The sequence below is a fragment of the Malus sylvestris genome, chromosome 15, assembly GCF_916048215.2.
Source record: "Malus sylvestris chromosome 15, drMalSylv7.2, whole genome shotgun sequence".
Lineage (NCBI taxonomy): Eukaryota > Viridiplantae > Streptophyta > Magnoliopsida > Rosales > Rosaceae > Malus > Malus sylvestris.
The window spans coordinates 40,853,893-40,925,325 of record NC_062274.1 but is presented as its reverse complement, the minus strand read 5'-3'; the positions used below and the strand labels follow the sequence as shown (position 1 = coordinate 40,925,325).

Here is a 71,433-nt window from a genome sequence, read left to right as displayed (position 1 = left end):
TCCATTAGACTGCCTACGTACCCTGGAGCGGGATAAAGCGTTTCGTTGTTCACAATTTATATTCAACCCAATTCACAAAGTAATCAATTAATCCAAAATACTCCACATTCGTGTTAATAATCGAAACACGTCTATTAGATACCAAAAACATAATTGGAATAACAAAATTCACATAAAAACACAATGTCGACTCCCTGGCCGTGCGCCGACGCACGCGCCATCGTGGGTGGCAGTCGGCCACCCTGATTCGCTGGAAAATTTCACTATTTTAAAAACTTCTCAAATTTTACAAAAATGTAGAGCAAGTCATGGGGAACAACTTTTATACATGGGCTGAAGTCCAATTAGGCCAGGAAAAACCCCAATTTCACTCAAACCTACCGAAACCCTAGAATTTAGGTGGCCTCAATCTATCACCTCCGGTGCTCCGCCACCCCCAAAGTTGTTTGGGCTTTGTTCCAGACCTCAAGAGGAGTCTAGTGGTGGTGGTAATTGGAGGAAAACGCTTCATAATTTGAGGAATCTTCACACGAACCTGTTGCACCCACCGACGATTCTTCACCATTTCAAGTCTAAATTTTACCAATTTTAGGGTGGAATGAGTTGAGGGAAGGTGGTGGAGTGATTTCCAAGTGGTGGCTTGGCTTAAATAGCCAGAATTTGACCAGAAATGCCATCGGAATCCATCGGGTATTCACCCATCCGCGGGTCCGATCACAAGGAATCGGGAAGGGATCCATGATCCGTTGTTGCTTTCCCTCTCTCCCGTTCCCTCTTTCCTTCTTTTCTGATTGGGCCTTCCCTTTCTCTCCTCTCCCCATTAGCCGAGCCCCTCCTTCTTTTTCCTCCTGAAACTCCTCTTCCTCCCTTATTTTTATTCTTCCTTCTTTTTTTTTCTCCAACCACTCACGTGGCATCCTTTTACCAAAATAATGCTCCCACAAATCTGGAGCCTTCCAGATTCCTAGCAAAATAACTATTTTGCCCCTACCTTCATTCATTTATAACTCTTTCGTTATAACTCCGTTTTACAAACGGTTTGCGCCTACGCATCCGCTAGATCAAGCTCTATCCAAAGATACCAAAAATACGATAAAATATATGAGGATAAAAATACATCCTCGTATATTTATGTTTAGCCGCCTAGGAGCACTTTCGTCATTTCCACTTATCAATAGATTTTACAACGTAAATTATAATAATGTCCGGAAACAAAACTTTAAAATTTCCCAATTCTATTTCCATAACCATAAATCGATTTATTTTCAATTTTCACCACATATTCATAATTATGAATATCTAAATCGTATATTTAAATTTTTAGGATATTACATTCACCCCCTGTTAAAATAAATCTTGTCCCCGAGATTTCAACCATCGAGTTACGAAAATGAATTAGAACTATTCCCACGATTTCTTTAATGGTGAATAAAATCATAATCTCAGTCTACGATTTTATTCAGGCTGCAAAAATAGGCCACCAAGGAATAATAATCGTGATTCTCACCCACATTCCCAAATCCCTAGCCACATTCATTGGCAGAATAATTATAAAAAATTCTAGCCATACCCATTGGCAAAATAAAAATCCACATCAAGCCACATTCCTCATAGCCTAAAATAAATACTAGATTATCAAACCACATCTACCATTGGTTAGATAAATACTAACATAAAAATCACAATTATTGGTAAATAATTTACCATCATTGGCTATACGTTGCTGTTACCATGATTGTTCCTCAAAATTTCTAGCCACAATCACTGGCGATACCCAACATCATAAAATTTTTGCCATATTCATCATTAGCAAAATAAATATCACTTATTTCAGCCATAACCATCATCGGCCAAACAAATATCAGAAATGCAAGCCATATTCATCAGTGGCTAAATAAATATCACTCACTAGGTAATGGAAAGAAATTTAAAATCAAATTTGCAATACCGTTAACATTGAACGAAATCAAAATTCGTTCTATGATTTCATTCATTTCCTCAATTCACTAAATTGCCCATAGTAAATTTAAAAAAAAAACCTTATCTTCCTTTATTTTATTTTATTTTTTTCCAAATCTTTCTTTCAATTGTTTCTATTTTAAATTGCTTCAAAGTGCAGCCACAGATCGAATAAATGAGTGACTTGCACATCCAGAGTACTATTCACATTTCATCAACCAAAAGGAGAAAATTTATATAACACGACTCTAATGGTCAACAATATTAAACTTTACTAATCACGTAACCACGAGAATATGTGCTTGACATTAGTTTTGTTCTGAATATCAAATGCAACAATAACAACTCATGAGTATGGAAACTCAAAACAATCAAATTTTTAATTATAAACTTTCCCCATCGATTCGTTTCATCAATCACAAAAATTTCACATCTCACACAACTAGAAATTCGTTTTTATTAAACGAACTCAAATCTCTTTTCATAATTTTATTCATGTCCACCAAAAATAAAGGGAGGAATTTTCATGGTCTTTCAACCATTCCAATTATAATGGTCAACCATAACCACAGTTTATCATTTATTCCCATTTCATAAATCATCATGATTTTTATAAATACCAAAATGTCCAACCATAATTATCATTGGCCACAATATTTTAAAATTTCTAGCCATATTTATCATTGTCAATACAATGATTTCACCACCATTTGTTTTTCAATCAATGAGTAATAGTCTGGAAAAGATTGTAATATACTTGGCCGATACACATCACACCTTTTATCACTTCAATAATTCATTTTTTTTTTCACAGCCCACACATGGAGCTTTTCTCCCGAAAACATTGGGTCTTTGTGCCTACTCATCCATTCTTTCACATTTCACGGGTCATTCGCCCAATTCATAGTTCACATGGTCACTTTGCCCAAGTCACACATCCTCGGGCCTTTTTGCCCACATCCCACATCCTTAGGCCTTTTTTGCCCACATAACACATCCTCCCATTCCATGGGCTATCACACCCAAATCGACATCCACGGACCTTTTTCGCCCAATTTCAACATCCACGGCATTTTCTGCCCAATTCAACATCCATGGCATTTTCTGCCCAATTCAATATTTTTCACTGGCACATGTATAATACAAGTCTTCCATCTACTTGTCACAATTCCACTATCATCTTAACATTCAAATTTTTTCATAATACAAAAATAATATCAATCCAATTCACTTCACTTCATGATGATTCACAACATATATATGTATTCCACATAACTTTCTCATTACTCAAAGAACTTAGGAAATAATGCAATACCAATGCAAATCATAATTCCCATTAATGAGATTTTCATAATCACCATGGAAATTTCACCACAAACACAATGCAAATAATATATGTATCTCACACACACACACACACACACACACACACACACACACACACACATATATCACATGAATGCAACTTTATTCACAAAAATTGTGAAATCATGCAACCACAATGCATATCATAATTCACGCCAACAAGACTCGATAATGTTGCATATCATAGAGTATGATCATTTGCTCTAATACCATTTGTAGCACCCCGACCCCGAAATATTTATTTTCGGGGATTAAGTTTGTTGATAGGCCCAAATTTAAACTCTTGTTTATTTAGCTGCCAATATTCACGACTCTTTAATTAAGTTCCTTAATTCCACATGTTCTATAACCTTAATTCTCTTACCAAAACATAACAATTATATTTTCAATTTACTACCCTTTACTCCTCTTAGATCAATTTTCCAATCTAGCCTTAAATAATTGAGAATTACATTTTAGTTGAGAATTATTCTTAGCTTGGAAAATTGATCTAAGAGAAGCAAAGGGTAGTAAATTGAAAATATAATTGTTATGTTTTGGTAAGAGAATTAAGGTTATAGAATGTGTGGAATTAAGGAACTTAACTAAGGAGTCGTGAATATTGGCAACTAAATAAACAAGAGTTTAAATTGGGGCCTATCAACAAACTTAATCCCTGAAAATAAATATTTTGGGGCCGGGGTTTTACAAATTAATTCTTAGTCTAGTCTTGTATTTGTTCCATGTTAGGATTACGATTAATGAGACTAAAGGGACTTGCATTGTCATGCCCCAAAACTCGAGGTGTGAGATTAAGAAAATTAAATAGAACCAAGTGGTTGTATAAAAGTGTAAAACAATTATTAGCCAAAGATTATGTCAATGAAAAATTTAAACTCAACAAATATATTAAACCAAAACTACAAAGGTAACTTTAAGAAATAGATGTTAAGGACTTCTTGCTATAATACAAACTGCAGAAACGACCTGGACCATAAAATTCACCGAAAATAGCTCGTCAAACCAAAAAGTATGAAAATTTCCAAATCCAAAGTAGACATATCTAACTTGTGTGAAAATTTTATGAATTTTCAAGTTCGGGAAGCGTAGGAAAATTGAAATCTAAAACAGCCATGTTGCTGTTTTTTTTTTTTTTTTTTTTTTTGAAAAAGACAATTTCAGCAGCACCAAGTCACTTTGGAAATAAAGCTAATTATGTTCCAAAAGTTCAAAATTTGAAATTTGCAAAATGCAACCTAAGTAGTAGATATACACCCACAAATATAACCAATTTCATAATGGTTCTCCAAAGGTAACTCATTAAGCCTTACAGATTATCATGAGTTGTTCAAGGCTTCTTACAAGAAAAACATGTTCAAGTCATCTAATGAAAAATGTACATGAGCATAAATTATACAAGCCAAAAGACAAGTGATCATATATTACATGGTTTTCATATGGTTCTCCAAAGGTAACTCATTAAGCCTTACAGATTATCATGAGTTGTTCAAGGCTTCTTACAAGAAAAACATGTTCAAGTCATCTGATGAAAAATGTACATGAGCATAAATTATACAAGCCAAAAGACAAGTGATCATATATTACATGGTTTTCATTGCCCAGGTAAGTAGAGATACCAACCCATTGTGGCCTAGCTTACGTCTTCTTAATCTACATCATTTACAAACTAAGACTAGCTATACAAAATACTTTGGCAGCTTACCCAAAAGATACATATGTCTGGACTCATTTCTACTAGTCCACAATAAAGCTGCAACTCAAAACTCAGCTATTCAACCTTACACCACCTGAAAATACATTTTTAGAAAAACGGGTAAGCATAAAATGCCCAGTAAGGGTTTACCGGTAAGTCTGTAGTCATTTAAATTCTTGGTTCATGCCGAAATATGATAAAGAGTAATTCGATATCATTCACATCCATTACTGTGTAATCCAACAATGGAAATATTTTCTAGAAATGCTTGGAAATAAACATACTGTTGGAAAACCAAAGTTTCAGAGCACTAGTAGCTTTGATAACAACACGGTACACAATACACAGTTCAAAAGCATTTTCTTTTGTTATAAGAACAACGAAGCCATTATTGTTTAAATAAAATCAGCACAACTAATCACAAACATTTTCTTTTTATCCCAAACAAGTGACTAGCAGATTGGAAATAATCGTAATATACTTGGCCAATATACATATCACACATATTTATCACATGACAACTCATTCTCGCAGCCCACACATAGAGCTGTCCCTGAGGAATATTGGGTCATTGTACCCATAATCTAACAATTTCAGGGGTCATTGTGGTCATTCATACATTTCTCAACATTCTCAAATTCATCTCAACATGTTTCAAAATCTCATAATGAGTCAAATAAAAGGCATGCACGTCAAAAATGAAATCTTGAATAACCTTTGCAACTACTTTGAACACACCAAAGTTGTAGAAAGAAAATTAAAATCCAACCATAGAGAAACATTTTCTTCACTCCTTTCACGTAGTCAAAACGGAGAAACATTTGAAGTAAGGTTGAAATAGAGCGACAATGCCAGCAATCCTTTATCAAGTAAAAATGAAAAATCTAAATGTTTTTATGATTAAAACTCCCCTACCTCAACACAATTTGTTGATGCTAAACTCCCACGGTGTTCGTCAACTTATTATGTAGTCACCCTGTCATTCTCTTCCTTATCTGTAAGTAAGAAAAATCATCAAACACTGCTTGTACAAATACCAGACAAGTAGACCCTGAGTCAAAGTTAATTAGGGGCTTTAATCAAGCACTTGGTGCTCATCTTTAAAACTATAACATGAAATATGATACTTTCATTTTTCCTACTCCCACCCAATCTAATTCAAAGATTATCTAACCAAATAACAATTAGATTTCAAATGTAAGAAATAGATACCTCTAATGGAGACAAAGGAAGGAACCTCACTCGTTCTAATCTTCACAAGCAAAGGAAAAAAAAACTAAGTTCCTCTTCCTTAAATTTTTTTTTTTTTTTTTGGCAAATTAAGAGCTACAAGAGAGGAGCCTCTTTCATCTCCCTCAGCTAGAGAAGGGAATAGGATTCTCTCCTTTCCTCTTTCCATCCCCTTCCATCCCCTCCTTTCACATTCTCTTATTTTGTCTTTCTATTGCTATAAAAAATTAATATAAGATGCTGATGTGACTTAACAGTGACTGTCAAATAGGAGGGGAGGGAAGGGGAGGGAAAAAAGGGGAGAGAATCTTACTCCCTGGAGAAGAGAGCGGCAAGGAAATAGGGTTACTAGAACAACCCTTTCCCCTTTTTTCCTTATTTGTTAATGTAAACACCCACTTTTATATTTATTTATTTATTCTTTTCTTTTCTTTTCTAGCCAACGCTTGGTCTCAATAGTATATGATCTTTTAATGGGCCAAAGGCCAATTGATCCAAACCTCAAATAAGGCAAATTAATTTTGCTAACAATGGCCACAAGTAATCCACTCTTAATCACCACTTAAAATTTTGGGATATTACACGCATGGACAAACCCTTTCGCTAATAGGTCAGAGAGACTCCCCAAGAACCATGGGACTGCTAAGACTTCCCTCCCCTGTGTTTGCTCTTTGCTCTTCTACCTTCATTACTTATTAATAGTCCTCATCCAACGAAATGACACTACCAGACCACCATACTCTCTCCCTCTCTCCTCGTCCTGCCTGACTGGGACAGTGCATCTGTGGGTGAGCAAATCCAAATTGTCGTTCACCCAAAGCTCAACGTCAATGCCTACGCCAATCTGCGCATTCGTGCTCGACTATACCATCTGCAACTCCAACACCTGCTTACTCAACCATAGGCTATTACAGGAATAACATATGGTACACCTGTTACAATTTTTACTGCCCAATAACCAATTTAGTCCCAGGTAAGGAATAACTAGTTACACCAAAAGATACGGTCAATACACCCAAAACCACACCTTCTTCAACCGGTAAATCTTTCGTCTGGTTGGGGTTCATCGGCTTGTACCCATTTCCTGAATTTGAAAAGGAAGAGAAAAAGAAAAGTAATGAGTAGAAAGGAACGAAGAAGCTTTGACCTAAAAAACAGAAAGGAATGAGGAGCCTTTGGAAAGGATAAGAAAGAAAAGAAAGAGAAAAGAGAAGGGAAAAGAAAAAGGGTGGAAAGAATAAAAAATGACAAAAAAATATTAGTCTGTGACTTAGTCTGACACTGTATCAAACACTTCATTATTCTTATACTAGTTAGTCCATGCCAAGTCAATGTCAAGCCAATCTAGCTTAGTTCCTGAACTTAGTACAGTCTAAGATAGTATGGTAAAACAAATGTATCCTAGGGGTTTTTAGGTCCATATCTTACATTTTTAAGTCCATAACTTATCTAAAAGAAAGGTGGGCCTAGTTTTAAATCGAAATGACCTGACTTGAAACAGAAGTCCATCGTGGATCAAAAAAGGCAACAAAAGCCCACCTTTTTCTTTATTTATTTTTTGTCCAATCAGAAGCCCCCCCTTTTCTTAATTAAACATAACAGTTTATAATTGAACATGGGCTCTTTTTTATTAACACCTCACATCTTATGAATACACCCAATTTTTTTGAATTCTTGTTGAACTACCTTTTTTACCCTAATTTAAATTTGAAAAAGAAAAAAAAAAAAAAAAACCAGCACCCACAAATGCACCACGTATTCCCTTCGCAACAGCCAAACAGCATACACCACCAATCACGAATTCCATTGATCTCAATAATTCAATTCCTACAAAAAGATGGTCTTGATAACTTTATTCACCCAAACATATGCCGACCTTATATTACAGAAGCACTTTCCATATGTTTTCCTACCCATAGCCATCAATTAGACATCCTTGAGTATGACGTCTGAAATTGCAATTTCTACAAATTGCTAAATGTCTTGCAGAACAACAGGGAGGGAATGGGGATGAGAAGGTGAGGGAATTGAGTGCTTAGCATGGATCGATGAAGTGGCGGAGGGTGAGCGAGATGTCAGTTACGTGAAATATTATTGTTGTTTTGAACAGGTAGGGTGGCTTCAGTAGAAGTAGGGTTAAAATTGAAATTTAAAAGAACAATTTTAAGTGTGGGGTGTATTTATAAGATTGTGGAGTGCCAATAAAACAACCCTTGAACAAAAGCAAAAGTATATCAAGAAGTTAAAACAAAAGCCTAGTTGTCGCAATCCCAATTTCTTTTTTTCAACAATAACAGAGAACTTGACTCTCTTCTACACCGTTCTTTCTCTTTCTCCCCTATCTCTCTTCACTATCTTCTACATCATTGCCAAAAGCATCAGGGCCTCACAAATTGGCGCACCCAAAGGACAACAAAACACAGAGTCTTGCGACACAGAGGCGTCCAGTTGCCACCTAGCCTGCCCAAGAGGCCGTCTAGGTGCAATAGGAAATATAAATGTCCCTTTGCTTATAATTGTATCTACCCATTATTTGTGGCTTAATCTAAACAAAGTGTGGCTTAATCTAAACAAAGTGCGAAGAGATTGGTAATTTTCCTTTATTTTTTCTATAGACACTCCAAAATTTTATGAAACCACCTCACATCCAAAACATTTCTCCAAAATATCAGCTTTGTCTCTCATTCTTGTGAAGCCAATGCCCCCTCCCATCACACACATACAAAAAACAAAAGAACACCAAAATAGCTCAAATTCCACCACCACCCATCTTCATCATCGACATTGGCATGGATGATAACTCTCATTTTGCTGGTAACAACCCAACACCTCAACTCATCTACGATGTCACCTCGTCTGTAGCCTCTCCATCTCTCTCTAACACCACGAGTTGCCCAACTGCTTAACTCACCCAACCTATTTCCGAATTTCAATTTTCAAACTTCACTAGCCAAAACCTCTAAATACAGTTTGAAGAAGTATGGATTAGTGGTTGGAGATTGTATAGTTAGAGAGAAAGTTGGTGCCTAGGTGAGTTCTTGTCTCTTGGGTCTCTTGCTGCTGTTTGCTAGTGGATTTTTTTTTTTTTTTGTTCTTCCCAACTTAATTCAAATAGAACTACTACTATTCCTTAAAGTTGGTATTTTTTTCTTAAAATCTTTAATTAAAATTAGTATTTATTCTGACTTTGTTTTTTAATTAAATGAATGAATTGTAAGACTAAACTTATCAAAAACATAAATTAAGAGATTAAGCCCATGAACCACAATTTATACAAGTATTAAAATCACAATTCGATAAACACAATAACAAACTAACTCGTAGAAGCAGTAGAAAAAGAAGCCAAAGAAGATTTCTAAACAATGCGCCTTCTCCTCTCTTACAAAACCAAAAGTACTCAAACTAACAGTAGGTCTTAGTTCAATATTGAGCATATGTTTTGTGAGAGCAAGGGCCAATATTTATATTGAAACAATCATTGTGATTTCCCTATTAAAATCAGTGTAGGAAACAAACACACAATTCCAATCCAACTATAAGTGTTAAGTATCACGATTTAATTAAAGTTTCAATCCCAAACTGATTAGGACAACTTTAAACTCTACAACAAGACCTTTCCATACCAATTGAAAACACCATAGCCAGTTTCTAGCACTCACAATCATACTCATATTCTAACATTCTCCTACTTGAGAATGACATGTGCTTGAAACACAACTAATCAAATTATTACAAAAGTGATCACATAAGTTTTGTACAAAAAGTTCTTTATCACATACAATTTATCCATACATTTCAAAACATAGAACCAAAATTCTCCACTGCTACATAATGCAGTTCAAGATTACTGATGTCCAATCTATATATAACAATGTGAACTCATTTATAGAGCAAACCAAAATTATTCGCTCTCACTCATCTGGCCAAACTCAATAACAATAATGTTAAGCTTCAATTAACAACAAATTCTGCTAACTTCCGCACTACTCAAACACAATGAGTAATAAAGTAATAATTCAACCAATTGCTTAATCACACCACAATTTGATTTATAAGCATCAAAATGAACTACAACTTCACAAGAGACATGAACCAACTAGCAAAACAAAACTATAATTGTTTGCATGCCAAACTCAGTATTAACAAATAATACTTAGTTCCAATCATCTCATTACTCTAACATAATGAATAACATTATCATCATCAAATTACTTAAACAAAAATATTCAAAAAAATCCAGAAGCAACACCATGAATAATTATATTACGATTCCACAAACTGCCTTATCAAATCAGTAACAATTTTAAAGCATCGTAAGAAATTTAATTTAAAACTAATAGTTGTCCTAAATACCCTTAGACTTATGCTCACATTCGAACATATGATTGTCCCACTTGGGCATAAGGTGAAGGTATTACACAATTAATAAAGAAATCAGAGATATGAACCAATTAGTTCCGATTTCTCACTTGGAAATGCAAAATCTCAGTTTAATCAATAGGCTTAAACCCTTATGCATCAATTTACATACCAAAAGACAATCTCATTCCTCTGGGAAAACTTATCTCACATAAACCGAAAATTACCAGTTTCTACTATGATCAAAAACAGAAAAACAAACACAATATTTTTGCATTCAATTTGATCCTAACTGGTTCATTATCCATCAAACAAAATCAACCAAATTTTGATAATATCTGGATATATATCACAACAATGTCTTGATTAGAAAGAGATAATCAAAACCACTATTCTTCTGCATAACTCAAAATTCATCTTCCTCCCTGTTTTTTGTTTCAACCAAAACATCGCAGCAGAAGCATGCATCATAATTGGAATCCCAAATACACAAAAGAGGATCAAAAACACGAATCTAAAGAAAAATGTTGACCTAAATGGAATTTAAATTCATTAAAAGTCAAATGGTCATATTCGTGCAGAACAATATTATAAAAAAAATTGACCAAAGTCATAAAGACTCAATCCATGTGCCAAATTCTTGGAACTCAATAATTTTTATAAACAATTAATGCAAAAGTACCCTTTCGCCACACACATACAAATTTCATTCATATAGTTTGAATTAAATACAAAATATTCAAACTAAAATGAGTTTTACATACTTATACAATAAGTATTGGGTGGCAATATATCGCATTCATGTGCACATACAAGGCCCTTTCATATACAAGCATTGGCATTGTATTAAGCCATATGAAAAGACTAGGCTTTTTTTTTCTTTGCATATTCAGTTAGAATGAAATTGACCATCTTTAATTCAAATTTGTCTAGAAAATAAAGCAACCTACATAAGTATTTAGCCAATCGTATAGGACCAAGTCAAATATAAGGTGCATCACCCACCCTACTTTGGAACCAATACAAGCACATACGCAAGGTTTTTTATTATTTCAATTAGCATGAGGACCTTTTCTTAATAATATGCATGTGTGGCATAACCTAATATAGATATTCTCATCACACTTTCAATAATGCATATTGATTAAATTAACAACTTACAGAGAAGTTTTGCACTCATGCACCAACACACAACAAAATGCATTCATATATATATGTGTGTGTGTGTTTGTGTGTGTGTGTGTGTGTGTGTGTGTGTGTGTTGTGTGTGTATATATATGTATGTGTGTATATATATGTATGTGTATATATATATGTATGTATTTGTATATATATATATACATATGGATGTATATATGTATGTGTGTATATATATATGTATGTATATATATATATATATGTATGTATTTGTATATATATATATATATATACACACACATATGGATGTATGTATGTATGTATATATATATATATGTATGTATATGTACACATGAATTTAAATAATCAAGTATAAACAAAATAGCAAAAAAACCCTAATTCATCATGCTCTTACTCATCACACTATCATACATATAACACAACAATTAATCATGCATGAAATAGTGAACCGTGTTATTCGAATGCATCACCGAAGCCATATTCGTTGACCCAACCCAGAATCCTCGACCCCAAATCATTAATGCAGATCGCCATCGTCACCATTGTCATAGACTAATGGAATTAGATTTTTCTATAAGTCATCAACTCGTATCCCATCAAAAAAAAAAAAAAACTGATTATGAACATTAGTATCTCTTAGAATATGTTATGTGGAGCAAAAAATAATCAAGAAAATTATGAAGGTGACACGTGGACTTTAGGGTAAGAAGAATACAATTACCATTGAGACACACCGAGATTCCCACGCGCATACAACGGACGATAACGTCTCAATCAAGGAAGAGTCAAAGGTGATCAAAATGGTATTTATTTAGAACTCTCTCATCACTCCTTATCAATGTTGGAAATGTGCCGTAAAAACCAATCTTATGATGGTACTTTACGGACATTTCACATGTTAAACTAATTTGGTTTAACATATATATAAGGGGCAAAGATTATTGTTTAAAGTCGTCTCACATAAATGCTATATGCTTAAACAATAAGTCCAAGGAATATGTAATTGGGAGAATGTGATCTAAAGAAGTTAGATTCATGAGAACATTCTCTTTCATATACATATCCTAAACGTTCCTGATTATAGGATTGCCAATTGAGCATTGACAATCCGTTAAGATCAGTATGTGTTATGTCTTTTCTTACTGAAAGTGACTGGTTTCGAGTAATTGGTGTGACTGACACCAACACAAGCATGTTGGTGCTCAATAGAGAATGAGTCCACTAAACACGATCAACGAGAAGTTCTCATACTCATGTCACATGAGAACTCATGGTTAGGATAATGCAAAGTAGTCTTTTGACCTGAGACATCATACTTGTCTTGTGGCTAGGTCCTTGATCTTTGACTATATCAAAGGCACTCCGTCAAAGGGTGTCCACGGCATAGTTGGGGTTAAGCCATTTAGCCATGAAGACAAGTGAATGCACAACAATGAGTCTCTAACCTTTAAACCGTTTGAAGGAGAATACTCTATGATATGATTAAGAATCTCTGGCCAGAGTATGAATGAGATTTAGGAAGTCGTTCCAAATCACATTCAAGGTAATCATATAAGTAAATGAATCACATTGGATAGTAGACATAAATAAACTATCAAACCAAATAATGTGGCCAAGAGTATTGTATTAGAGAAAGACCATATTGCATTGTAATCCTAAACTGAATAGGTTATCCACCTCTTATGATTAGCTTAGGTAGCCATGATATGCTGCTAGGTGTCACTCATGGTTTGTGGAAGCCATAAAGTTGTATAATCACTAAAGAGAGAATTGAAAGTATGTTTCAATTCACAATTGATTTGAAGAGTTCTAATCACCCACTGCCTCGCTAAAAGGAACCTAATGGATCGTACATCGAGTAAGGTAGAGATTGAAGAAACAACGAAGATGAGTAAGGATAATTAAATGGTTTAATTATTTATGGCTAGAATTAATTAATATGTTAATTGATTAAACGAATATGTTTGTTATAGACCTCGGGTTAGTTTTGGGCCGCAAGGCCCAATGGGATTTGAATGTCAAGCCCATTAACTCAAGTTGTATGACAACTTGAAAACACAAAGGGCTTGAAAGCCTAATGAACCCTTAAGGCCAGCCACATTTGAGGATGAAGGGTTTTGGTTCTTTTATCACTTAATTGAAGGGACTATATAAAGAACTTTATAACATTTCATCCTTAGGGTTTCGTTTGGAGAAAAAAAATGAGAACACAAAGCTCTCTTTTCTCTCTAATGAAGGCCAGCTACCCTAGAAGAGCTTAGCTAGCAATCTTCCTTCCTCTAGATCACTCATCTCTTCCTCAATGCTCTCTTTGGTGTGGAGACTTAGAGGTTCCCTATTTTGCGAACTTAGATAATCCATTCCTTCATCCATCCAAGAAGTCATGGAGCCAAGAAGCGAAGTTCCTCCATCCACATCCATGGAGCCAAGGAGCAAGGAGACTAAGAAAAGAAGGCCCTTACATGGGTGAATATCCTTTGCTAAGCAAAGAGGTGCTTCAAAGGTATAAAACTTTCTTAACTCTTTTTTTTAAGATTTGAGTTGAGTCTTGGTTCACCACACTTACCAGGCCTTGAATTTCATGGGTAAAGTTTTATTTTTGAGTGCATACAAGCATGATTCCACCTTTTAATTGTTAATAGCATGCATAGATGTTGCTCAAATGAACTAGTTTTCACAAATATTTCCTTCAATCAAATCCTCACTCAAAAGGTAACTCCCAATTTTCCTATTCAATTTGGAATTAATTGCCAAGTTAATTTGTAAGATATTATTTCACATAATATCTTGCAATTACACTCACAATTTGACCATATGTGGCTAACCCCTATTCTCCAAATAGGGCCGGTCAGTCCCCTATAAATAGCCATGTTTTCTCACTAAAATGCTAAGCCATTCTCTCCTAAAAAAATCATATACACTTTCTCTCTCAAATTCTAACTTTGGCATCGAAGATTCTTCAACCAAAGCCCCCCCCCCAATTCATCGTGGGTATGTGAGGCTTTTGGCCTTAATCGTAGGTGTTATTATTTTGCAGGTGCATTTTCATCAAAGGAGAAGACGGTGGAAATTTGCATCCATAAATTGGTGTTTTCATTGAGAGTTTGATTTACACGCTCGAAGAAGACTCTCGCATTCAAAGTTTCTCATTTCTTGTTAGTTCATAAATTTTTCATACGTTCTTATTTCTAGAATGTTTTGATTCTTTGAATAGACATAGGAGAAAAAATACAATGGCAAGAAATTTGGAAACCACAACGAACGAAACTTCCTACATTCAAAGATTCGGACTAAATGATGGAGATTGCGATGTAGCCCTACCACGACGATCCATAAGGCTCAACGCAGCAGCAAGAAAGCAACTTTGCCACCACAGAGCACCACCACCATGGCAGCCACGAGGACCATCATGGCAGTGGGGAGTGGGCCAGCTTTATGGTAGCAAACCATGGCCTTATGCCCTGCCACTACAGCAGCCCAAACCCAGGACCAAGCCCAGGCCCAAGCGCTAGCAGTAGCTATGCAAGTAGCCCAGGAGGTAGCCCAATCTGTAGCCCACGCCGCAGGGTAGCCAAGCTAAGCCCAACGCGAGTAGGCCCAAACTGCTACCCAAGTAGCGCATCCCATCCCAAATTGGCTCCGCTGTAACACGATATTGTCCACTTTGGGCCACAACCACGCCCTCACGGTTTTGTTTTTGGGAACTCACACGAGAACTTCCTAATGGGTCACACATCCTAGGATTGCTCTCGCCCAAACTCGCTTAACTTCGAAGTTTCGATGGAATCCAAAGCTAGTGAGTCCCCAAAAAGCGTTGTGCTAAAGAAGATGGGCATGTACATATAAGGCACATCACCCCTTCTCCATTGGTCGATGTGGGATGTTACACAACACATACCTAAGACGTATTGCAAGCCCAAGTTGCACCAACCATCCCTTCGACCCAGATCCAACGCACTCTTAACGGCGCACCGCCCCTACGTGGCACAGCCAACTTCCGCGACCCAACCTGATTTCGTGGCCCACTTGGCAATCTCGACCTATCCAAGACTAGTTCAATCGTCGTACCTTCAAATTTTTGGACTGACAATTGAACTGGGGCATTTTCACCCTGAGTTCCTACAGATTTGACTTATCTTTGCTCAAATTTTGCACTCGAAGTCCACTACACTTCTACCACCTATGGAGAAACCTACCATCCAAACCCTTCCATCTCGCATGGTGAACAACACTTGTCCCGACAAGTCATAGAGTTGGCAATCACCCTCGCGTAGTAGACGACCTTGGTGAATCAGCTTTTACAATGTACCGAGATGCAACGTACCCCAAACGAAGTGTCCCGAAGCAAGACAAGGGTAGACGACGAACCTCTCAAGTAAAGTATTGGCAAACATCCTCTCAACCAGCCATGATACGAGCGTTCTGGTAGTTTACGTTATCACCTAGGTCTTCAGGATAGTGTATAATATCGTCTTAATGCGCGAATAAGCGTGCACTCCCGATCAAGCCCACGGACGAGCATACGTTCACGGTTGAGGCCACACTCCGATTATCAACATGGACAACCTTCCAGGCAAAGTGTTCATTCACAACTAGGCTCGCAATGAGCATTCTCCACCTCACATCAGAGTAGGTAGTACGACGAACGGAGAGAAGCAGTCCCTCAGTTAGACTTAAGTTCAACCGGCAGCCTATGAGTAGCTCACTCGCTTGCCAGAAACGTGCCACATGCATCGCAACCGTGGCATTAATGAGTCAAGCATAAGGAAGAGCAACCTAGAACAACAGGTCACGACCGGGGGTAGCCGAAAGTTCCACTGCCCCAACAGAGGCAAATTCAAGAGGAAGTTGAGAGGCTTCTGACTGAACAATTGCGCAATTTCCAGTGCAATGAGGCTATTGACGATGTGCTTCAACGAGACATGACCAACATAAGTAGGTCACCATTCACAAATGAGATCGAGCTGATAGATCCACCTCGCGGGTTCACTATGCCTCACTTTACTCCGTACAAGGGAAACGAAGATCCAGATCAACATCTCAAACAGTACCGCAGTACCATGATCCTCTACAGGAACAACGACGCACTTATGTGCAAAATTTTTGCCACAACTCTACAAGGCGAGGCGCAAGACTGGTTTCACACCCTACTGCCGCAGTCAATTCGGAGTTTCAACGAACTTTCTTTAGTTTTCACTAAGGAGTATTCATCTAACCGCTCAATCAAAAGGACATCCGACCATCTCTTCAGCATTGTAAAAGACCCTTGGGAGACAATTCGCAACTATGTCAAGAGGTTCAAAGCGGAGAAGGCCAAGATTGTTGGCTGCAACAAAGACATAGCAACGGCAACATTCAAAAATGGGCTTTTGAGGGGGAACAAATATCCTCTAGCTTTCTCTCTTCCTTGTAGGGATAAATAATTGCCTTCCGAAGTTGATTTAATTCCCTACTTAAGGTAGGCTTAAATAGGCTTTGGAGGCGATTTATTTCCTTTTCCTAGAAGAATCTAATTCCAAGTCTAAGTGGGAATCTGCATCAAAGTTTGAGATCTCTACACCTGCTGCCATTTCCTGTGAGCAGCCCAGCAAGTGTGGGGGTATTTATGGAGCAAAAAATAATCAAGAAAATTATGAAGGTGACACGTGGACTTTAGGGTGAGAAGGACAAAATTACCCTCAAGGCACACCGAGATTCCCATGCGCATACAACAGACAATAACAGCTCAATCAAGGAAGAGTCAAAGGTGATCAAAATGGTATTTATTCAAAACTTTCTCATCACTCCTCATCAAATCCTCACTCAAAGGGTAACTCCCAATTTTTCTATTCAATTTGGAATTAATTGCCAAGTTAATTGTAAGATATTATTTCACATAATATCTTGCAATTACACTCACAATTTGACCATATGTGGTCGGCCCTTATTCTCCAAATAGGGCCGGTCACTCCCCTATAAATAGCCATATTTTCTCACTAAAATGCTAAGCCATTCTCTCCCCAAAAATTCCTAAACACTTTCTCTCTCAAATTCTAACTTTGGCATCGGAGATTCTGCAACCACCCCCCCCCCAAAAAAAAAATCATCGTGGGCGCGTGAGGCTTTTGACCTTAATCTTAGATGTTATTATTTTGCAGCTACATTTTCGTCAAAGGAGAAGATGGCGGAAATTTGCATCCACATGTTAGACAACATATTAATGTCTTCAAACCAAAAAAATCTCAAAACCAATATTTCATAATTACAAATACACAAATTGCATACAAGATAAACCTTATAAAAATTACAACTAATAGTTTCTTGCCTCAAAAATTGATTGCGTCGCATGCATTAATGCTTCATTAGTCTAATATCAAACCATTAATTTAATAACAACAACAAATAAAAAGGTTAATTATTAGGCTAACCAATAGATGCATCAAGACACAAAACCATGGCCTCCAATATCGACATATGCAATTCAATATATATTGACATATGTACAACAACAATTCTAGCTCAAAATAAATTTTACAAGTGCAAACTTCAACAACCCCTTGATCTTTTGCAGAAAGATGGTTTAGATAAAACATGATTTTCCCCCTTTTCAAAATTGCAATGGTCAAATAATTTTGAAAACAACACTACCTAATCTTTTACATAAAGATGTCCTCTCTATTATTTCTTTAAAACCTTAAAAATTTCTTTTACAAACCATAGTCAATTCCCACTAAACCATCATGTCGATTACTACATCAATTTTATACTTTCATTTTGAATTCAACTCTAAAACCACATGTAAGACTATTATCAAAAACACAAGTTAAGAGATTAAGTCAATGAACCACAATTTATACAAGTATTAAAATCACAATTCGATAAACACAATAACAAACTAACTCGTAGAAGCAGTAGAAGAAGCCAAAGTAGACTTCTAAACAATGCACATTCTCCTCTCTTGCAAAACCAAAAGTACTCAAACTAATAGTATGTTTTAATTCAATATTGAGCGTATGTTTTGTGAGAGCAGAGACCAGTATTTATATTGAAACAATCATTGTGATTTCCTTATGAAAATCAGCGTAGGAAACAAACACACAATTCCAATCCAACTATGAGTACTAAGTATCACGATTTAATTCAAGTTTCAACCTATACTGATTAGCACAACTTTAAACTCTACAATTCAAGACCTTTCCATACCAATTGAAACACTGTAACCGGTTTCTAGCACTCACAATCATACTCATATTCTAACATGGATTAGTAAGCTACCTGACGGCGTTCTAATTAGCATTCTTTCCTTGTTGAGTATTAGGGAAGCAACAAGAAGTAAGAACTTGTAATATCCTCTCTAAAAGAGGTGGATCAATTTGTACAACTGCAAACATTTTACGTGTCTCAAATTCGATGGTGTAGATGTCTCTAAATCCTAAACACCAATTAAACTAATCTTTGGACACCCAAAATAATAATAATAATAATAATAATAACTATTACAACAATTTTTACACTCTTTAAGTGAATTATTCAGTATTTTAAGTAGCAAAATTATCATAAAATCTCAAAAGTGTCTTGACTTGTCCTAAAATTATTGAAATGCCGATTCATGTGAGTGGCACTTCAATTAACTAAATGAATGAAAATGTGACGTGTCCTTGAATTGAATCATTTTTAAAACAACTAGGACTAAAATTGAGAAAATTGAAACCACGAAAAGTGAAATTTAGCTTTTATCTCTACATATAAAGGGAGCTTCATAAATTAATGAAACATTCAAAATACCATAAATTGTCTTTCAATAAATTTAAAAATTACATTAAACTAAAAAAAGTTTAATTCAACACATTTTAAATTTTTAATGAATTTTAAAATGTAAAAGCTTCAGAAAAAATAACAAACACACCCCTGCTTCAGAAAAAGTAACAAACACACCCCCCCCCCAACATTAGTGGATGGTTTATGATTAACTTTCATTTTTTTAAATAATTATTTGATGCAAAAATATATAAATAAAAAAAATTAATTTCCGAAATCTGTTTTTTTCTTTTCAAATCATAAAAAACTGATTTTTTAATAGAATCTGTAAGAAAAAACACCTAAAATAATTTTTTTTTTGGTGAACAACACCCAAGAATTTTCATAGTGCAGCTATTGCATTAAATAGAAAGAAAAGAAAATGTAAAAGATACCTATTTTTTTTTTGTAGTTTGCACATTTTATTCAATTATAGCGTGCCTAAATCATTTTTTTCCGGAAAAAAAAATCATTTCTCAAAAATAAAATTCCCCAGAAGCCTTGTCCACTATTGGATCATGAAATCAGCTGAGAAGAAGATGTCGAAGTCAAGGGCGCGGCTTCATGCTAGAAAGATTCCTTCACTATGCCTATGGCCCACCGACCAATACAAAGGCAATAAAGAAGAGCTTTGAAAATCCAAGAGGGGACAAGAAAATTAGGACCCATCATCTCTACAACATAAGAATTTTGAAACCAAAAACAAAAAACAAACTGTTAATTGCCATTCAAAAATAATTTCGAAAAAAAATAAAATAAAATTGTCAAATAATAGAATTATTAAACTAAACTAATCTTAGCTATGGCCTATAGGTGAGGAATTCAAATTTTGAGCTGAACATGAAACACATTACTCTAACTAATTCATCTAAACTAATCATCACGTAGTAAATTAGTAGTTAGGAACGAATTTCAAACTCATATTTCACATGACACGTTTTTTGTTCGATTCCTTTTATTAGTAAATCGTACGACGATGATAAAAAAAAACTAAAATACCTCTGTGAATCTTCCTGATTCTTGAAATGGTGGACTGCTGAGGCGAATCCACTTGGTCCTCATTTTTAGCTAAACCGATCATGAAGAAAATAAAAACTTGCTGGTAAGCAAACAATCAATCGCCATTATGAGCGGGAATAAGGGACAGCTCGATTTCAAAGTCCAACCATAAATAATAAATAAATGTTGAACAAAATTACCCTTTCAAAATTTGAATAGAAAGAAAGAAAAAAGTGGAATTTTGAGGTTTCTGTTTCTGCAGCTCAATCACTATCTTCTCTCTCGATCTTCTCGGAGCTTGATATCCACAAAGAAGCACATGCTCTTCACTTGTTTAATATATAATTCTGAGAGTACCAAAAATGGTAAAAGTAGAAAACAAGAAATAGAAACCCAACCCATCCCACATTATCTCTGCTGCTTCTGCTTTCGGTTGTCATCTGACATTCTGCAGAGATTTTTGCAGGCTTTTTTGTTTATTTATTACTGTTCATGATTGTTATTGCTGGCCTGTAAAATCTTCAGTTTGAAGTTTGAATCTTTACATTTACTTGTTACCACGGGCTGGCTGGCTGGCTTCCATCTAACTGTTGAGCTTGTTGTGTTCTCCAGTCAAGGTAATTTAATCTGGGTCTTACTGCTTTTATTCTTTCTAAGTTGAATTTTAGTACTTCAAAATTTTTGATAATTTTTTAAATTTGAGTTTCTGGGTTGCTCTTAAATTGGAGCTTTTGTGTTGGATATTTTGGTTTTTTTTCCCCTTTGTTTGCTGATGCAAGCACTGTTCCATTCATGCAATTTTGGCTTCTGAAACTGGGTATTCTGCAAAATTTCATCAATTTATCAATTGGGTTGTTCTTCTTTTGTGATTTCGAGAATTGGGTTGTTCTTGTTTTGTGATTTCAGGAATTGGGTCTTTAGTGATTGCACATTGTCATGGTTTTATCACTATTTCAGAAGCAATTGATTGAGTTGGATGTGATGCTGCTGGAGCTGCAAATCGTTGAGTCTTCAGAGCGAGCGAGTCTGCAGATCCATTTTGTTTTGATTCTTATATAGTGTGATAATATTTTGGGTTAGATGTTTTTTGGAGTGGATTTGAAGCAAAGGTGAGAGAATGCGATAAGCGAAGTCTTTCTTTTTTAGCTTAAATGCTTTAGATTTGGTGGAAAGAATATTGCTTCCTGAATTTGAAGGGCTTTGTTGTATTAGTTGGAGTTATAGTTGTGCGGCAACAATCTCTGAAGGATTTCATTGTTGGCTAACTATTTAAGGCTTTCATCTTCTGTTTCGTGCAACTTTGAAGAGGATTCGAGGTGGGTTTCTGATGACTTTCTGTAAAATTGTAATTCCGTGTTGTAGCTGAACACATTGTGATGTGCTAGTTGGGGAGTTGGAGAATCGAACCGCAGATGGAGCGCAAGTGGTTGTGGAAGAAGAAGTCTTCTGAGAAGAGCTCTGGAGAAACTGACAGTTCAGGTTCAGTATCTTCACACTCCGAGAGGTACTCCGATGAACAGGTAGGTAGCTGAACCCTGAGTCACACAAAATTTGAGTTCAATTTTAATTCTGGAAAGCTTGCATACATTTGCTCTCAGGGAATTTAACTCAGTAATTAACCTAAATTGTCCTCAATTTTACATAAACTGCTTGCCTCCCTGTCCACTTTATTTGGATTCTTTTCTTTCTGGTAAATTTTCCTTACGTGCATGTGTTCATGAAATTTTTGAAATTATTTTGCTATTCCCAAAGATGTAGCCATTAAGGCACCCATATTCCACATAAAGCCTCGCTTTCCTTCAAAAGTTGAAGGTTGCATTTACAGTGGAAGTTTTCTGTCCATTTCTTTGTTATATGGATTGACTCAATGATGTGAGGAGAGAAATAATGTCGTGTAACTACCGTTTCTCATCCCCATGCTGATTGCTTTCCCTTCCTACAGCTTTTTTTCTCGTTTTTGAAACATATTTCCAGAACATAGTAATATGCACCTATGCTAATCAATTGCCTTCCATGACCGTGTGTTGTAAACAAATATAAGATAGATTTGGCTATTCTGATTTGAAATTTGCGTCTCGTATTCTTTGTAGCCCTGCAGGAGTAGATGTCTGCCTGTGTAACCAAACAATTAGGTTGCATTCCCTGTTTGAGATACCCTTATATATCTAGCTAGTTGGTCTCATAGAAAGGCTTATGACCTATATGCTTCCTCCCTCCTGCTTTTTTGTCGTCTTCCTTGCCTTGATATGGTATGGATGCCATGCCTTAGCTTAAGTGGCAGATACTTGACGCCAAATGAGTTTTATCACATGTGTAAAATTTTGTTACTCTTGAAATTCCCTTTGTTTTTTAACAACGGCATAGAAAGTGAAGTTTGGCTGAATAATGAACTGTGAAACCCAAACAGGCTGGGTTGAGTACACAGGGTGTGTGGTAGTTATCAAGTTTGCTAGAAAGTTATTGAAATTGTTATCTCGAGTACGGAATTAAAAAAACCGAACTTTTGGTCTGGTTGACTAGATTTGAGGCATCATATTGGAGAATAGAGAGTGTAGTTTATAATTTATGGGTCCTACTTTTGGATTTATTACCTAGACTGACCCCTCCTATGGTGGTTAAAAGCTGAATAATTCCTACCATTGGAGGACACCTTGCAGGCTCCAAAGGAAGATGAATCGTAGCTTTTAATGTGGCTGTGCGTGTATACAAACTAATAGCAGTGACTTTGATTTAACCAATTATAAGATTTTAAGTTTTCTTAGTGTTCTGTATTATTTTCTTTCCTGTTGTTAAGATAAACCTTTTGGTGCATTTACAAGGCTCCCAATTAGGTGAGTTTTGTTGTTCGTGCAATCCGAACTATGATTTTATGCATGTTTAACTATGGTTAAATATCTTATGGCGTCATTCTAACAGGAGGCACTAAAGGCATCTCCGAATCATGATGCTCAATCACCTGAAGTCACATCAAAAGCTGCATCCAGTGCTGACGATGTTAATGATAGTCTGAAGAGTCTAGCAGAGAGATTATCAGCTGCTCTTGTGAATGTTAGTGCCAAAGAAGACTTGGTGAAGCAGCATGCCAAAGTTGCTGAAGAAGCTGTTGCAGGTAATAGTCATATAACATATTAGTACTGCTAATTTCTTTTTTACTTTTTTACACGGATAGTTTTATCTATTTAATGATTAGGATGAGATTTAAAGATTTCCGAAATTCCTACCGACAATGGATTTGTACTAATATTCTTTACAAATTAAATAGAACATGTGAAATGGAGAAGTCTATAGGATAAGTTTAGCCAAATCTCAACCATGATCTATATTTTTTATTTTCTAAATGATTTTATAAAATTGTCATCTTTTTCTATCTTAAACCATTCTTGTGTTTCATGTCATTATAGGCTGGGAAAAGGCTGAAAATGAGGCCGCTGTTTTTAAGTCAGAACTTGAAGCTACAATTCAGCAAAACTCGGCTCTGGAAGATCGGGTAAGCCATCTTGATGGGGCCCTCAAGGAATGCGTTCGACAGCTTAGACAAGCCAGAGAGGAGCAGGAACAAACCGTACAGGAAGCTGTGCTGAAGAAAACCTGTGACTGGGAGTCCACCAAATTGAAGCTTGAAAGTCAGATTGTTGAGCTCCAGAGAAATGCAGAAGCGAATAGATCTGAAGCTTCTGCTTTTGTCGATCCTCGTCTTTCTCATAGGTTGCAATCTTTAAAAAAAGAAAACTCGGCCCTGAAGCATCAGCTACTGTCTCAAGCAGAGGAGTTGGAAATCATGACGATTGAGAGGGACTTGAGTGCTCAAGCAGCTGAAACAGCCAGTAAGCAACATTTAGAGAGTATAAAGAAGGTTGCAAAGCTTGAAGCTGAGTGCCGGAGGCTAAAAGCTTTGGGTAGCAAAACACCTGTTGTCAATGATCACAAGTCCAGTGCTGCTTCTTCAATTTATGTGGAGTCTTGCATGGATAGTCAATCGGACAGTGGAGAGCGGCTAAACATGATGGAGATAGATTCTCAAAAAATGAATGGCTCTGAGGCAAACAAGCGTGACCTGACTTTCTCTGACTCTTGGGCTTCGGCTCTGGTTGCTGAGCTTGATCAACTCAATAACGAAAAGGCTGTAAACAGAAATTTGCCTGCTCCTTCCATTGATATTGATCTCATGGACGATTTTCTTGAGATGGAACGACTTGCTTCGTTGCCACAGACTGAGAATGGAACTAGTTGTCTGGAATCAGAAGCCATAGTTAATCAAACCAATAATGAAGAACGTGCCTTGAGAGCTGAACTTGAAGCCATGAGCCATCGGACAGCCAAACTTGAGGACAAGTTAGAAAAGTTGCAAGTAGAGAAAGAAAGGTTAGAGGTAGAGAATGCTGAACTTGAAGCTATGAGTCATCGGGCAGCCGAATTAGAGGACATGTTAGAAAGGATGGAAGTCGAGAGAGAAAATTTGGTTGTAGAGAAAGCTGAACTAAAAATTGCTTTATCCAAAAGTCAAGAATGTTATGTGGCAGCAGAATTTCAGCTTAAAGAAGCAGAAATGAAGTTAGAGGAGTTACAAAAGGAGCTAAGTATTGCAAAAGAATCAAGGCAGAGTATTGAGTCTCAGCTCGTTAGCATGGAAGCAGAGGCGAGGACCATGTCTGCTAAGGTTGATTCTTTGGAAGCAGAGGTTCAAAGGGAGAGGGCTTTGTCTGCAGAAATTGCGGTCAAATGTCAAGATTTAGAGGAGGAGCTATCAAGAAAAAAAGAAGTCAAGTTTCAAAAAACTGCTTGCTCGAATGGTGAATTGAAGAGAAAGCAGGTTGGTGATCAAGTACTTAAATTATCTACATAAGATGCCAAGTTATTCATTATTCAAACCATTTATCAAGTAAAAGCTAGTTAATATGCCGTCCTAAAATTTAATGTTATGGCGACTTGTTTACCAGGAAGACCTAGCTGTAGCAGCCGGAAAGCTTGCCGATTGCCAGAAGACAATAGCGTCTCTTGGAAATCAACTCAAATCTCTAGCGACGCTAGAAGATTTTCTGATAGACGCCGGAAGCCTCCCAGGGTTCACTGCTGTTGCGCCGCAGGTTCCTAAAGCTGATGAAATTTGGAAGTTGCATTCCAATGTAACAGATTCACCTAAAAGAGATTCTGTGTCAAAACCAGCCGATGAGAGTTCTGGTCCATCAGTAAACAGGAGTAGAAATGAGGACAACTCCCCACCATCTTCATCTTCGTCAACCTCATCCACTGTGTTGTCCACTCATGTCAGCTCTGAAAAGAACCGAAATGGGTTCGCAAAGTTCTTCTCCCGAACCAAGGGTGGGATACGACTAGAAATTTAGGCGAGATTAATTCTTCAGTAGAGAACGAGAAACGTCATTGGTTTCCGGGGTTTGTATTACAAGGAACTTAGTGATTCATTTGATTGATCAAACTCTAAATCTCCTTGGAGTTTAAAATTTAAATGCTTTTTCTTCTTGTTTGTGTAATTTGGAATTTTATGGTTTTTCTATCCTTTTTTGGGCATATTAAGTTGTGAGATTATGCGAAAAGAAATGAATTAATTCTGGACACCCGAGTCGTTGCTGTCGATGACGAAAAGTTGAAGATTACCACAGCTACTTTGCTCAACACAGCTCTTAACACAGCTAGACAATGAAAAGTCCTACAGGGGTGGTAGTAAACAAGAGTAAAAGGAAAGAAATTTTACCCCAAAAAAAAATTGTAAAAAAATTGTGAAAAAATAAAAAGTTAATGGGGCGAGAGAGGCTCGAACTCTCGACCTCAGGATCACTCAGAAGCTATGAGACCTACGCGCTAGCCAACTGCGCCACCGCCCCTGTTGAACACTTGTCGATATATAACAAAAATATATGCTAAATTATTTTTAAATTATTTATTCATCTTAATGGCACGTAGCATGATCAACAATTGTCGATTGAACTACACAGAAGCAGATCCTCTCCGGATCTAGACGTCCGCAGCCCCACAATCAAATAATCCTGGCTTAAGTTTGATCTTACAGTAACAAACCATTGTAGGTTTAAAAAAAATTTCAATAAATTATCTGGTTTTGGTCGTATGATTAAATTTAAAAAAACATAATTATTTGGACATTAGGCTCTGGATGTCTAGATCCGGTGAGGATCTGCTTCCGAACTACACTGCTAGCATGGTTAGTCTCTAAAATGTTATTAGAGACTGTTTAATCGACAAATGAATGATTAGTCTCTAAAATGTTATTATTTTATTATTCTGGTTTATAGGCATATTATACCTGATGTTCTTATTCATCAAAAAGGGTTCTATGGTGTAGTGGTTAGCACTCTGGACTTTGAATCCAGCGACCTGGGTTCGACTCCCGGTAGGACCTCTTTTTTATTTGTTACTGAATTCTTTTTTTTTTTTGTCATTTTTTTTCATCTAAGAACAACCAAATAAACTATAATTTGAAAAATAAAATAAAATTAAATGGAACAATTCTTTTCTTTTCATTTTTTCATCTAAGAACAACCAAATAAACTAAATAATTTGAAAGAGAAATACTAGAGAGACTAAATTTGCATACTAATGATGTGTCATCAATAGGAATGAACACATTTATCAACGCTTAAGTAATAAACCAATCACCAACTTCCATATCATTTAGTTTTCAAAATTTAATCTCCCTTGCATTTTGAATTTGAAATTTTTTTTTAAAATTTCCACGGAAACAAACCATACTTTTCATATGCTCACATAATTTACATTGTTAATTTCTCAAAGAACAACTCATTTCTATCAACGACGACGATTTCATGTGCAAAATCAATTAAATAAAACAACAGAAACCAAAATTACTTGCAACTCTTTATCTTTTTGGCCTTGTCATTCATGATGAGCATTAGCATGCTGAGGATTCCTCTCTCTCTTGAAAGCATGGAAGAGATCAATGCCAAGAGAAGCATTCAGAAAGTTCATTCCGAACATTCCAAACAGCGCAAGTGGCAGCTCTATACCCTTTCCGAATTTGGGAGCATCGCAGAAGAGCTTGGCTGTGATGAGAATGTGAGGTGCCGTCCTTGCTAGAGTGAAGGTGACCCAATTAAGAACCCACTCAACTTTTACAATTTTGCTTGTAGCGTCACGAATGCCTGCCATCCGCCGCACTTTCCTCACATGCAGAAAGATAGAGTGCAGCTGTCGAAAGAAATATAAATATCAGAATCAGTTTCATGTAGGTTTCACTTTATGAGTCTAAATCCCTATAAGATTTCAGATTCTTAACGTTGACATCTTCTACTGCTATGCAATATGTTTATGAAATGATCACAGCGATGCGAGGCTTAGTAATAATGGACTTTATGTTTAACAACAGGGTTTGAAAGCTTGGGTGAAAATCTGTAGAATCTCTACTGCACCCATGGGTTCAAGTCGTCGTGTCTGGGTCCAACTGGCTCACAGTTCAACCGACCAGTTTACACTAAAGGATGAATTTTCTTTACACTTGAGAAATATTATCTGAAGAAGCCAAGGAAAGCCTTAGGAAAAGAAAGCTTTGAAGAAGATAGTTCAACATACCTCACAAATGAGAGTGAGAATAAGGTAATTGATGGTGACATTCCGATACAAAGCAAGAGTAAAACAAATTAGGAGAACCAGATGATGCATCAAGATGGAAGGGATCCAACCGCTATATAACCCATACTGCAGCATATCCCACTGATCATATGCAAAGTAACCGCATGAGAAGCACAAAGCCGGGTATGCCCATGGCCAAGTACGTCCAACCAACTCCGCATGCTCAAACATTCCAACCGAGCCATTTTCTAACCACCGATTAACCAAAATGAATACCACTGCAAAAACAGACAAATTTAACTTAACATCAAATATAACAGGATTGAAGAAAGATCCGCTCAAGCTAGTTACAGAAAGAAGTTAAAAAACGGGTTCGTTGGAAATGTTTTGTATTTGGACATGTGCAAAGAAGGCCTACTGACGCTCCGATTAGAAGATGCGACTATGGGACAGAGGTTCAGGGCCGAAGGGGTAGAGGAAGACCTAGGAAAACTTTGGAAGAGACTCTAAGAAAAGACTTAGAGTACTTGGATCTAACGAAGGACATGACACAGGATCGAGCACAATGGCGTTCTAAGATTCATATAACCGATCCCACTCAGTGACTTGGATTTTCCAAGTCTCCAACCAAGAAGTTTTCCTCACTCGGGAAATTAAGGGAACACTACCCCAACCTACATGCTCCACTCAGAAAGCTTCAACATACAAGCTTCAACAAAAGAAAATTCAAAGAACTTAGCGAAGAAGGCTTTGGTGTATTTAACACAATACGTTGAAATGAAGGAAAGCTTATTTATTGATATCCCCGATAAGCTACAAATATGTACATATACATGAGTCAAAATAAACACATAAGAGGGAACCTTCACAAAGGTTGCTTAGGAGAAGTCTCAGCAGTCGGTAGAGCCCCAGAAAGAGAAGGCACCGGAGGGGGATCATTTGGAGCCTCAGTACTGGACAGAACCCTAGAAGGAGGAGGCATCAGAGGTTGATCATTTGGAGCTTCATTACGCGGTACAGCCCCAGAAGACGAAGACAATAAATGCCTTTGGAACAAACCCACAAATCTCTGATGATCAAGTAAAACCTGACCATCAGTTTCCTTCATCTGGTCAAGCTTCCTCTTCATGTTTGTAGCATAGTCATGTGCGAGCCGGTGCAACTGTTTATTCTCATGCTTGAGCCCTCTAATCTCCTGTTTGAGACTCATCACTTCAGCCGCCAATGATTCAACTTGGCGGGTTCGAGCAAATAGGCGTTGGGCCATATTAGACACAGAACCTGCACACTGAACACTGAGAGCCAGCGAATCCTTAACAGCTAACTCATCAGACCGTTTGGAAAGTAGTCTGTTATCTTTGGGAGTGAGAAGGTTCCTGGCCACCACCGCAGCGGTCATATCATTCTTCATCACGGAATCCCCAACGGTAAGAGGACCAGTTGGGGAGACGAAGGATGGGCGCCATATGTTGTCTGGAGAAGGCGGGGCTGCCTCTTCAACAAGGTTCAAGTCAAAACGACGGTCGGAGGGGCCAGACATTTTCAAAGGTGTTGAAGAGAGAAGAGGTCGGACAAATCAAGATCTTAGAAGTGCAAGAATGAAGCTTCTACTGGTGGAGATTCAAGTGTGCTTTGGAACTTAATGCCAGCCTCTATAAAAATCTGCACTCGACGGAGCTTCAGAAATCAAAGAGGCGCCTGCTCAGAAATCGAAGAGGCGTTTGCTTTCTCAAAAGTTGGGCTGCTTAGAGATCACGAGGGTTGATCTCAGAAATCGAAGAGCCGTTTGCTTTCTCAAAAGTTGGGCTGCTCAAAGACCACGAAGACCGATCTCAGAAATCGAAGAGGCGCTCGCTTTCTCAAAAGCTGGGCTCCCTAGAGACCACGAGGGCCGATCTCAGAAATCGAAGAGGCACCTACTTTTCCAGCCTTGTCAGCACCTGTCACACGCACACTCAGCTTTGCGGAAATTATGGGCATTCTGTCAAAGACTTCTGGGGAAGTAGAAAACACATGAATCTTACTGTTCAATCACCCACTTCCCACACGCAACAATAGCTCATGGGTACCACAGATAACTTTGCCAAAGTTCTCTGCCAAAGTTGAGCACGTGAAGCTTGCAGCTCCCACTACATCGCTCTGACCAAGAAGGGTAAAAGAATAGCAAAGAAACAGCACTAACAAAGTTTAGACCCATAAATTTTGAAGGTCTAGCTACCATATTATTACCCACAAGGGTAAAGGAACAGTACCACTGCTGGATAATTGGAAAGTCCATGTATGTCAACCTCTGTGCTTCGTGGCAAGGTAGACTAGCAAACATGCCCAACCTTTACTCACATTCGAGAAAACACTCCCAATAAGATTGCTTGCTCCAAAATCGAAGAGGCACCGTCCTTCGAATCTAAAGAGCCAGACTCCCAACATGACTACTTTCTTAAAAATCGAAGAGAGGGTAAAGGAACAGTACCATTGCTGGATAATTGGAAAGTCCCTGTGTGTCAACCTCTGTGCTTCGTGGCAAGGTAGACTAGCAAACATGCCCAACCTTTACTCACATTCGAGAAAACACTCCCAACAAGATTGCTTGCTCCAAAATCGAAGAGGCACCGCCCTCCGAATCTCGAGAGCCACTCTCCCAACATGATTACTTTCTCAAAAATCGAAGAGACACTGCTCCCCGAATCTCGAGAGCCAGACCCCCAGCATGATTGCTTTCTCAAAAATCGGTGAGGCACCGTTCTCCGAATCAATCGAAGAGGCGCTCGCTTTCTCAAAAGCTGGGCTGCTCAGAGACCACGAGGGCCGATCTCAGAAATCGAAGAGGCACCTACTTTTCTAGCCTTGTCAGCACCTGTCACACGCACACTCAGCTTTGCAGAAATTATGGGCATTCTGTCGAAGACTTCTGGTGAAGTAGAAAGCACATGAATCTTACTGTTCAATCACCCACTTCCCACACGCAACAATAACTCATGGGTACCACAGATCACTTTGCCAAAGTTCTCTGCTAAAGTTGAGCACGTGAAGCTTGCACCTCCCACTACATCGCTCTGACCAAGAAAGGTAAAAGAATAGCAAAGCAACAGCACTAACAAAGTTTAGACACATAAATTTTGAAGGTCTAGCTACCATATTATTACCCACAAGGGTAAAGGAACAGTACCACTGCTGGATAATTGGAAAGTCCCTGTGTGTCAACCTCTGTGCTTCGTGGCAAGGTAGACTAGCAAACATGCCCAACCTTTACTCACATTCGAGAAAACAGTCTCAACAAGATTGCTTGCTCCAAAATCGAAGAGGCACCTTCCTCCGAATCTCGAGAGCCAGACTCCCAACATGACTACTTTCTCAAAATCGAAGAGAGGGTAAAGGAACAGTACCATTGCTGGATAATTGGAAAGTCCCTGTGTGTCAACCTTTGTGCTTCGTGGCAAGGTAGACTAGCAAACATGTCCAACCTTTACTCACATTCGAGACAACACTCCCAACAAGATTGCTTGCTCCAAAATCGAAGAGGCACCGCCTTCCGATTCTCGAGAGCCAGACTCCCAACATGATTACTTCCTCAAAAATCTAAGAGACACTGCTATCCGAATCTCGAGAGTCAGACCCCCAGCATGATTGCTTTCTCAAAAATCGAAGAGGCATCGTTCTCCGAATCTCGAGAGCCAGATACCACAGACCACTTTTTCAAAGTGCTCTGACAGAGTTAAAACATGTGAAACTGGCAGCTCCCACTACCGTGCTATGACCAAGCAGGGTAAAGGAATAGCATTACTACTTGTTGTTAGGGAGACTCCTATATATGTCGACCTCCATCCCCAACGGACAGGCAGACCTGCAAAAATGCTCAACCCTTCATCATATCTGAGAGGGCACTCCCAACAAAGCCTTTCGAAATATTCAGCTTTCTTTCCCCCCGATAATACCTCTGCAAACAAGCTATACTAGAGCAAGAATATCTCATATCATCAGGGTTAAAAGCAAGAGTATCCCATATCATGCTTTTTCCCTGTTTTTTCTTTTGGCCTTGTTTTTACCTGCAAGACAAGGAGAAAGAGAGCAATCAGTCAGCACTTGGAATCAAGCTTCCAGCCAGGAACTGACTGCCTGGAACCCCTTACCTGATTACTTACCTGGCATTGCTCTCGAGTACTCATCTTCATCATCTTATGTTTCCAGGGAAGATTCCGCATCTGCTTGAGGAACAAATAGGGCAAGTGCGAAGGATACAAGGAAGCATGTGGAGACAAGCGTAACAGCACACGTGCCGATACATCCATTACTCTGTCAAAAGCAAAAGTATCCCATATCAGCAGGGTGGAACGTACTCTAGATTTGATGGACTTGTTTTGACCCTCAAATTCTTCAGTCGTCCTTATACTCTGGAGGAAACCAGAAAACCCTCCAGCTCAGTTCAAGAATAAGCCTGTGGAAAGTTACTTCTTCAAAAGCAAAAGTATCTCATATCATCTCTTCTCATTTTTCTTCTCTTTATCCTTCATGCTGCTGCAAGATGGGGAGAAGGTGAACAATCAGTCGGAGCTCTGATTGCTTACCTTGTCTGTCACCTCTTTCAGCAGACCCCCTAGCTCGGCGACTTGGGGGACTCCTACTACATGGTTTGTATCGCGCTTGACCAAGCCTGAAACTACAAGTAAGCTTCAAGTGAAATTGATACATTACCTTGTGCATCTCCATCAGTTAAAGATACCACCCCTGGATGGAGGAAGAGTACTTCCAGAGAAGATGTCACATCTACCTATGAGACAGATAAGGCAAGTCAAGACGACACCACACTCCGATACTTAGAAGTTTCGTGATTACGAGATCATTCTCCCACAATATTTCCTAATGTCATTTGTACTAAATCATTCACTCGTACTCACTAAAGGAGAGCTTGAACCTATGTACTTGTGTAAACCCTTCACAATTAATGAGAACTCTTCTATTCCGTGGACGTAGCCAATCTGGGTGAACCATGTACATCTTGTGTTTGCTTTCCTATCTCTATCCATTTATATACTTATCCACACTAATGACCGGAGCAATCTAGCGAAGATCACAAAAAGCGACCGTTTTCGTTACCTAGGATCTATCTTGCAAGAGAACGGAGAATTAGATGGAGATCTCAACCATAGAATACGAGCTGGATGTAAAGAGTGCATCCGGCGTGTTGTGTGACCGTCGTAGGCCACTGAAGCTCAAGGGAAAATTTTATAGGACGGCAATAAGGCCAGCGATGTTGTATGGCAGAGAATGTTGGGTGGTGAAGCATCAACACGTACACAAAATGGGTGTAGCGGAGATGAGGATGCTTCGTGGGATGTGTGGGCACACGAGAAAGGATAAGATTGGGAATGAGGATATCCGAGGTAAAGTAGGAGTAGCCGAAATTGTAGGAAAGATGAGAGAAAATCGGCTCTGGTGATTTGAACATGTGCAAAGAAGGCCGACTGACGCTCCGGTTCGAAGATGTGACTACGGGACAGAGGTTCAGGGCCGAAGGGGTAGAGGAAGACCTAGGAAAACTTTGGAAGAGACTCTAAGAAAAGACTTAGAGTACTTGGATCTAACGGAGGGCATGACACAAAACCGAGCGCAATGGCGTTCTAGGATTCATATAGCCGACCCCACTTAGTGGGAAAAGGCTTTGTTGTTGTTGTTGTTGTTATGAATGTCGAAGGCTAAGTACCTTGATTTCGGAACTTGAACTCAGACGTTTTTCAAATTAGCTATTGCAAGTTCTGATCTATATCCTATATGCAGGCACCTGCTTCGTCCATTGCCCAAAAAGCTATAACATCGCAGTTAAGAATCCATAATATACAATTCTACTTTGACAAGTATTACCCTTTTATGCATAACATTTCGTGCTCAGGAGAAGAACTTCTCTACACTCGGGAATGTCACCATGGCGTTCGGGGCAATGATACAATGCCATCGGTCCGAGGGACCAGGACGCCATAGTGGCATCTCGGGGTTGTAGCAAAGTCTCTCTGTGCTCAGAGACCCCCAACATATCCAATCTAATCAAAGAAACAATGGCTTCCAAACCAGCCTCAATCATAAGATAAGAGAAACCTAGGCACATAGAAAACCTTAAATCCGACATCCTAAACTAACCAATTCTCCTCCGTGGCTCTGCAAATAACTAAAAGATATCTTCATATCATCACTTTCCCACCTTCTACTAATTAACTGAGTTTTTAGCTAACAAAGTTCAGAATTCAAACGTTAATTTCGGTACAAAGATTCCATTACTTTGTCTAACCTATCACTTCCGCAGAGTGTTTCGGACAAAGAAGCTAACACAACCCAGAAAAAATTTCAAAAAGCGAAAGTTATAGAGAGTGAGAGAGAGACCTGAAGCGGAGGTTATGGAGGAGTGGAGGAGCGAAACGGAGGTGTTGACGAAGAGAGGGTCACGGGAGACGAAACTGCGGACAACCCAGTTGGCGAATTGGTAAAAGAAGCAGCCGGCAACAACGGCGAGCAGCTCCGAGCGCCGGTGGAAGAGTATTTCGAACAGTACGGAGACGAACCAGAGCACCAGAGTGGCCAGGAAGAAAGGCCCGGCCTTGTCCTCTTTCGGACATCTCGTTGTCCTGCTCATCATACTCTGTTTCTACTCTCTCTCTCTCTCTCTCTCTCTCTCTCTCTACAGTAAGTCCATGATAAAGGGGCAGAGGAGGAGATATTTTGGAGGGTTGTTCGTCGTAGTTAAAGGTAGTTGCTTGCTGCTCATGGCGGATTGCACTGGATTAATTTCGTCAATTGGGAGGCTTAGATTGTTGGTAGGACAACTTTAGTAATGTTTGACTGATTGTCTGTCTGATTGATTGGAGGTCGCTTCTTTTGCCCGCAATCTAATCTTGGGCAACGGGCTGCCACTGTCGGCTCAGATTTTTTTCAATGTTTTTCTGTTTTTTTATTAGTTTTAGGTGGCACGTATTGAACGTCCAAAGAAGTCAGATATGCAACACGAAGGCCCATAATCGTGAGTGATTTTTCAGTGTGATCGCACACAAGGTGATAAATCATGTGTTATTATATAAATAATAAGATATGTGTGTTAAAAAATTAATAATTTAAAAAATAAAATTTCCTATTATTTACATAAAAACACATGATGTATCACTCATATTCCCGTCATAATTAAAAATTTCTCCATAATCGTTTACTTTCCAACTCGTTTCAGCGATTGAGATTTAATTAATTGAATGAGAACCCTCTCCAAATCTTATTTGTGACAATTGTATGGACAGACAAATTTATATGGTGATATTGGAAGAGATAGAGGGTTTGAGTTAAGTAATATGGTGTCTACTAAGATTAGAGTTGAGTATTTTATTTATTTGAGTTGAACTTGTCATTTGTGAGTGGAAATTTGCATCACTAAACATGCGTATAAGACTAAATTGAGCTAAAAATTTTAAAAACATCAATTTCTTATCTTGTGACAATTCTAAAACTCAACAAATCAAACTCACATTATTTTTACTTTTTGACGATACACATTCAACTATAGTTGCTCGGTTTGCTCTTTCTTGTCCAACCATTTGTCATGATGTTTAAAACTTAATATTGGAGCTTCTTTGTTTCTTAATCATCATTTAAGTGATGTCTGTAGAATATCAATCACTATGACGATCATCATATATATGTGTCAAACTAATGAATGCTCCATCATAAGAATGGAATTGTTATGATAGTTGTCAATTTGTTGTAAACACATATTTGATTGAATTTCTACATGAACAATCTTTAATTGATAACTTAAGATGAATCCGAATTTTAAAAGTCATATCGTTAAAGTATGTTATTCGCACATGAGCAAAACTAAAGTACACCCATAAAGTAACGTGGATGCAAGTTTGTCATTCATTTTGGGGTAATGCTAGGAAAATTAAATTTGTAGATAAAATTTGTAAACAAAATAATGTGTCACCAATAGAAATAAGCATGTTTATCAATGCTTAAATAATAATCCAATCATAAGCTTCCATATCATTTAGTTTACAAAATTTTGTCTACAAATTTAGTCTCATTAGCATTACCCTTCATTTTGAGTTGCCTTCTTTCTCTATCTCATTCTCCTCTCTTCACCTCTTCCTCTAGTCTTGCTGTCCGCCTCTTCTTCTCTTCCACTCTTCCTATCTTCTCTCTTCTCCAAACCAAACAAAACCAATTGGACTGAGCCGAAACCAAACCAAATCCAAATCCAAAGACTTTCTAGAAGTAATTCCTAAAAGAAGCGCATATCTACAAACTATTTTTCTACCAAATTTTCTCATTAGAGCTTTTAATTATCTAAAAGTACTGCCAAATGAGCTGTAACACTTTTATCATCCTCATCACGAGACATAACAATGATTAAACCCATTTCATCGAGCAAATGCCCGGCCCATAGTTGAGGTTGAGTCGGCCCGGGCGCAAAGCTGAGCCTAACCCATTAAGTATGTCAAAGCATATTTTCATCTACTCAACAATGAGATGCTATACACTAAGCAATCAATCACAATTAACAACCATCAACATCTTTGATCACAAATAATCACCCTTTGCCAATCAATTTATCATAAATTAATTGGATCAACGGACAACATTACAAAATGTCCCACGTACAAGAAATAGAGGCTCAGCACCCACCCATTCCAAAACCCAACGCTCAAAGTGTCAGACAAAAAACACTTAACGGGGAAGATAGAAGATAGATCAAGATATCTTGGTCATCCGAGCTGGCACTATTTGAGGGCCCCATTTCAGTGGTAGAGCTAGTATTTTAGCTTAGAAGAAATCCAAAAGCATCAATCTAAAAGCTTTTTTGATATTACAAAAATTACTCTGCTGTGTTGAGCAACCATCACCGTCGTTTGAGTTTGGTATGGTCTTGTCATCATCATTCTCTTTGTTAAACTTAAATCCCAAGCCTCTTTGACTTTCTTCTTCTCCCCTTCCACTGATCCTCAAATCAGAGTCCTCAAGCAACGGATTGCTTCAACTCTACAGAAGTTACCAACCTCAAATCAAACTTTATGAACAATGTCGATTGAAGTCTTGAGCTTATCAAAAAAAAAATATTGAAAATCATAAGTATAACGCTAAACTTTTATACGTAAAGTAAATGTTAAAATAACCTTGAAAACTATCTTGATCTCTCCGTAGCTCCGCCCTTGCTCCCACTTTTGCCAGATACTCCTACACAAGCAAAGAGCGTGTGGAACTAGAGCTTGCCACGTGGGAGACAACTTTGTCCACGTGGCATATCCTGGGAGGACAACTGAGATCGCGGGCTAGAGCAGCCACTTATCAACAGAAATTTCCAACACTAAATTTAAGACACCAATATCTTACGTTTCTCTCTCTCTCTCTCTGTGTCTCTCTCTGAGCCATGAGTCTGTCAGCTTCAAACGCCATGACCATTGTAGCCACAGCGGCAGCTCTATCCTTGCCAATATCTTTTTGTAGACCGACCAAGCTTAGCACCAGGAAGGTACGGATTCATACTTATCAAATTTAAGAGACTTGTCGGTTGAAATGTGGATTAATGCATGCTAGGAGGCTTTGGGAAAGGGCTTTAATAATCAAAAGTGCTTATGATAATGTTTGGTAGGACACGTTCAAAGTGTTTATGTATTGTAAAAGTGACTTTTAGGGTTTTTTATTGGAAGTTTCGATCGTGCTTCAAATTCAAACCGTTTATGAAATCATTTTCAAACGAGCCCAGAATCTAGTATGTTTGATAACTACTGGGTAAAAAAGTTGACAACTTGGGATAGGTTTCACCTTTGATTTAAGTGGGCGCATGCTAAATTTGAAGGGAAACTTAGCTGGTTTGTTGATTAATTGAGATTATAGATTGAAACTAGTGCTTAGTCCCAAATTAAACAAGATTAAAGCGATGATTTTTAAGCTAGTGATAAGCGTAGTAAGTTAGTATATTGTGACTTAGGTTGGTGGGATTGTTGTATTTCAGGGTGTGAAAGGAGGATTTCGGGTGTTTGCTGTCTTCGGAGAGGAATCAGAGATAGAGAAGAAGAACGTTTGGAGCACACTCTTTGATGTGGAGGATCCGAGGTCGAAATTTTCACAATCTAAAGGCAAGTTCTTGGATGCAAATCAAGCATGGGAAGTTGCCCGGTATGATATACAGTACTGCGATTGGCGAGCTCGACAAGATGTGCTTGCAATCATGCTCCTCCATGAAAAGGTCAGAGTGCTAATATGAGTAACTTCTATCTAGATTCTGGACGATATATCAAGTTCTAATCTCAAAATCTTTAAAATTTCTACTGCTGCGCGTTGAGCATTGCCGTATAATTTAGTTGATAATTTTTTATCTTTTTAGTTTTTGAAATGTTCCGTTGGGATTCTTACACTCGGGTATGGCTGCTCAGGTTGTGGACGTTCTAAATCCTCTTGCCCGAGATTATAAGTCTATAGGTACCGTCAAGAAGGAGCTCGCGGAGTTGCAAGAAGAACTACGAGAGGCTCATAGACAGGTGCATAAATTTTTAACGCCTGACGATATAAAATCCTGTAACTTCCAAATAACTTGAATTACCCTTCCATTTATCCGCCTTACTGAAAATTGAGTAGCACTAACAAAGATCAATGAGTTCTAGACTATCCAGCTGATCAGATACTGTTGAAATTGAATTACAACAGGTTCATATATCGGAAGCAAGGGTTTCCACAGCGTTAGATAAATTGGCTTACATGGAAGAATTAGTGAATGATAAGCTGTTACAAGATAGAGCAACTACATCTTCCGAGGAAGCATCCCCTTCTCCCGGCGCTTCTACGCAATCTCTAGATTCTGTAAAACGGAAGCCGCCTCGAAAAAGCTTGAATGTTTCAGGTCCAGTTCAATCCTACCATCCCCGATTGAAGAATTTTTGGTACCCTGTTGCCTTCACCACTGACCTGAAAGATGATACCATGGTAGGCTAGTTCTTCGAATTTGTCATTCATTACTTGTGCATTAGCTACAATAGCAGTAACAACAACAAAAAACATAGTTATTTCAGTGGCATAGGTTTTCGTCTCTATATTATAGTTTGAACATTATGGAGATTGGATATTATCTATCGGATTACGCTTCTTCTGCGGAGTTAATCTTTTGAAGAACTTGTTCTTTAGTACTAGTTAGTTTCATTGTGGAACAAGAGTCTTATCGATTTTCCTTTTTCAGGTTCCACTTGATTGCTTTGAGGAACCGTGGGTTCTCTTTCGTGGAAAAGACGGGAAACCTGGATGTGTCCAAAATACCTGCGCACATAGAGCTTGCCCTCTTGACCTCGGTTCAGTAAATGAGGGCCGTATCACGTGTCCCTACCATGGTTAGTGACATCTTAAAAAGGCATTGCCTTTTGCACTATATCTAGGTCATACAACAATGGATAGTTTTATGATTATAGGATTCAACAGTTTGACAACATTCTGATGGATACATTTCAGGGTGGGAATACTCAACCGATGGAACATGTGAAAAAATGCCATCTACGCGATTACACAAAGTGAAGATTAAGTCATTGCCATGTTTCGAGAAAGATGGAATGTTGTGGATTTGGCCTGGTGATGATCCTCCGTCAGCCACTCTTCCTTCTTTACAACCTCCTGCAGGATTTCAAATCCACGCCGAGGTATGCTATAAACGGAATTCTGATCCTTTTAGCTCTTCTTAAAGAAGGTTAGAGATTATTTATCTATGTGGACGAGTGTTGTAACATTTTCTTACTGTTTTTGTGGCAGCTCGTCATAGAACTCCCAGTGGAACATGGGCTGCTTCTTGATAACCTTTTAGATCTCGCCCATGCTCCTTTCACTCACACATCAACCTTCGCCAAGGGATGGAGTGTTCCAAGGTTTGTTTCTCTTTTCCTTTATGTGGAATCCATCCATCAGTATGGAATTGCTTCTGTCGTAGCGCGTTGTTTCACAACAAATCAGTTTTATCAGAAGTTCAGAACTTAACTGTTGTGAATGATCTGAATCTTCAGCTTCGTGAAATTCTTGACGCCTACGTCTGGCCTCCAAGGATATTGGGACCCTTATCCTATAGATATGGAATTTCGACCACCTTGTATGGTTAACTCAACCATCGGGATATCAAAGCCGGGAAAACTAGAAGGGCAGAGTGCTAAACAGTGTTCCACACATCTTCATCAACTCCATGTATGCCTACCTTCTTCTAGAGGTAAAACAAGGTTGTTATACAGAATGTCACTAGATTTTGCGCCCGTTCTGAAGCATGTTCCCTTCATGAACTTTGTGTGGAGGCATTTTGCCGAACAGGTAAACAACTTTTTTTGTGACATACTTCACTTCTCACAGAACTATTTTCTCTCGCATTCCCGCTTACAAAATTTGTTGTGCTCCATCCACACAGGTTTTGAACGAGGATCTAAGGCTTGTCCTAGGCCAACAAGAGCGAATGAACAACGGGGCAAATGTCTGGAATTGGCCGGTGACCTACGACAAGCTAGGAGTGAGGTATAGGCAATGGAGAGACGCCTTGGAACGAGGAGATAAACAACTACCCTTCACCAAATCAACTTAAACCCGAATCCAAAACAAGAAATCCTTCTTTTGTAGATGAAAAACTCAGGAACCAACCTGCTTGCTTGGACGGTCTCCTCCTGCACAAACTTGCAAATAAAATGATCATTCAATAAGCCCTTGCAGTGTGGTATTCCTTGGCTTAGACAACCAAATCCAAGAGCGACGCGGCGGGAACTGTTTATTGGTCTGAGGCAAAGAAGAAAATAGTATCTAGAAACAGCCTTGTACAATTCAAGAGAAGAAACTGTGCACTACCTTTTTTTCCTTTCTTTTTTGTGTGCAGTGTTAATATCTTTTATTTTCTTCTCCTTACATGTCCTTGATTTTGTTTCCCACTCTTAGAATTTGGTGTTTTAGACCACCACCCAATTACATGTTGTTGTGTGCTGTACTTGTATGAAAAACATCACTCTCTTTAATGAAAGTCAATTACCCAATTCTTACAATATCGGGCTCTCATGTTTGACAGAAAAACTTAAAACAATGTATCCAGCCACATAAACGGCAGAAGTTCTTAAATACGCGTTTTCAAAATATTTTTTGTTATTTCTCAACAATTATAATGATAAAATTACCATTTAGTACTATGGTCTAATAATATTCATCTTCATTTGTAAGTGAGATATCTTATATTCGATTCTCTCCAAAGATGAATTTGAATCACACATTATTACTAATTCATTGTAAGGCTAAGTCCACCCTTCTCCTTAGTATAAATAAAAATAATATTGTTCAAAAAAAGAAAAACAATGATAAATTGGCTTCGAAACAAATATGCCAAAAAAGAACCAAACCCAATTTTTTGCAACATCAAATTACATTTTACTTCAAATTACAGAAATACCCGAGTACAGAGCACTCAAAAACCCTAAACCCCAAATTGCAATCCACCCCACAAAAATTGATTCCAATTTCTGCTTTTTCTGCTACATTTTCTTGGCAACCAAGCAACTTGATAAAATATAAAATTTGCATTGATTTCAATTTACAAAGATACAGTCTTCAGTGACCACATCAAAACCCTAAAACGCAAATTTCCGATTCATTTCACTGTGCAGCGCCACAGAAGGGGCAGAAGCTGAACTCGGGCTCCACAACCCGATCGCAAAATCGGCACCGCAGAGCCTCCGAGACCGCCGCAGAGTCCACGGTGGTCTTCGGAGGCGGGAGAGAGTAGGACTCAGGAAAGAAGAGGTTGCAATTGTTGCAGTGCATGACAGGCTCTTTCCCCGGCCAACGCCACACGGGGACGAAGAAGAGCTTCAGAACCTTCTCGTACTCCACCAGATCCGCCGGCGACCTGCACGCTATGCACCTGCCCGCGCCGGATTTCAGTACCTCCCGCACCTGCTGCTGGACTCCTCCGGCGAAGAAGAAGAACATTCTTCTCCAAAATTTCCCAAAATCTCTCTGAATTCGTTTTCTTTTTACGGTTTTGGAGTTTTTCGTTCGTGGATTTTATACTGGTCGGCGGCGGCTGGTAAGCTTTTCTGGAGGGTTCGTTGGAGTTCTGGAGGAATATTTTTAGGAGGGGCATCTGTTTTAAAAAATTACTTAGATTATCCTAATTTAATTATATGAACATTTTAATTTAAAAATATTTAGATTTTGATAATATTGAAATAAAAAAAGTCATTAAATCGACATCATGAAACTCGTGGAACAGTAAAAGAATATGAAACACATAAAAAAAATTTAATTACTTTCGCCGTTAAATTTAAATTTGGACCGTTAGATCTTTTTTTTAACTGTTGGATTTGATCATATTAGACCTTAGTCATTGAATTCAATTAATTTATTAATATAAAACTAAAAAAATATGCATATATGATGGGATAGCCCTACTAACATAAGGGAAATCTTGACCTAAATTTACCCTAGAAATGAATTTTGAATTAAAACTCATATTTGACCTAAAGATTGGAGCAAGTTGGGGCAAGTTTAGAACTTAAAATTTGAGTTTTACTTCAAATATTGGAGTAAGTCTTAGAGGAACATTCACTTGCTTGGTGCTTTTCCCTAAAAACTTGGATTTTTATTAAAATTTTTAGCATGCTTTTAATAAAAACACTTATGAGCTTGAGATAACAGTCTGTTAAAGTATTGAGTATTGTGTTATTCTTCTGTTAAAATATTGATTATTGTGTTATTCTTTTGGTAATGTCAGGAAGATTAAATTTTTAAGCTAAAATTTGTAAACTAAATGATGTGGTTATTCATGATTGAATTATTAATTAAGTGTCGATTAACATGCTTCTTTTCTGTTGATGACACATCATTTGGTTTACAAAATTAGTTTAAAATTTTGGTCTCTCTAACATTACTCTTCTTTTTTCTCTTTTTTTTTATTATTTATTTTTATTTTTTTTATTATCAAAGAGGTGAAACAAAAGGTGAAATTTTATTGACCAGACGCACCAAATCAATCCATTAGGAATGTAAATCAACAATATCAATCCACAAGTCATTCCATTAGGTTAATTTCAAGGATTATTCGTTAGGGTGTAGAACGAGGAGGGGCTTCATGGAAAGGAAATCGATGCGGCTAGTTTTCTTTTCCCATTCGCAAACAAGGATTGTCCTTCAAATAATTGGGGTTACACTGGGATTGGACTGAAGTTGTGGGAGGTTACTCGGAAAGTGGGAAATTCGTACTGGGTGGAAGAGATAAACACCACATTTCACGTCCCCTATTTTATTCTTTTCTGTTTTTAGCTTTCCAATAATTTGTTTTCTAATTTCCGTTTTTTTCATTTATTGTTGTGACAAAATTATCCTTGTGAATTTGTTTCTATTATTTTTGGTTCGGTGTAGATTTCTTTTTGTTTCAGGGGCTTTTATGTTTTTTTGTTTGTGAAGTCTATGACTTTAAAGTGGGGTTCTGACTTTCTAATAGGAAAGATATATGCGTTAACTCAGTACATGTAAACAAACAATTAAAATCGAGGATAATTGCATCAATTATACTCAGTATTTAGAGAACTTATTTTGTTAGAGAGTGTCAATCAAAATCTATAAAATGACCATCATCTTTGGGGAATTTGGAAAAATAACCAAATTTCGGATCCTAAATAGAATTCTAACCAACATTTTAAATTTTTAATAATTATAACCAAAAGTTAATATGAAAATACTAATACACCCTTAAAATAAAGTTTTCTAAAAAAAAAAAGAAACCAAAAAACAAAAGGTTCGGTTATCTTTTACTGCCATCTCTGTCTTTTCTATAGAATGGATGATAATCTAAAACCACAGAAACCCAACCCATCACATCCCAACCCAAGCACAGCCAGCCATGGCGTGTAGCACGATCCCTCTCTCTTCCTCTTTTATACCTTCACACACAACCTTCATTTAGTTCCGAACCCCCAAAAAATTTTCGACCTCCTCCATACGAAGACGACTCTTACTCTCAATCTCGGTCAACTTCCTCATCTGCCCTCCAATTTCTGATTTTCAACTACGATGATGTAATCCTTGAGTTTGAGCACTTGCACCTGCTGCCCTTCCTCAACATCTCAGTCCCTCAATTGGTACGTCCACTTCTAAGATCGGTTCTAGAACCAAATCGTTGGTGAAAAGCCCAAAATGTGATGGTCCCTATCTCTTTCTCTCATTTTCTCCAAAGGTTGAACTTTGGATTTTGTTTTCTTCTATGATTGAATTGGGGTTTTAGGCTGTCTAAGGAACTTCAAGGAGCACGGGTGGCTTTGAACTTATTCAATTCTACTTCGAATCTCCTTATCTTAATTGAATCTTGCTTTGTTTAATTTCCATGGATGACAATTTATTTTTTTGGGTTTTTTTTGAGAAAACTTTATTTGAAGGGTATATTAGTACTTTCATATCAATTTTTGGTTATAATTATCATAAATTTAAAAAGGTGGCTAGAATTCTATTTAGGGTCCAAAATTTGGTTAGTTTTTCAAATTTCCCATCCTCTTTTGGTATATAATATTTGTACTAATGGATTTAAGAAAACTTTAGTTGTCCAACAGCATCAAACACCCTTAAATAAGTCACTTAGAGAATCTCCAAAGGAGACGTCAACAATAATAAGTCAAGATCATATTTGATGGTTGATGTGGCAAATTGAATACAAGTGTTAAATCCTCTTCTTTTCTAATAAATGTGTCAAATATGTATTTAATTAGGCCCAAAGATATAATAATTATTATGTTGTATGCCTATTTAACTGAGTTATTATAAGGGAATAGAGAGGGAGAGGCCATCGGTAGTGAGAGAGAGAAAAGAAAGATTTAATTGTGAGGTGCGTATTGTATCACCCCATTGTGCATTTATTTATAGTAATAGGATAGGTTAAATCCTTACCCTTTTAGGATTACAACTCTTAATAGGATATTAACTACTAAAGGGTGTTGATGCACAAAATCAGCGAGGACTTTGGTACAACAGAAAGTGTCAGGTTTGTGACATTCGCTTGGTTGCTTCGATCACTAGTGAAGATAAGTACGTAAATGAATGAGGACAGGGAAGCAAACACAAGATGTACGTGGTTCACCCAGATCGGCTACGTCCACGGAGTAGAGGAGTTCTCATTAATTGTGAAGGGTTTACACAAATACATAGGTTCAAGCTCTCATTTTGTGAGTTCTAGTGAATAGTTTAGTACAAAATGACATTAGAGATTATTGTGGGAGAATGATCCCTATTTATAGAGGAGAGTTTCTAGTTTTGTTCTAACATTGACACGTGTCGTGTTGTGATTGGCTTCTGATGTTGACACGTGTCGAGCTGTGATTGGCTTCTGATGTCGACACGTGTCGCATTGTGATTGGCCTCCTGGTTGAATGGAAGCTCTTCTGGGTCCTTGACGGTATAACGTTGACCGGTGTTCAGTAGTTTCGGGATTGGTCAAGTATGGTACAAACAGTGCTCCCCTAAGTTCCCGAGTGAGGGAAGCTCCTCGGTTGGGGACTTGCAAGATCCCAGCCATTGAGTAATCACGAAACTTCTAAGTACTGAAGTGTGGTATCATTTTCACGTGCCTTATCTGTCTCATATGTAGATGTGGCATCTTCTCTGGAAGTACTTTTCCTCCATCCATGGGTGGTATCTTTAACCGATAAAGATGCACAAGGTAATGTATCAATTTCCCTTGAAGCTTACTTGTAGTTTCGGGCTTGGTCAAGTGCGATACAAACCCTATAGTAGGAGTCCCCCAAGTTGCCGAGCTAGGAGATCTGCCGAAAGAGGTGACATACAAGGTAAGCAGTCAAACTTCCAAGCAAGCAACCCAGGATCGGAGGTTCGACTTTGGCTTCCGGTTGATTGTTCTCCTTCTCTTGTCTCTCATTCAGCTGCCAGGATAAGGAGAAGCAAATGGAGAAGAGATGATATGAGATACTTTTGCTTTTGAAGAAGTAACTTTCCACAGGCTTATTCTTGAACTGTGCTGGAGGGTTTTCTGGTTCCCTTCAGAGTATAAGGCCGACTCAAGAATTTGAGGGTCAAAACAAGTCCATCAAATCTAGAGTACGTTCGACCTTGATGATATAGGATACTTTTGCTGTTGACGGAATAATGAATGTGGTATGGAAAGGTGTCGTGCTGTAGTGATGTGTTTCAGCTCACCGTTGAACCTTCTGCTTCAATCTTTTGCATGGCAGAAGTGGTGTGCAACCTTTGCATTTAAATGGTCATTCAGAACATTCCTTCATAGTGACTCATCCACGCTTGGCAGCTTCAGTGTAAAGAGCCAATATCTGATCAACTGTCATGAGGTATGTGCCGGTGGAATTCATGACCTTGACAGCAGTTGAGGATGAGTTCTCGAGAGCAATGCTAAGTAAGCAACCAGGCAAAGGTCTCAGGCAGTCAGTTCCAGATTGGAGGTTTGATTTCAAGTTCCGACTGACTACTCTCTTTCTCTTTGTCCTGCAGGTGTGGACAAGGACGAAGACAAGGACAGGGAGAAAGCATGATATGGGATACTCTTGCTTTCGACCCTGATGATATGAGATACTCTTGTTCTTGGTGTGGCTTATTTGCTGAGGTATTATCGGGGGGAAATAAAGCTGAGTATTTCGAGAGGTTATGTTGAGGGTGCATTCTCGAATGCGAGAAAGGGTTGAGCATTTTTGCAGGTTTGCCTGTCCGTTGAGGAGGGAGGTCGATGTATATAGGGATTTCCCAATAACAAGTAGTAATGCTATTCCTTTACCCTTCTTGGTCACAGCAATGTAGTGGGAGCTGCCAGCTTCACGTGTTTTAACTTTGTCAGAGCACTTTGAAAAAGTGGTATGTGGTATCTAGAAAGCTAATGTTGCGTGTGAAGATTACAGACAAGCTTTATCTAAGGAAATCTGGCTCTCGAAGTTCTGAGAGCTGTGCCTCTTCGGTTTTCAAACAAGCAATCCCGTCGGGGATCTGGCTCTCGAGATTCGAAAAGCGGTGCCGCTTCGGTTTTTGAGAAAGTAATTATGTTGGGAGTATTTTCTCGAATGTGAGTAAAGGTTGGACGTTCTTGCCAGCCTGTCTTGCCACAGAACACGGAGGTCGACACACATAGGGACTTTCCAGTTGTCAAGTAGTGGTGATGTTCCTTTACCCTTGTGGGTAATAGTAGGGTAGCTGGAACTTCGAAATTCTCGCGCCTAAACTTTGTCAGAGATCTTTGGCAAAGTTATATGTGGTACCCGAGGAGTTGATGGTGCGTGTGGAGAGTGGTGATTGAACAGCAAGATTCGCGTGCTTTCTACTTCACCAGAAATCTTCGACAGATTGCCCGTAATTTTCGCAAAGCTGAGTGTGCATGTGACAGGTGCTGACGAGGCTGAAAAACCAGGTGCTTCTTCGATTTCTGAGATCGGCCCTCGTGGTCTCTGAGTAGCCCAGCTTTTGAGAAAGGAAGCGCCTCTTTGATTTTTGAGATCGGCCCTCGTGGTCTCTAAGCAGCCCAGCTTTTGAGAAAGCAAACGCCTCTTCGATTTCTGAAGCTCCGTCGAGTGCAGATTTTTATAGAGGCTGACATTAAGTTCCACAGCACACTTGAATCTCCACCAGTAGAAGCTCCCTTCTTGCACTTCTAAGATCTTGATTTGTCTGACCTCTTCCCTCTTCAACACCTTTGAAAATGTCTGGCCCCTCCGACCGTCGTTTTGACTTGAACCTTGGAGAAGAGACAGCCACGCCTTCTCCAGACAACATATGGCGGCCATCCTTCATATCCCCTACTGGTCCTCTTACCGTTGGGGATTCTGTGATGAAGAATTATATGACCGCTGCGGTGGTGGCCAGGAACCTTCTCACTCCCAAAGATAACAGACTACTTTCCAAACGGTCTGATGAGTTGACTGTTAAGGATTCTCTGGCTCTTAGTGTTCAGTGTGCAGGTTCTGTGTCTAATATGGCCCAACGCCTATTTGCTAGAACCCGCCAAGTTGAATCATTGGCTGCTGAAGTGATGAGTCTCAAACAGGAGATTAGAGGGCTCAAGCATGAGAATAAACAGTTGCACCGGCTCGCACATGACTATGCTACAAACATGAAGAGGAAGCTTGACCAGATGAAGGAATCTGATGGTCAGGTTTTACTTGATCATCAGCGGTTTGTGGGTTTGTTCCAAAGGCATTTATTGCCTTCATCTTCTGGGGCTGTACCGCATAATGAAGCTCCAAATGATCAACCTCCAATGCCTCCTCCTTCTGGGGTTCTTTCCAGTACTGAGGCTCCGGATAACCACCCTCCGGTGCTTTCTCTTTCTGGGGCTCTACCGACTGCTGAGACTTCCCCTAAGCAACCTTTGTGAAGGCTCCCTCTTGTTTGTTTGTTTTGATTCATGTATATGTACATATTTGTAACTTATCGGGAATATCAATAAACAAGATTTGCTTCATTTCAACGTATTGTGTTAAATACACCAAGGCCTTCTTCACTAAGTTCTTTGAATTTTTTCTTTTGTTGAAGCTTGTATGTTGAAACTTTGTGAGTGAAGCATGTAGGTTGAGGTAGTGCTCCCTTAATTTCCCGAGTGAGGAAAACTTCTCGTTTGGAGACTTGAAAAATCCAAGTCACTAAGTGGTCGTGAGACTTCCGAGTATCAAGGTGCAGTAGCATATGGTAGGAGTCCCCCAAGTCTCTGGTCGAGGGAGTTGACGAATGAGGCATTTCCTTTCTAAGTGGTAGCCCAAAACTCCTTCTTCATATATATTTGTTATGAAAGTTGTTAGGCCTAAAGAAGATGAGGCCTAGGCAAAATTTTTTTTTTATTTTATTTTATTTTTTTGATTTTTTTTTTTGATTTTTTTTGAATTTTCAAATTTCCGGATTTTTGAACTTTCGAATTTCCGAAAAAAAAAAAAAAAAAAAAAAAAAAAAAAAAATATATATATATATATATATATATATATTTAAAAGCTTTGTTGGTGAAGCTTTGGTGTTGAAGCTTTGTATGTGAAGCTTTGAGGTTGAAGCTTTGTTGGGCATCATGAATTGATTTTGCTTCACACTATCTTGATGAAGAGTGTGTGAAGCTTTTATATGTTTTGGTGTTGAAATGTTGTATTGTAGGTGAAGCTTTGGGGTTGAAGCTTGATAGGTGAAGCTTTGGTGTTGAAGCTTTATAGGTGAAGCTTTGGTGTTGAAGCTTTATAAGTGAAGCTTTGGTGTTGAAGCTTTATAGGTGAAGCTTTGGTGTTGAAGCTTTATAGGTGAAGCTTTGGTGTTGAAGCTTTATAGGTGAAGCTTTGGGGATGAAGCTTTATAGGTGAAGCTTTGGGGATGAAGCTTTATAGGTGAAGCTTTTGTTGGCACCATAAATTAATTTTGCTTCACACTATCTTGATGAAGATAGTGCAAAGTTTTTGAGATTGATATTTGTCCTCCATTGATGAAGCTTTTGTTGGCACCATAAATTGATTTTGCTTCACACTATCTTGATGAAGATAGTGCAAAGCTTTTGAGATTGATATTTGTCCTCCATTGATGAAGCTTTTGTTGGCACCATAAATTGATTTTGCTTCACACTATCTTGATGAAGATAGTGCAAAGCTTTTGAGATTTGTAGTTGTGTTCCATGATGAAGCTTTTGTTGGCACCATAAATTGATTTTGCTTCACACTATCTTGATGAAGATAGTGCAAAGCTTTTGAGATTGTTGGCACCATAAATTGATTTTGCTTCACACTATCTTGATGAAGATAGTGCAAGGCTTTTGAGATTTGTAGTTGTGTTCCATTGATGAAGCTTTGTTGAATTTCCCAATTTCCAATTTCCTTTTTTTTTTTCTTTTTTTTGTTTTTTGTTTTTTGTTTTTTGTTTTTTGTTTTTTTTTTTGTTTTTTTGGGAAAACTAGAAATTTGAAAATGTGGGAGAGACAACGTATACAAATTTTGCTTCCATACTGTTAAGCGAGAGATTGTGATGCAAGCCACATCTTGTAGTAGTCGAAGGTTTGGATGAACCATATAAATTGAATTTGCTTCGAACAGTCTTGATCAAGAGCGTTTGAAGCTTTCTATGAGTTGTAGTGTTTGCATTGTTACAGAGGAGAAATGTCTGAAGCAGATGCAAGAGGGCTGAAGAGCTTGATCTTCGTATACCATGCACTGAAGCCATTGTTGGCTTGCAATAAGACTTTGTTGGTGACTATAGCTCTTGTTAGGCATAAGTGCTCCCCTAGTTGAGTTGTAAAGCTTGATGGTTTTTGATTATTTGTGAATGCTAGGAGTTCACATGTACAAGTTGTACCACTCGTCTTCTGGTTAATGGAATGAATGGTAGGTTGCTTTCATCACTTGGTTGGTGGTACGAATGTGAATTCCTTAATCACCTTTCATCACATTTCATCACCTGGTTGGTGACATGAAGGAGAGTACGCGTTGTACATTTCATCACCTGGTTGGTGGCATGAAGGAAAGTACGCGTTGTACATTTCATCACCTGGTTGGTGGCATGAAGATGAGTTCCTTCTTCACCTGATTGGTGATAAGGGTGGCAAGTTTCCAAATAATATTAGAGTACGGGTTGTACATTTCATCACCTAGTTGGTGGTACGAAGGTGAGTTCCTTCATCACCTAGTTGGTGAGAATAAGGGCAAGGTGTCGAGGCACATTGTGGCAAATGTCGAATGACACAAAGTGTGTTGAACCCTTTCGAAGCACAGTTGGCTTATGTATGGATGTGTTGGAATGTATGATGTTTATGCATGAATGTGTTGGAATGTATGATGTTTATGTATGAATGTGTTGGAATGTATGATGTTTATGTATGAATGTGTTGGAATGTATGATGTAGATCCTTTGTATAGTCTTGTTGACACATACTTAGATTTTGTTTTGTATTGGAAACATTTGCGTTAAAGCTTCAACACTTGAGTGTTTCAATGCTCAGAATGGAAAAGAGTTTATGGCCGAGTTGGCTAAATCACCTCTTTATTGAATTCATACCAAATGGTCTTTGTTACATAGGATGCCGAACGGCTATAGCTTAACACTTGTACAATGTGAGTCTATTTGTAATAGTACTTCAAGTGGTCAGCATTCCATGGATGGCCAAGGGTCTTGCCGTCGGAGTTTCTGAGCTTGTAGGAGCCAGGGCGGCTGATGCCAACGACCTCGAACGGTCCGTCCCAGTTAGGACTGAGTGTTCCTTCACTCGGGACCCTATCACAGAGTAATCTTTTCTTTAGTACCCAGTCTCCCACTTTGAAAGAGCGAGGTTTGACCCTTGAGTCGTAGTAGTTGGAAATGCGCTGCTTGTAGGCGACATTCCTCAGGTGAGCCTGATTTCTGTGTTCCTCGACTAGATCCAGGTTGAGGGTGAGTTGTTTGTCGTTCTCACTCTGTATGTAATTCTGGATAAAGTATGTTGCTTGCTCAAGCTCAACCGGGATAATTGCTTCTGTACCAAAAGCAAGTGAGAATGGAGTTTTTCCTGTGGAACTCCGATATGAAGTGCGGTATAACCAAAGAACTTGGGGTACGAATTCTGGCCAACAACCTTTAGCTTTGTCCAAGCTAGTTTTTAGAGTGCGCTTGATTATTTTGTTAACGGCCTCGACTTGTCCATTAGACTGGGGATGGGCTGGAGAGGCAAAACATAAGTTGATGTTGAACTTAGAGCAGAACATCTTGAACTTCTTGTTGTCGAACTGCCGCCCATTGTCCGTGACTATCGCATTGGGAATGCCGAATCTACAGAGGATGTTCTTCCATACGAAGTCTTCTATTTTTCCCTCAGTAATGGTTGCCAAGGGTTCTACTTCAGCCCACTTTGTGAAGTAGTCAACTGCAACGATTGCATAGCGGACCTTGCCCTTCCCTGTAGGCATTAGGCCGATCAAATCAAGTCCCCATTGGGCGAAGGGCCAAGGGCTGATCATAGGAGTGAGCGGCTCGGGAGGGGAGTGAGGGATAGTTGCGTAGCGTTGACACTTATCACATGAGCGAGATATTCTGATGGCATCTTGGTGGAGTGTTGGCCAATAATATCCTTGGCTAAAAGTCTTGTGTGCTAGGGATTGAGACCCAGCATGATCTCCGCAGACTCCTTCATGTATTTCCCGAAGGACAATTTCTGCCTCCGCAGGTGTAAGGCATCTTAGGTATGGCAGGGTAAAACCGCGCTTGTAGAGTTGGTCATTAATGATCAGGTAGAGGGCAGACTTGTATCGAATCTGCTTAGCTTGGACTTTGTCATTTGGGAGGGTGCCATGGGCAAGGAATTTATAAATTGGGGTGATCCAACTATCTCCTTGTTGTAAATTGCACACCTCCGCGACCATGGTGCTTGGTGCTGCCAATAATTCGACATGAATTTTTCTCCCAATCTTGTCTTCCACTGCCGAGGCGAGGCGAGCCAAAGCGTCTGCATGACTGTTTGCCGCTCGAGGAACTTGGGTGATCTGGTAGTGGAAGTGCTTGAGCAAAAGTCGTGTTTGCGCAAGATATGCTGCCATGGAGCTATCCTTAGCATCAAAGTTATTCGTGACTTGGTTGACCACTAATTGGGAGTCACTGAAGATATCAATTTGTTTAACCCCAAGGTGCTTGGCCAAACGTAAGCCTGCTAGAAGGGCTTCGTATTCGGCCTCGTTGTTCGATGCCTTGAATTTGAAACGAATAGCGTATTCTATCGCCACTTTGTCCGGGGTAGTGAGGACTAATCCTGCTCCGCAGCCCTGTTGGTTGGATGAGCCATCAACATACAGACTCCATGCTGGGGTTGTTGATTCTATCTTCTGAGCTTCCGATGGTAATGAAGCTACTGCTTCAGGTGTAGAAGCAATGTCAACATGATATGTGAAGTCGGCGATGAAATCTGCTACTGCTTGCCCCTTTTCGGCTGGTTTTGGTTGGTAGGAGATGTCAAACTCACCCAATGCTATCGCCCATTTAATCATTCGCCCAGACGTGTCAGGACTCTGGAGTATCTGTCGAAGAGGGTGATTGGTAAGCACGATGATGGCGTGTGCTTGGAAATAAGGGCGAAGTTTTCGAGCAGACATGACCAATGCTAGAGCTAATTTCTCAATGTTGGAGTATCGTGTCTCTGCATCTTGTAGGGCCTTGCTAGCATAGTAGACGGGCCGTTCGACACCACTATCCTTTCGAATAAGAACAGAACTGACTGCTGAAGCCGAAACTGATAGATAGATAATGAGAGTGTCACCAACTTCTGGTTTGGAGAGCAGAGGGGCTTTATTCATGTACTCTTTGAGGTTCCTGAATGCCTTGGCACATTCCTCCGTCCATGTAATGTATTTCTTATTTCCCTTGAGTGCTTTGAAGAAAGGAGCACATCTGTCTGTGGCCTTAGAGATGAATCTGGTTAAGGCTGCCACCTTGCCAGTAAGGCTTTGGATGTCTTTTGAAGTTACTAGCTCTTTCATGTCGAGGATTGCTTTGATCTTTTCGGGGTTAGCTTCAATGCCTCGTTGGCTAATCATGAAGCCTAAGAATTTGCCAGAGCCCACGCCGAAGGCACATTTGTTGGGGTTCAACCTCATTCGATACCTCTTTAGAATGGTGAAAGTTTCAGATAGGTTGGTGATGTGTTGGTCAGCATGTTTGCTCTTGACTAACATATCATCAACGTAAACTTCCATGCTCTTCCCAATCTGTTCGGCGAACATTGAATTGACCAGTCTCTGATAAGTTGCTCCTGCATTCTTTAGGCCGAAAGGCATGACTTTGTAGCAATATAGTCCCCTGTCAGTAGTGAAGGCTGTGTGTTCTTGGTCTGAGGGGTTCATGAGGATTTGGTTGGTTCATGAGGATTTGGTTGTATCCTGAATAAGCGTCCATGAAGCTCAAGAGCTCACACCCTGCTGTAGAGTCTATAAGTCTATCAATGAGAGGAAGGGGGAAACTATCCTTCGGGCATCCTTTGTTTAGGTCGGTGTAGTCGACACACATTCTCCACAAGACCTTTTGAAGCAGGAGACTTTCCTTGGTCGGATTTTTCTTAACAAGGACAACATTTGCTACCCATGTTGGGTAATTGACTTCACGGATGAAGCCTATGTCCTTGAGTTTTTCAACTTCTGCTTTCATCGCCTCGTATCGTTCAACATCATAAGATCTTCCCTTCTGTTTTACTGGTTTGGTCTTGGGATCAATACTCAAGTGGTGACAGATGATATCGGGAGAGATGCCCGGCATATCTTTATATGACCAAGCGAAGACCTCGGCGTTTTCTTGCAAAAAAGAGATCAGCGACAACCGAATGGGTGGTGACAAAGTGGTGCCAATCTTCACCATGCGATTTGGATGGTCTTTGGAGATAAAGACATTCTCTAACTCTTCAGCGGGTTGTGCTTGCTGGGTGAATGAGTCATCTCGAGGGTCGTCGGGTTGACTGTTGCCATCATGAAGATCCGAGTTGGCTTCATCTGGACTGGTCTTTACTACCTGGTTATGTATAGAGATGGTCTCCTTGGGGACAGGCAGGTGTTGTTGCTTAACTGAAGTGTTGTAACATGATCGAGCACTAAGTTGATCTCCCCTGATGTATCCATTGCCGAAAGGGGTTGGAAACTTCATCAACAACATATGTGTGGATACCATGGCCTTGAGATCATTGATGCCTGTGAGCCCAAAGATGACATTGTATGCCGTCGGGCAATTGACCACTAGGAAGTTAGTGGTAATAGTAGCTGTGTAGGGGCCTGTACCAATGGTAAAGGGTAAGTGTATACTCCCTAAAGGTTGGACGATATCGCCAGAGAAGCTTATCAGAGGAGAAATCGAGCGATCGAGCAAGTGTTCAGCTACATTAAGTGCCTTGAAAGCTTCAGCAAACATGATATTGACTGAAGCACCTGTGTCTATCAGGATTCGTTTCACATCAAAATTTGCTATGTGAGCCTCCACGATCAACGGGTCGTTGTGAGGGTAGATGATACCTCTTTCTTCCTCAGGGAGAAACATATTGGATCCCAGTTAGGCTTTTGATACTTGCCTCCCCTGATGTCTTCCACGTGAAACACTTGATGGCCAGGTCTCAAAGTTCGTTCACTGTTTTTCATGGCCCTATTGGAAGATTCAGACATAGGTGTGCCGCCGCTTATAGAATATATCACATTCACCTGGCGTTGGTTACGGTTATCCCTTGGAGGGTGAAGGAGGAACTGATCAATTTTTCATTCACGTGCCAAAGCTTCAATATGATCACGGAGGATGACGCACTTCTCGCCATCATGGCCATTATACTCGTGGTAGCAGCAAAACATGCCCGTGTTTTTCGTGGACTTGTAATCTGGCTGTCTTGGCTTTGGCTTTGGTATCAAATGAGCTATACTGGGGTAGATGGCCGCGCATGTAGCGTTCAAAGGTGTTGATGTGAGAATTACTTGACACACAAATTAAACCCTCTTTTTGACAATTGTAGTATAGATGTAAGTAGGGTATCGTTCTAGGCCGGGGATTAGGAGGGATTGCTAATCTATTCTAAATTAATTTAAAAAATATTAAACAAGACTCAAGGACACAAAACTAGGCTAAAAACTCTAATAACTCGAAACACACTTAGGCTGACTCAAAATAATGAAAACAATCAAATTGGGCACTAGGAACTGAAATGGACGGAAATTGAATTAAAAGACTAACAACAATGAAAACTAACTAAATAATATAATTTAATAATGGGGGGGGGTTTGGTTTTGACGAGAAGTAAATTAAACTTAAATAAATTACAGAATTGACAAAAGCATGAATTAAGGTGAAAGGATAGATGACGGACTAGCTAGAGGGTTCTTCTCCACACATGACACATATGCAACCTAAATTGATTTTCAGTTGTTCTTTCAATAAATTGTGAATGACAATGTTCCAAGTTAATTAGGTCCGCTTAAATTAACTCTTAGATTTCCCTAGATTCATTGGATTGAATGGAATACGCATTACAACCAAATTATTCCTCATCAAAGTCCCTAACTATGGAATACGCATGATAGAGACATTCAACAAAGATCATTAAGTTCAACGGAAATCATAAACATTGACTAGGCATTCATAACTATGGAATACGCATGTTAATCCAGCCTAGAATTTACTTAACGTGATTGTGACTAGCAACCTTCACTACTTATGAATATAAGTTCATAACGATTAGGTGAAATTCACTTATATTCTAGCATCAAATTCATGCATGTAAATTAAGTATGCATTCTTAATCGACATACAAAAATAAGTTATCAATCAAGCAGTTAAGCAAATTAAATCACAACTCAGAAATCACAACTGAAGGTAATCAATTCATATTACAAATATATTCATGGCTTTGAATTAACCTCTAGCCAAAATAAATTTAGTTACACATTATTAAAACAGAAATAAAATATAAGTTTGGAAAGATTTAACCGAGAGAGAAAGCAGCTTGCTGCTTCTGTTTTTCTCCTCCCCGAGGCTCACGCTGCTCGCCAGTCCGAGTCCTCCCTGCCTCTGTCCTTATTCTTTCCTATCTCTCCGTCTGACCTTCTTCTCCCTCTGACATTCCCCCCAGTCTCCCGCTTCCGCTCTGCCTCTTATCTTTATTTTCTTATCCTTCTTTTTCTGCGCTGCCAAAGGCAGCTCCCCCACTCTTCTCTGTCTCCCGTCCTTTTTATTTTCTTATTCTGTTTTCCCCCTCCGTGTATTCCTTTCCTCATCCACTTCTATTTTTCAATTTTATTCTTTTGTTTCTCCACTCATTCCATGCCATCCACACCTTTCCTTTACAGTCTGCCGTGAAACATGAATCATGATGATGTTTCAAACATCATCATGATTTATCATTATTATTTCTTTTATTAATTTTATTTAAAAGCTGATCTACATAGACAGTTTTGACGAAGTTATTACATAAAATTTCACTTGTTCTATTTTTATTTTCTTTGCATAACAAATCCTATAAACACAAAAATAACGTAAATAGCTCAAAAATATAAGGAACTAACTAAGAAAAGACGAGTGGATTCGAAGTAAAAATATATATAAATATGATCCGATCAAATACCCCCACACTTAACTTTTGCTAGTCCTCGAGCAAAACAAAGAAAACAAGAACAAGAAGTAACAAGAAAAACATTAGCTTCCCCCTATGTGACCCTCATAGAATTTCATTCGAGAACACAAATCATCAAGAACCATAGCTAGCATCAAGGAACTAATCCAAGTTCATCTTCCTAATTCAAATATTAGCAGTAATCTTTTAAATCATCCTTGAAGTGTAGTGTGTGAGATAGCCATGCTAATGCAATTTCAAGTTTTTTATTTTTTTAAAATCATCATATGCAAACTAGCGACCTTCTCACGGGATATGCACTTAATCACACATGTGTTTAGTTTTAATGTGTTTCGCTCAAAGAATCAAATGTGAAAGTTCTACCATAAGCTTGCATAAAGATCTCATCTCCACAATCATAATTGCAAAACTTAAATCAAGAGGACTTTTATTGGATGTAATGAGGTTTAGGGAGAGGGTTATTGAAATGAAAGAAAAGGTAAACACAAGTTCCAAGCTACATTGCAAGCAATTCTTTTCTTTAGATTTATAAGAACTCAACATTTCCAACGATTCTTTTAGCACCTCCAACCACACTTTTAAACTGAAACTTGAACAACTTTTTTTTTCTTTGTGTACAATCTTTTTTTTTTCTTTTCTTTTCTTCTCTTTTCTCTCTTTATATATATATATATATATATATATATATATATATATATTTTTTTTTTTTTTAAATACAAACATGAAATACCCCCACACTTATTCTTTTGCCAAACATCTTCAAAGTACTTCACAAACGTTTCTCATAAGCCAATCTCGCATTGCTCGCTTGGAAAGGGTAAGGAAAAATGTTTCAGGTATAAGGGTAGACATATCTGGTGATAAGAAATAAAAGGCTCAACATACACGGCTCAAATTGGCAATCTAATGATATCATTTTTTCTTTGGGAAACATGGTTATTTGGCCATAGTGGTAAACCTAATGCCTCTATCATTTCCAAATTCATGCAATCAATGACAAACATTTCGAAAGTTCGTTACGCAAGTTCTAGAGATGTATCTCACATAAGTTCATCACACATGAAAGAATAGGAGTGTATGAAAAATGCACACACTTTCAATAGGCTCAAAAACTCACATAGGATGTATATGGTCACTAAATTCACATATGAAGCTTTAAGTCATGCTTTAGTTTCACATCAACAAGGCTATGTGCATTTGGTTTTTCAAAGATGGTCAAACATGTACAAAACTAACAAGAAAATTAGGAATTTCACAAAACACATGTTAACTAAGTTCTTGATGATCATGGTTCAAATTTGATCCAATTATATCATTGGGTCGGGAAACTAACAAAAATCTAATTCAAAACAATAAGGGAAACAAGACAATATTTTTGGATTTTTAAATTTTCCGATTTTTTAATTTTTTTTTTTTTAAAAGAAAACAAAACTAATTAAGAAAACAAAAAGCAACAACATGGAAACACATGAAACTCGTTCGTAGTTGAAGGTACAAAAAATTTCAATTTGGTCATTTTTTATACTCTTTACCCCCAAACTTAAACCGGACATTGTCCCCAATGTCAGAAAACACTATAATGCAAATAAAAATAAAAAAAATAAATAATAAGAAACAAAATAAAGCAATTGGACTGAAAACTTCCCTAGTTTGCAGTAAAATCAAGCCACCCCAAGCTAAAATTCTGCAATCAACTTCAAGGGTGGAAATAACCAAAAATTCCTGCAAAGAAAAGAAATAATTCAGTTAAGTAACGCAAGAAAATGTAAAAAAAAAATTGCAAACGAAAAATTGAAAATCACGATAAAAGACAATGAATAGAACTAATAAGTGATCATTGGTCGTGCTTGTTGACTTTCCACAGCTTTCCTCTTGAACGGGGTGATACTTAGCTTTTTACTTGCAAGTGATGATTTGATGATATTGTACGGCGAAGCTTTGCTCTTTGGTGATGTTGCAGTTCCTTATTTGTTCTCCAAGCAGATGTGGCAGCTTCTCTAGTTCTTCATCTCAGACTCCTTCTGCTAGGATGATTATGCAAGCTGCATTCTTCTCTGCTTGTTTCTTCTGCACGACGGGCAGGCACGAGGGAGAGGTGTTGGTCTGTTTCTTTCTTCAATCTTTCCAAGTGCCCACCTCTTGCTCTCTTTCTCCTTGTCCTTAGTTGAGGATGAATTAGCACGTTGTCTCCACATGCTTCGAGGTATCATCTTCACTTCCCTTATAAGTGAGAAACAAAGAGAAAACATAAGATGATGAGTACTCGAGAGCAAGAGCTGGCTGGAGAAAGGACAGGGAGAAAGCATGATATGAGATACTCTTGCTTTCAACCTTCATGATATGAAATACTTTTGCTTTGGATGGGTTGTTTGCAGAGGTACCCCAAGGGATGAAAAATACAGAGTGACTTGAAAGGTTTCTTTGGGAATACATTCTCGGAGGTGAAGAAGTGTTGAGAGGGTGTGCCTTTGCTGTGGGAAGGCGAAGGTAGATACTTATGGGACTTTTCTTCACAACCGGAACTATTCTCTCACTCATTGTCGGCAGCCGGTGGATGGATGAATAGTACATATTACGCGCTTTCTGACAAAGCTGCCCGTAATTTCCGCAAAGCTGCCAGTTGCATGTGACGAGTGACGACACGTCTGGACAAATTGATCTTTTGAAATCTGGGGTTCGGCTCGTGGTTTCTGAGCAAGCCCAAATTTTAAGAAATGAAACGCCTCTTTTGAGAAAAGAATCCGGCTTTTGAGAAAGGAACCCCGACTCTTCGATTTGCGAGAGGACGCTTCTCTGAGGAGCGCCTCTTTGATTTCTTCTTTTTATAGAGGCGTTAATTTTTGTTCCACAACACACTTGAGCTCCCTCCTGTAAACTCTCCCTTCTTGCACTTCCGAAATCTTAATCTGTCCGATCTCTTCTTTCTCAACACCTTCAGAAAATGTCTGGCCCTTCCGATCGTCGTTTTGACTTGAACCGTGGTGAAGAGGCAGCCCCGCCTTTACCAGACAACATATGGCGTCCATCTTTCATATCCCCTACTGGTCCTCTTACCGTTGGGGATTCGGTGATGAAAAATGACATGACCGCTGCGGTGGTGGCCCGGAACCTTGTCACCCCCAGAGATAACAGACTGCTCGCTAGACGATCTGATGAATTGGCGGTTAAGGAGTCTCTGGCTCTTAGCGTGCAGTGTGCCGGTTCCGTGTCCAACATGGCCCAACGCCTATTTGCCCGAACCCGTCACGTTGAATCGTTGGTGGCTGAAATACAGAGTCTTAAAGAGGAGATTAAAGGACTCAAGCATGAAAATAAACAATTGCACAAGCTCGCACACAGCTATGCCACCAACATGAAGAGGAAAATTGACCAGATGCAGGACACTGATGGTCAAATTTTACTTGATCATCGGAGGTTTGTGGGTTTGTTCCAACAGCATCTGCCTTCGTCTTCTGGAGCTGCGCCAACTGCTGAAGCTCCAAAGAATCAACCTCTGTTGCCTCCTCCTTCTGTGGCCCCGCCGACTGCTGAAGCACCGCCGACTACTGAAGCACTACCTGACCAATGAATGCTATTAGTTTACACATCATTGTAAAATATTTTTACTTTTATGTTTTTTTTTTTTTTTTTTTTTTTAGGTGTGTTTTGTTTTGTTTTGTTTTTTTTAAATCAATGTAAAATATGTAAATCAATGTAAAAAGACTTTGGTTAACCTTCCCCCACACTTAAACTAAATAACACAAACTCACAGAAATCAACCAAATATCACAACTAACTAAACAAAACAAAATGAAAGCAGTAAAGATAAGGGTGTAAGAATTCAAATTTGATTTGGTTAGCGATTCCAAAGTCTCCCTTCGTTGAATGCTTGGGTTGCCTCCCAAGAAGCACTTGATTTAACGTCTTTAGCGGGACGAATCTTTCCTTTAAATTCCCCTCGGCTCCAAAGCATGGAATTTATCTTTTAATGGGAGGTGATACTTGAAATGATTCGGCAATGGTTTAAATTCAAGAGTGGGTGCCTGAATCATCAAAATCAGAAACATGTTAGTATAAATTAAAATTAAAATTGGAGAAGATGGCTTACTTTCTTTTTCCGACACAAACTCAATGACAAACACCACATTTTTGAACATTTCCGGGACTTTGAACTTGGCCAAGTTTACTATGATGGTTGTGGCTTGTCCCGTGTCATCAAACTCAACTGCTTTGGGCTTGATTGTCTCATGCACAGCCTCTTGGATGTACTCTTGATATGCTTCAACCACTTCATTCTCTTGAATCCCTTTTCTTGGTGTGCAAGGTTCTTTGAACGTTTCAATACCATCGGGAACTTGTTTTGGTGCACCAAGAATTGGGATATCACTTTGCACTTTTGGAAGAGCTTCCACAATGTCTTTTTCACTCTCTTTGATATTTGGAATCAAAAACCTGCAAGGACAAAGGACATTCAGTGGAATAATGTTAGAATGAAGTGAATTTAGAACTTCCTCACCTGAGTTGGATGACATAGGGATTTGAGGAGCTTGCAACAAGAATTCTTCTAAACTGCCCAGGTCGTCCTCCTCCTCTTCTGCTTGCAGCAGCAATTCATCCATGTTCGGGCTGTGTTTGGATGGTTCTGGGACAGCTTCATCCTTCATGTCACCTTCCAAAGTGATAGCATCGTGGATTTCAAAATCTTCCTTCGAATTTTCAACAGTTGAGCTGGAGAGTTCACTTTGCTCTTGAATTTGTACCATGAATTCCATAATCTCTCCCATTTGACTCATCAATTTATCCAACTTCTTGTCTTGATTTTGTTGGTCCTGCGTCAAAGAGGTTAGTACTTGAAGAATTTGATCACTATCCATGGACATACTTGAATTTGATTGGAATTGTTGTGGGGTATGCGGTGGTGGCTGCATAGGCGTTAAATAAAACTCCTTAGATTGCTGCCAATATCCATCTTGTTGAGCCTCCTTGGCTTGATTTTGTGAGCCCTACACCAAAGAATTTAATTCATTAAGAATTTGATTATAATTTATTGACGAACCTGAGTTTGATTGAGCATATTGCATAGGTTTTGAATAGAAATCCTCCTCTTGCTGCCAATATCCCTCTTGTTGGAATTGTTGAGGTTCCCCCCACATATAATTTGAATGATCTCTCCAAGCCGAATTGTAAGCGTTGGAAAACATGTTGTTGCTTGGTTGATCATAGCCTTGATAACCCCAAGCATCTTCATTGGCAGAAAATTGAGGACTTTGATATCCTTGCCCATAGGGCACATCAAGTGTAGGGACACTTGGCATTGTGGTCCGTTCGGCATTATGAGTCAATTGAGCAGTGAGTTGTGCCAATTGAGCTTGAATGGTCGCAAGTGCCATGTCTTGCTCCATTTGTACCTAAAATCAAAGAAAGAAAAATAAATCAAATATCAAAAGTAAAATACACAAACACCAATATAAACATAAACAAAAACAAAAATAAAGGGATTAGCAAAGTTGCTAATCCCCGGCAACGGCGCCAAAATTTGATGTGAGAATTACTTGACACACAAATTAAACCCTATTTTTGACAATTGTAGTATAGATGTAAGTAGGGTATCGTTCTAGGCCGTGGATTAGGAGGGATTGCTAATCTATTCTAAATTAATTTAAAAAATATTAAACAAGACTCAAGGACACAAAACTAGGCTAAAAACTCTAATAACTCGAAACACACTTAGGCTGACTCAAAATAATGAAAACAATCAAATTGGGCACTAGGAACTGAAATGGACGGAAATTGAATTAAAAGACTAACAACAATGAAAACTAACTAAATAATATAATTTAATAATGGGGGGGGTTTGGTTTTGACGAGAAGTAAATTAAACTTAAATAAATTACAGAATTGACAAAAGCATGAATTAAGGTGAAAGGATAGATGACGGACTAGCTAGAGGGTTCTTCTCCACACATGACACATATGCAACCTAAATTGATTTTCAGTTGTTCTTTCAATAAATTGTGAATGACAATGTTCCAAGTTAATTAGGTCCGCTTAAATTAACTCTTAGATTTCCCTAGATTCATTGGATTGAATGGAATACGCATTACAACCAAATTATTCCTCATCAAAGTCCCTAACTATGGAATACGCATGATAGAGACATTCAACAAAGATCATTAAGTTCAACGGAAATCATAAACATTGACTAGGCATTCATAACTATGGAATACGCATGTTAATCCAGCCTAGAATTTACTTAACGTGATTGTGACTAGCAACCTTCACTACTTATGAATATAAGTTCATAACGATTAGGTGAAATTCACTTATATTCTAGCATCAAATTCATGCATGTAAATTAAGTATGCATTCTTAATCGACATACAAAAATAAGTTATCAATCAAGCAGTTAAGCAAATTAAATCACAACTCAGAAATCACAACTGAAGGTAATCAATTCATATTACAAATATATTCATGGCTTTGAATTAACCTCTAGCCAAAATAAATTTAGTTACACATTATTAAAACAGAAATAAAATATAAGTTTGGAAAGATTTAACCGAGAGAGAAAGCAGCTTGCTGCTTCTGTTTTTCTCCTCCCCGAGGCTCACGCTGCTCGCCAGTCCGAGTCCTCCCTGCCTCTGTCCTTATTCTTTCCTATCTCTCCGTCTGACCTTCTTCTCCCTCTGACATTCCCCCCAGTCTCCCGCTTCCGCTCTGCCTCTTATCTTTATTTTCTTATCCTTCTTTTTCTGCGCTGCCAAAGGCAGCTCCCCCACTATTCTCTGTCTCCCGTCCTTTTTATTTTCTTATTCTGTTTTCCCCCTCCGTGTATTCCTTTCCTCATCCACTTCTATTTTTCAATTTTATTCTTTTGTTTCTCCACTCATTCCATGCCATCCACACCTTTCCTTTACAGTCTGCCGTGAAACATGAATCATGATGATGTTTCAAACATCATCATGATTTATCATTATTATTTCTTTTATTAATTTTATTTAAAAGCTGATCTACACAGACAGTTTTGATGAAATTATTACATAAAATTTCACTTGTTCTATTTTTATTTTCTTTGCATAACAAATCCTATAAACACAAAAATAACGTAAATAGCTCAAAAATATAAGGAACTAACTAAGAAAAGACGAGTGGATTCGAAGTAAAAATATATATAAATATGATCCGATCAGGTGTGTACGTCTCATACCTCGGGGTAGGGCCTGTCTTAACACGTGATTGGCCCACTGCATTGACTGCTTGGGGACGGGCGTTATTGTGACGATATCCTGAGTTATCGCGATAGTGTCCCTTATTCTTTTTATTAAAATGAGATTGATGAGGATGGAAATCTTTCCTTTTGCCCTGGGATTGATATGTCTGCTGACTTGGCGAAGCATTAAATGAGGCAGGGGGGTGTGCTGCTACCGTTTGTGAGGTCTTCTCATTTGGTTGGATCTGGCCTCCACTCCCTACTTGCTGATAAGGGGTGACTGTAGGGGGTTTCCCTTGATATGTCCTTGCCTCGGCGGAGGCATGGTTGTAAGCTTGTGCCATCACCTCAGAGTAAGTCTTCCAAGTGTTGGCATTGATCATGTACTTGAAGAAACAGTCACGTAAGCCTGCCGTGAAGGCCTTGAGGGCGGTCTTGTCATCTGCCTCAGCGCAACAAGAATACTCATGGCTGAAGCGGCCAGCATACTTTCGTAATGACTCGTCTGGCTTCTGGCGAATAGTGTACAAGTCATCTGCGGAATGCAAACGATCGGTCTGGAAGATGTGTTGAGAAACAAACAGCTTCCTCAACTCTTCAAATGAGTCTACTGTCTCAGGCGGAAGACGGCAATACCAGTTTAAAGCTCCGCCAGAGAGGGTGGAGGGGAAGAGAAGGCACCGTTCTTCGTCGGTGTGTCTCCGGTATACCATGGTGGACTCAAAGAGGTTAAGGTGTTCAATCGGGTCTTCCTTTCCAGTATAGAGTTGTAAGCCAAGCTTCTGCTTTGTCTTTGCTTGGAGGGGGTGTTGAGGATCCTTCTTGTGAGGGGCCCAGGCCTGGGTTGGTTCCAGTCAGGTATCTCGGCTTGACGTTCAGCCTTCAACTTGTTTACTTCCTCCAGGAGCTGTAGGACAAGGGGGTCCTGAGTGGAGTCGTGCACCACTGAAGGTTTCTTCCGTAAGTCCCTATCGCCTCTTGTAAGTAGGAAAGTTTGATCAAGATAACGTGATTTTTCCTTGGACTCATCACACTGACTCTTAGAGTGAGTATGTCGGAACATTTCTAAGTCCCCTGTACCTTCATGTTCTTCTGGGACTTGTTGCCCATTCCCTAGATTAACTGCCGGCCTGGGTCGTGGGAGAGGACCGAGTCTTTCAGAAACTCTTGGGTCATTGATCTTCGAGCTTATGTGGATGGGATTCTCTCGACGTTGCTTTAGGAAGTCTCGACAATCGCAATAGACGGCTTTTGATCCTTCCACTCCTTCTGTGAGGAGGTGCTTTCCTCTACTCCTTCTGCTTCGGGTTGAAGCAGCTGGGTTGAGAGAAGTCTCATGTTGATTATCACATTGATGTGTAGCTCGATCCTTATCAGGGATGTCCGTGTTGGATATCGGTGACCCTCCGTGTTGGGGGGCATTCAGATGATTGTTGACCTCAGCAGGGGCGACGAGCTTGTGTGCTTGAGCATGCCTAGCCTCGTGAAGCATCTCAAAAAGTTTTTCATACTGCTCCTGGAGAACCTCGTTCCTCATCACTATCTTGTTGTTCTGAGCTTCTAACTCATCGACTTTAGCTTGAAGAGTAACTCTATTTCCTTCCTGCTTTCGTTGCTTCATACTAGGTCCAATGGGGGTGTCATTCTGTGTGCTATGGCTTCTTTCGCTCCCCATGTTGGAGAGAGATGTTTGGCCAAAAGAAAGTGTACGAGCGGTGGAAACCAGCTTAACAAAGCTGAAGAGAGTGTGAGTAAGTGTCTTTCACACAGACGACGCCAAATGTTGATGCACAAAATCAGCGAGGACTTTGGTACAAGAGAAAGTGTCAGGTTTGTGACCTTCGCTTGGTTGCTTCGATCACTAGTGAAGATAAGTACGTAAATGAATAAGGACAGGGAAGCAAACACAAGATGTACGTGGTTCACCCAGATCGGCTACGTCAACGGAGTAGAGGAGTTCTCATTAATTGTGAAGGGTTTACACAAATACATAGGTTCAAGCTCTCATTTTGTGAGTTCTAGTGAATAGTTTAGTACAAAATGACATTAGAGATTATTGTGGGAGAATGATCCCTATTTATAGAGGAGAGTTTCTAGTTTTGTTCTAACATTGACACGTGTCGTGTTGTGATTGGCTTCTGATGTTGACACGTGTCGAGCTGTGATTGGCTTCTGATGTCGACACGTGTCGCATTGTGATTGGCCTCCTGGTTGAATGGAAGCTCTTCTGGGTCCTTGACGGTATAACGTTGATCGGTGTTCAGTAGTTTCGGGATTGGTCAAGTATGGTACAAACAAAGGGAATATAAAAGATATCCCTATATACACCAAGATTTACATAATCACATTCCGATTCCAAATATGACTGCAACACTCCCCCTTGAGTGTGTAAATACTCAACAAAACATCGCATCAGATCTTCAGCAAATAAGGTAGAACAGTTGATGAAGTAGACGACACAACAGGCGAATGCGAGTCTCAAATTTAATGAAAGTATGCATTGATAGTAAAACTCACAAAACCTCGCTATGGTAAAACCCAAGGTATAGGGAAAACACATAGACTAAGTAGAAAAGTGAGAAGTATGCATAATGTCTAAAACAAATGTCAAACAAGACGAAAGTAGTGAACTCAACAGAGTATGATCATCCCAGGATGGGTGCCTCGTTCAAACCTCGTTAGGTAGCACCAGTGGGAAAAATGTTTCTAATCGTAGGAAAAAGAGTACATTAAGATCAAATGAGTATCCTTCAGGATACTTCCCTTAAGTTAGACATAACTTCTAAATAAGAGAACTACAAGTGATTCAACTCAGATAATCCATGCATACCGATTCCTTGGATAAGCTTCTAAAAAGTAGACTTGGGCATTGACTTGGTGAAGAGATCGGCCAGGTTGTCCTGGGAACGGATTTGCTTAACTTCAATGTTCTGATGCTGCTGTTGCTGATAAGATTGTCTCCCTTGATGTATCCCTTCTTTAACTCTTCGATACATGCTGCATTGTCTTTAAAGATCGTTGTAGAAAGGTCAACAACGGAAGTAAGATCACTAGTGCTTCGAATATGTTCCATGACTGCTCTCAACCAAAAGTACTCACGCGATGCTTCATGTAGGGCGAGAATCTCAACATGGTTGGAAAAAGTCACAAATAGCATTTGCTTGGTAAACCTCCAAGATATAGCGGTGTCTCCAACAGTAAAGACATAGCCTGTTTGAGAATGTGCCCTATGTGGGTCAAACAGATATTCAGCATCTGTATAACCAACTAGGTGGGAATCAATCCGAGAACCAAGAGGGGCGGCAACTCTCGAAGATTTGAGGGTATAGTACAAGCCCAAATCCATCGTACCCTTGAGGTAGTGGAAAATGTCTTTAACACCATTTCAATGCTTGCATGTGGGCGCATTGCTGAATCTTGCCAAAAGATTAACAGCGAATGAGATGTCAGTTTAGTGTATTGAGCCAAGTACAATAAAGCCCTAATTGCACTTAGATATGGAACTTCGGGTTCCAAAATCTCTTCCTTATCCTCCCTTTGGACGAAAGGGATCTTGTTTAGCATCTAGAGTTCGAACGACCATAGGTGTACTCGAAGGTTTCACTTTATCCTCATTAAAACGTCACAACACCTTTTGGGTGTAGTTTAATTGATGTACTAGGGTTTCATTCGAACAATGCTTGATCTCCAGGCCGATACAATATTGAGTTTTCCCAAAATCTTTCATCTCAAATTCTGATTTTAAGTGAGTGGCAATTTCCTCAAGCTTTGCGAAAGTTCCAATGAGGTTCATGTCATCGACATAAGCTACAATGATAGTAAATCTGGAATGTGACTTCTTTATCAAATATTCACTCAGATGGTTATACCACATCCGCCCGGATTGTTTCAATCCGTAGAGTGATCTCCTCAATCTAATAAAGAGAGTGTTCCATGGTCTAGAACTATTTGAACCAGTCAATGGAAGTTCTTCTATAACTTTCATGTAGATTTCCGTATCTAGATCCCTATAGAGATATGTGGTTACCACGTCCATAGGCTGCATATTTAGTTTTTCGAAAACTACCAAACTGATTGGGTAGCGGAATGTTATGACGTCCATTACGGAGGAATACGTCTCCTCATAATCAATCCCAAGGCACTGAAAGAAGCCTTGTGCTACGAGGTGTGCTTTGTATCACACTATTTCATTCTTCTCATTACGCTTCCTCACGAAAACCCACTTGTGGCCAACGGGTTTCACATGTGGTAAAGTAGGAGCTCCAGGTCCAAACAGCTTAAGTTTCGCAAGTTAATCGAATTTAACCTAGATTGCTTGTTTCCAATTTGACCAATCCATTCTACGTTGGCATTCATCAACGGAACATGGTTCAATGTCATCGTTAAGCATGATGTCAGTAACTACTGTGTACGTAAATGCATCGTCAATGATCATCTTATTTCAATTCCAAATCTCATCCAATACTGCCTAGTGGACCGAAATCTCGTGATTCTCGGAAGGCCGAGTTGTTTCGTTTAAGACATCACTGTAATATAAAATAACCCTCATGCGTTGGAACGGATGAGTGAGCGATGGTTGAATTCAAACTAGGATCACTAGTTGGTGCTGATTTCCTATTATGGGGTTGTGGATCCCTTCAACCAAAGGGTCTGCCACGCTTCATGGTTGGAATAGATGATTGGCTAGCCGCCAATGTACCATGCCGCGTGGAAGTTGTGGCTCCCTACCTTTGGAGATGGTCTGGCCTTCCCAGGTAGGATTATGACGTACGCAGGGTACATCTATCTTTGCAGGTATGTTTGTAGCGAGTATATGTAAGGGTGGGCAAACGGGTATAGGAATTGTAAATCGGGGTGGGTAATCAAAGTTCAAGGCGGGTAAGGGTCGATTTTAATTTTTTAATAAGAGAAACGGGGCAGGGCGGAGCTTTGAAATTTTAAGGTCGGGCTAGTTCCAGATGTATAAGAAAACAGGGCCCCGGACCGGCCCGTTTGTAATTGCAATGGACATCGCATCTGCACTCACTCTTTCGCCCCTCTTATCTATGCAAGTCTATAGTCTATCTCTCAGACTCTGGCTAACACACTCTTTCTCTATCTCTATATTTCTCATTTCTAATAGGAAATGGATTTGATCCCTACCACTCGTCGGACTTGAAAAATCCCACCCAAACTTGATTACTCAACAGTAGTTATACACGACGACGATGACTCCGAGTCCGATTGACAGAGCAAGTAAAATAGCTTCGACCCAGAACTCGACCTCTACACCACCATAGTATATAAAGGTAATGCCAACGAAGATGAAGATGATGGCGTCTCTCTCCCTTCGCTCTTTAAACGCCTCCCCAAGGACTTTGGGTCAGGTTTAAGACATCCGTACCATCCCCTTTTTCTTTACACCATTATGCATCATTAGGGTTTGAGATTGGTGAATCTTTTTTGGGAGAGGGGTGTTATGTGATGATTGCATAAATTCCTAGGGTTTAAGTGAAATTTGATTTAGGATTACAATACTTTGTAGGTTTAGTGTTTTGATTGTGAGATAATGATGATTGAATTATTGAAACTTCTAGCGGTTTGTATGAATCATATTTGAGAATTAAAAGTTTTAGAGCTGAATTTGTTTTCAGGATTAGTAAATTTTGTGTTGCTTGATTTAGTATTCAGGTGGTGATAACAATGATATTTGAAGTGGATTTACATGGGCATGTGTTATACTTTGTTTAATTTATGGCTTTTTTTCAAAGAATTTTGATGTGCAATACGTTGGGAAACTCAATGAAGTTTAGTTTTCATGCTTGTGGAGAGAGTCGATCAGCGGGACTGTGGTAAGGAGGATGAGCAGTGGCGCTGGTTCGACGATGAGTAGGACAGTGATGAGTATGCAGGTTAAACTGGATTTGGAACTGGGTTCTGGAGCTTTGTATCAAAACCGAAAAAAAAAGAAAAAAAAAGAAAAAAGTAAGAGGTATGTTGTACCCCCCCTGAACCAACCCATTTCTTTTAAATTTTGGTCCGGTCTGGTTCCTTCACAATTGGGCCCGGGCTGACCCGTACCCAGCCCTAGGTATATGTGATCTTGTCACTTTAGCTAGATCAGTAAAAGCATCTGGCATGCTCTGAGCAATACTCTGAAGATCTAGAATTTGTCGCACCTCAGTTTCAGACTGGGCAGTACGGGGATCAAAATGAGATATATTGGGAGCATACCACGACAATTTGCGAGGTTCTCCAAGAACGCTAGCATGCTTATCTCCCCCTAACGACGGGAAGACTGTTTCATCAAAGTGACAATCCGCAAAACGTGCAGTAAAGAGATCTCCTGTCAAGGGTTCTAAATAGTAAACAATTGATGGCGAATCATAACTGACATAGATTCCTATTTTTCTCTGATGACCAATTTTGGTACGTAGTGACGGGGCTATTGGCATATAGACTGCGCACCCAATCACACGTAAATGAAAGATGTCAAGCTAGTATCTAGTAACCAATTGTAACAGTGAATGAGGTTGGGTAGCGGTGGGCTTCAGGCGAACCAGCATAGCTGCATGTAATATTGCATAGCCCTAGGCAGATACCGACAATTTGGTTCACATAACCAAAGTCTGAGCTATCAATTGAAGACGCTTTATGAAAGCTTATGCCAAGCCATTTTGGGTGTGAACATAGGGTACATGATGTTCTACTTTAATCCCTATTGACATGCAATAATTGTCAAAAGTTTGTGACGTAAACTCTCCAGCGTTATCCAGTCGAATCGACTTAATCAGATAATTAAGGTGGTGAGCCCTTAGCTTAATAATTTATTCTAGGAGTTTCGCAAATGCAGCGATGCATGTAGACAACAGGCGAACATGTGACCATTGTGTCGATGCGTTAACCAACACCATAAAATATCTAAATGGTCTGCATGTTTGTTGGATAGGTTCACAAAAATCCCCTTAAATCCTTTGAAGAAACTTAGGAAGGTCGTGAATAATCTTTGTAATTGATGATTGAGTATTCAACTTCCCTAAATAACATGCTTTGCATGGCGGGAATCCAACGTAGGGAGGTAAATGATGCCCATGTGATGATTTGAGGATATGGCGCATCATGTCACGT

At 39.0% G+C, this 71,433-nt stretch overlaps 4 protein-coding genes and 2 non-coding genes across 13 annotated transcripts; 3 read left to right on the top strand and 3 right to left on the bottom strand.

The window, feature by feature from the left end:
• The first annotated feature begins 20,770 nt into the window (after positions 1-20,770).
• LOC126604700 (filament-like plant protein) lies at positions 20,771-26,028 on the top strand. Of its 8 annotated transcripts, none has more exons than XM_050271990.1 (6): positions 20,772-21,156; positions 21,497-21,648; positions 21,902-22,059; positions 23,456-23,648; positions 23,941-25,349; positions 25,477-26,028. In XM_050271990.1, exons 3-6 carry the CDS (start codon positions 21,952-21,954, stop codon positions 25,879-25,881), a joined length of 2,115 nt encoding a protein of 704 aa, XP_050127947.1. In that variant the 5' UTR covers positions 20,772-21,156; positions 21,497-21,648; positions 21,902-21,951; the 3' UTR covers positions 25,882-26,028. The 8 variants fall into 8 exon arrangements, with proteins under 8 accessions (XP_050127952.1, XP_050127945.1, XP_050127944.1 ...); XM_050271994.1 differs by lacking the exon at positions 20,772-21,156 and adding an exon at positions 21,752-21,855 and having other exon boundaries at positions 21,179-21,648; positions 21,925-22,059; XM_050271995.1 differs by lacking the exon at positions 21,497-21,648 and having other exon boundaries at positions 20,771-21,156.
• Positions 26,029-26,294: 266 nt separating this feature from the next.
• On the bottom strand, positions 26,295-26,379 carry TRNAM-CAU (transfer RNA methionine (anticodon CAU)). The gene is given in 2 exon segments: positions 26,295-26,330; positions 26,342-26,379. It is a non-coding gene; the product is annotated as a tRNA-Met (tRNA).
• A 461-nt stretch (positions 26,380-26,840) lies between these two features.
• TRNAQ-UUG (transfer RNA glutamine (anticodon UUG)) lies at positions 26,841-26,912 on the top strand. Its single transcript has one exon. It is a non-coding gene; the product is annotated as a tRNA-Gln (tRNA).
• A 328-nt stretch (positions 26,913-27,240) lies between these two features.
• Positions 27,241-34,928, bottom strand: LOC126604865 (uncharacterized). The gene is made up of 3 exons (XM_050272179.1): positions 34,469-34,928; positions 28,100-28,377; positions 27,241-27,718 (listed from the first exon to the last, which is right to left on the bottom strand). The coding sequence occupies exons 1-3, from the start codon at positions 34,719-34,721 to the stop codon at positions 27,407-27,409; spliced, it is 843 nt and encodes a 280-aa protein (XP_050128136.1). The 5' UTR covers positions 34,722-34,928; the 3' UTR covers positions 27,241-27,406.
• Positions 34,929-37,428: 2,500 nt separating this feature from the next.
• Positions 37,429-41,115, top strand: LOC126604654 (chlorophyllide a oxygenase, chloroplastic). Its single transcript, XM_050271939.1, has 9 exons — positions 37,429-37,598; positions 38,082-38,315; positions 38,503-38,607; positions 38,774-39,049; positions 39,300-39,447; positions 39,566-39,750; positions 39,860-39,972; positions 40,108-40,402; positions 40,497-41,115. Exons 1-9 carry the CDS (start codon positions 37,497-37,499, stop codon positions 40,665-40,667), a joined length of 1,629 nt encoding a protein of 542 aa, XP_050127896.1. The 5' UTR covers positions 37,429-37,496; the 3' UTR covers positions 40,668-41,115.
• Positions 41,116-41,444: 329 nt separating this feature from the next.
• On the bottom strand, positions 41,445-42,192 carry LOC126604653 (uncharacterized). Its single transcript, XM_050271938.1, has one exon. The coding sequence runs from the start codon at positions 42,050-42,052 to the stop codon at positions 41,717-41,719; it is 336 nt and encodes a 111-aa protein (XP_050127895.1). The 5' UTR covers positions 42,053-42,192; the 3' UTR covers positions 41,445-41,716.
• Positions 42,193-71,433: the final 29,241 nt, after the last annotated feature.

What these genes read in the sequence shown, in the direction of transcription:
- LOC126604700 (XM_050271995.1), top strand. Translation starts at nt 21,952, where the DNA reads ATGGAGCGCAAGTGGTTGTGGAAGAAGAAGTCTTCTGAGAAGAGCTCT. An exon ending in TGCTGAAGAAGCTGTTGCAG is followed by an intron (nt 23,649 to 23,940) that starts GTAATAGTCATA and finishes ATGTCATTATAG; the next exon opens with GCTGGGAAAAGGCTGAAAAT. An exon ending in GTGAATTGAAGAGAAAGCAG is followed by an intron (nt 25,350 to 25,476) that starts GTTGGTGATCAA and finishes CTTGTTTACCAG; the next exon opens with GAAGACCTAGCTGTAGCAGC.
- LOC126604865 (XM_050272179.1), bottom strand. Translation starts at nt 34,721, where the DNA reads ATGATGAGCAGGACAACGAGATGTCCGAAAGAGGACAAGGCCGGGCCT. An exon ending in CTCCATAACCTCCGCTTCAG is followed by an intron (nt 28,378 to 34,468) that starts GTCTCTCTCTCA and finishes CTGTTTTTGCAG; the next exon opens with TGGTATTCATTTTGGTTAAT. An exon ending in TTCTCACTCTCATTTGTGAG is followed by an intron (nt 27,719 to 28,099) that starts GTATGTTGAACT and finishes TTCTTTCGACAG; the next exon opens with CTGCACTCTATCTTTCTGCA.
- LOC126604654 (XM_050271939.1), top strand. Translation starts at nt 37,497, where the DNA reads ATGAGTCTGTCAGCTTCAAACGCCATGACCATTGTAGCCACAGCGGCA. An exon ending in CCAAGCTTAGCACCAGGAAG is followed by an intron (nt 37,599 to 38,081) that starts GTACGGATTCAT and finishes GTTGTATTTCAG; the next exon opens with GGTGTGAAAGGAGGATTTCG. An exon ending in GATTTCAAATCCACGCCGAG is followed by an intron (nt 39,751 to 39,859) that starts GTATGCTATAAA and finishes TTTTTGTGGCAG; the next exon opens with CTCGTCATAGAACTCCCAGT.
- LOC126604653 (XM_050271938.1), bottom strand. Translation starts at nt 42,052, where the DNA reads ATGTTCTTCTTCTTCGCCGGAGGAGTCCAGCAGCAGGTGCGGGAGGTA.